At 50.8% G+C, this 70,376-nt stretch overlaps 3 protein-coding genes across 7 annotated transcripts in view; 1 reads left to right on the top strand and 2 right to left on the bottom strand.

Annotated features, from left to right (window-relative positions):
• The window catches only part of SERBP1 (SERPINE1 mRNA binding protein 1), a 16,933-nt gene extending 9,440 nt beyond the window's left edge, over positions 1 to 7,493 (bottom strand). For 3 of the 5 annotated variants that reach the window (XM_075710139.1, XM_075710140.1, XM_075710142.1), the window contains exons 1-5: positions 7,034 to 7,493; positions 3,625 to 3,784; positions 2,595 to 2,732; positions 2,382 to 2,477; positions 1,766 to 1,840 (exon numbers count right to left, since the gene is read on the bottom strand). In XM_075710139.1, coding sequence (XP_075566254.1) covers positions 1,766 to 1,840; positions 2,382 to 2,477; positions 2,595 to 2,732; positions 3,625 to 3,784; positions 7,034 to 7,421 — 857 coding nt within the window. In that variant the 5' untranslated portion in view covers positions 7,422 to 7,493. The remainder of the gene's footprint in view (positions 1 to 1,765; positions 1,841 to 2,381; positions 2,478 to 2,594; positions 2,733 to 3,624; positions 3,785 to 7,033) is intronic. The other 2 variants (XM_075710141.1, XM_075710143.1) reach the window with 1 other exon arrangement.
• A 23,825-nt stretch (positions 7,494 to 31,318) lies between these two features.
• On the top strand, positions 31,319 to 32,685 carry GADD45A (growth arrest and DNA damage inducible alpha). Its single transcript, XM_075711170.1, has 4 exons — positions 31,319 to 31,362; positions 31,459 to 31,560; positions 31,639 to 31,852; positions 32,572 to 32,685. Exons 1-4 carry the CDS (start codon positions 31,319 to 31,321, stop codon positions 32,683 to 32,685), a joined length of 474 nt encoding a protein of 157 aa, XP_075567285.1.
• Positions 32,686 to 39,170: 6,485 nt separating this feature from the next.
• On the bottom strand, positions 39,171 to 40,100 carry GNG12 (G protein subunit gamma 12). The gene is made up of 2 exons (XM_009477847.1): positions 40,005 to 40,100; positions 39,171 to 39,296 (listed from the first exon to the last, which is right to left on the bottom strand). The coding sequence occupies exons 1-2, from the start codon at positions 40,098 to 40,100 to the stop codon at positions 39,171 to 39,173; spliced, it is 222 nt and encodes a 73-aa protein (XP_009476122.1).
• Between the last annotated feature and the right edge of the window lie 30,276 nt (positions 40,101 to 70,376).

The following is a 70,376-nucleotide window of genomic DNA, read 5'->3' as shown; positions in this document are numbered from 1 at the left end:
AACTTAGTTACTTGTGCGATATATCACCTCACTGTAAATCTTTCGTGCCTCTGCCTTCTGCCAAAGAGCTATTTTTAAGTAAAACACACAACCACTATGCTCAATAAACAGATCATGTTCCAACTACAGCCAATCCTCTAGTCATTCTTCAGTGTGCTTATGCAACTAAATTTCTGATTTATAGAAAACTAGTGCCATGTATGTGCAGCAGAAATATCATGAAAGCCTCAACTTAAAAGATCTTAATTTTGTAGCCATATTTTTGATGTAATAACGCAGAGGTTTTACGTCAAAATTACTGTGTTTCAATTTTTTCTCATTCTGTAGGACAGAATGATTTTTGACATGGTATATATATTCAGAAGCATTTTTTTTGTTGTTCAAGGCAAAGGTATTCCCCTTGGCATTCTGCACATCTTACTTCAGTAAAACATCCTACAATTCTGCTGAAACATTTAGGTTAGAGGTCCACACCAAACAAGCCAACTTGAAAACTAACATGTAAAGATGCTTTTCTATAAAGACAACTGATGGATTACAACAGATGCATTATGCTTGAACCTGAAAAGAGTACACATTTTCCGCAGATTTGAGGAAGAAGAAAAAAGCCATGCAAATAGCCTGGACAATTTTGCAGATAACTGATCTGCACATGGATGGGTCAGTATCTGGTCAAGCACCAGGACACTGCTACTCATAACGATCCAGGAAATACTGCAGACAACAAATTTAATATATCCAGATTTCCAATACACTTAATTTTAAGCTAGCTAGCTTGCATTTTCTGACCAAAGCTCAAGCTGTAATTCCTTAAAAAATTCTCATACTACTTCTGTGTACAAGATTACCTTAACCTTGGACCACCACAACCTGGGAGAAGTAATACAGTTTAGTCTTTTTTTTTAGTTAAATTAAGTCAATTTTTTATTCTCTACACAGTAATTGTACCCTCTTTACCACTAACCAAAGTTATTGATAAGGAAATCAAGCTATAGCAAACTCCACGTTAGAAATATCGGACAAACAAGTATTTCAAAATTCTATCTTACCTGTTTGCCATTTTCTTTTGAATTCACCATAAAGCACATTCCTCATTAAAATAAAACATTTTATTGTACTATGCTACCATAAATATTTGTATCACATTTTTACATCAACTGCAAGTATCCCTACTGCTCGTTCTGCTTCTCTAGTTACTCTGTGTTCATTCATCTAGTCCCTGGTTTCTTCTGCAACAGTGTCCAAGTGGAATGAGAAGCAACTGAGTGACTTCTTTGAAAATTGCCTGCACACACAGAAGCCGGAGAATGAAAGACACACAACCTTTCCTCTACAGGCTAGTCACACCGCCAAAACCAGTTGTCCTGAAAACTGTGTTGTAAAAAACATTGCTTTCCACCGGCAGAAGAACATTTTGTCCCTTTTGCTTGGTGGTTCTACCCAGTTATGAGCACAGATGCTTTTGCATTTGGTACTTAGGAGTTGCAATCCCAAGAACCTAAGCGTATTAGAACTGATCATTAATAACTAAATCTGAAAATTATCTAAGAGCCTGCATGACACTAACGAACAATTTCAAGATAACAATTTTTAGACATACAGTTTTTAAAGAGTCTTTCAGCAGCGCTGTGGATAATTTCATATCTACTGAAGAAAATATAATCTGGATTTGGCAAAACAGAAGTAGGAATACATGAGAGAGGTTAAAGGCAAAGTAATACTACCTTTGAAGCACTCAAGGAACATTAAGAGGGGTGGTACTCACTTATTTTCAGAATCAGCAGGCGGATGTTCCTCTCCCTCTGGCGTTTCCTCAGTTACAGCTGACTGATCCAATTCACTGCAATTACATAATGTTTGGAATTTTGTTTTTTAAAAGTTCATCCCTATTTAAAGCTACATAAGATTAACAACCAAGTTCTATAGTGGATTTAGACAACCCACTCTTCTTTAAAAACTATTTCATTGAGAATTGGTGCTCTCTGTGCCTTTTAAATTCTATGCTTTCCACCTCCCTAATGGTTTTCCCCAACACTTACTAGTACCCATTCTGAAAGCCTCCCGCTGTACCTTGAGACACAAAATGGATTTGGGTATTAAAAATAAAGCATGCTTAACCTGATCAAATTCTGGTTTTAGTAAAAGAATTTTTCAAAGCCCTCCCCATTCCAAACCTCCCCAAAATTCTGATTTTAACAGTGAAGCCATCTCTTATATTAGACGAAATCACTAACTTCCTAAATTCTGCAAAGGTTGCTTTAATAGTGTAGCAAAAACTATCAAAGGCAAAAAAGACAGCTAAGTCTTTACGTTTTGCAAGCTGTAAGATTAGGATTTATTAACATTCTGCTAAGTTTTCTGAGCAATTACAGATTACTAACGTTAGCTCGTCTTTGACGGTTCCCCAGTTGTGCGATCCACTGCCACCACGCTTGTCCTCATGCTTTAGGCCGCTGAAATGTGAATGTGAAACAGAACTAACAAAACTGAGTTAACATTATAGTGTCCAGATACAGAAATTCAAAAGCAAATTTTAAAATGTGTTTTAATTGTAAAGAATAGTTAAAAAGAAAAAGAAAAAGTTAAAGACTTACGATCTATCGCTGCCACTGTGTCTGTCAAATTCACGTTTGCCACGAGAGTCAAACCCATCCCCTCTGCCCATTCCACGGCCACGGCCACGTCCTCTTCCAAGTCCACCACGTCCACGCATAGGTCGGTCAAGAATGGGTCTAGTATGGAACAGTCAAACTTGAACATTTCACCTCCAAAAATTTACAGCATGGTTTTTAAGGTTTTCTTTTTCTCTTTTCAGAATTTTATTTACTTACTTTTCCTTTGGTAATTACTGTTTGTAACTGTGTCGAGGCTCTAATTTCAATGCCAAATCATTACACTGAAAAGACCCAAATATATAATGCCTGCATTTTAGAATCTGGAAACAAATGCTCAGGATTACCGTTCACTTGCATCTTCTGGCACTAAATTCCAAAATATAGTGTTTGTATTGTGTTACATCACTAGCTGATACAGTAATTTCAAGGCAACTCACATTCATCCAACTTACTTTTAAAAGGATTTTAACTTTGGCTGCTAGAATTTTAGTATTTGAACACATGATACTTGAGACACTTTAAAACTTGCCTAGACATAAGATGGCTTCACCAATTCCAGATCTGAAGTCACTACAGCCAAGGTATAAACACCTACACGGACTAACTTTTATTGGCTTGAAGTCAGCTGTACAGATTTAAGCAACAGCTGTAACAGCAAACAAATCTCATCCTGCAGGCAACAGCTATACTTGAGTTCTTTTCCTGACCCATCTGCTATAAATTTAGAGAGATATGGTGGATATCTTACTGATTTAAACTGTATTTTCAGTTAAACTAATGGAACTGTTCATGTTAGATCACTCCCAGTCTATAACTTGAACCAAATTTGTAAACAAAATAATGGAAAAGGAAAGAAAAGTGTTATATTCTGCATGACATATACTCTTCTTGTGACCGACAAAATTTGATTCAGTTTTTTTTTTTTTAAACTTAGCAGCAGTTTTTTTTAAACTTAACAGCCTCTTCCTATCAAAACTAGGAAAGTTGTCAGGCAAGACAAAATTCTTACTTATCAACAGAAAATTCTCCTCCTTCTCCTTTCTCATCAGCAGGTTTGTCAAAGCGGCGCTCACGAGGAGGTCGTCTCTCCGGTCTCCTGTCAATAGGCTTGCCTTCACCCTGCTGTTGCTGCTGCTGCTGATCAGGCCTCCTGCCAATACGTCTTATCCCTGAAACATTAGGCGAAACACATCAACGGAATGTGGAGCTGCTCTGGGAGATACTGACTGTAACACCATAAAACAATATTGAAGGTAAGCTGGAATTGAAGTTTTTCTTTTAGCCTTGTGGCTAGATAATCTGAGCAACTATACCTTTATTAAAAAGTCACTGTAGATCATTTGATTCTTCTTATTCACATTTTTATGCAGCATTTCAATCAAACTGTATTTTGTACAAGTGTACACTCTTACAATATTGTAGGAAACAAAATCTGTCAGAGCACACAATACATTACTAATCCATGTTAAAATGACAGGGTCAACTTTCAAAGAAGGATCAAAGTAAGCAAGATTTTTTTTTTTTTCTGAAAGGTGTTTTTCAGGTAAAGCAAGTGGTTTTTATTTTGATGCACACCAAAATGAAGTCAGCATCACCACGCTGGACCCAAGTCCCTATGACAGCCACCCTGCTTTATCCCACTGCACTCTTCTTGGAAACTTTTTTGGTCAGCAGTACGACCTGGGGCAGAGTGTGCTCTCCTACAAGGGCCACCCTTACCCAAACAGGTGTCCCTTGCATCCCCATGAGCAGGCAGCCCATTACAGTAGGTACTGGTCAGTGACTAAATGGTGTGTTCATCCACACCAATCCTCGCAGCCCAATACACACTCCCTGATGAAGACTCACCTCGTTGTGCACTTACTTAAAATAGCTGAAGAATACACTGTGCCACTGAACTGGCTAGTGTTCTTCCCTCCCTCTCTATGCCTTCCAAAAGTTTGGTTTGGGTTTTTTTTTGTTTTGTTTTTGTTTTTTTTAAATAGTAACTTCCCATGGGCATTATTTTCTTCACTAAGGCATCTGAAGGATCATAAATACAGGGGGGTTTTCCACTCATCTGAAATGCCCGTTCACTCTTCTTTAGGAAGGTATGGACAAACACGTTATTCCTTTGTTATACTATTTTCTTGCCAAAATGTTTAGGGAAAAAACAATAAGCAAACCACCAAGACTGGCTTAAGAATTGTGAACTACCTTTTAAATTAAAAGCTGCCAATTTTTAATTTTTTTTTTAAAGAAATAAGTTCCTGCCTAACAAGCAATGGCATATTTGGGTGGGGCTAAAGAAGTTACAGTTCTAATGATATCCAAGCCAACACACCCAAATGAACAACATCTTCCTTACCTTACAAGCTGTACTTAACATTAAGTTTGCATGACATACATTGCTCGCTAAGTAATCCTTACTCCCTGAGGAAACACAGGGGTTAAACTCACTAACATTTACCTTGAAAAGGACTCTCAAACGAAGGACAACCATTTCATTTTAAGAGGTAAAGCTCAGCAAGGAAAGCAAACAGGCCGGTGTCACATAAGAGGTATGCTGCAGAACTGGAATGAATAATGCACGTCTTTTGAATTTCGAGTTCAACACCCTGCATTCAGAAAAACCTGGTTCCTGGTGAAGCCTAACCAAAAATACAAGTTATTTCTTTTTCTTAGTATCACAAAGCTTTGAACTGGTAATTCACTAGTCAAATAATCTGCACCTTTACAGAGAAATGGAATAGTTTTAAACTGTAATACATCCACACAGGATACAAACCCCATTGATACCATGGCATCCAACACCTTTACAATGTTAGAACTACTGTCCCGCACAAAAAACCAGCAATTTTCAAACTGGAAAGTCACTTTGTTTACTACAGCACTCTATACACACTGCTACAAAAGCAGACCTGACTTTCTCTGTTTCACTACTGTAATAAGCCACAAGATACTTCTCATAGTGAAGTAGTTCTTTTTCGTGAAAATGAATGTGAAAACTGGGAGGCAAACACGGACTGCTAGCCCTACCAAAAACCCTCTGCGTTCTCTTGTGTTGGCCAAAGACACTGGCCATGTTTCAGGTGCACCTCACGTGGGACAAGACCATAATTCTGCATGTGACTAACATTTCCAGAGGACACTGGCTTAGTAAATTGCCACTCAGGACAAATTATTGCATTCCTCACAGAGAAAAAACACTCAAGCTTTAAAGTGCAAGATCCATAAGCAAAGCTTGTCACAAGGTGTTTTCAAGTAACATTTTGGGAGGCCTACTTTCTAAAACAACTAGTATATTAAAACTTTTTCTTTCTTAAAACACATACAACATGGTGAAGAATCAGTTTGCAACATGCACTGCAGCAAACGCCAACGTATTAAGGTGCTTTCACGTAGCACTGTGCTCTTCTGAACCGGCCGCGTTTCTGAAAAGATCACTTGAGTTAAACTGCAGTGAGCAAGTTATTTCCTCACCTACATGCCAACTGCTGTCACCACACTTTGATACATTTCACGGATTCCAATTTAATCAGAGTCCTGACCAATTCAGGGTGCGCTGAAGTTTGTGCGCAGTGCCAACTGCCTGCCACGGGACAACATGTGTGCGCAACATCTATCCCTCTCCATGCAGAGCTGTGTCCTACTAATTACTTTGCCCGCAGCATACTCCTTTAACCTATGTATATTCCGATTTCTTTTTTCAAGAAAGTTTCCCATGTGGGATGTCTTGAGGGTTTACACAAACACGGCTGAGAATTCACACAGCCAATTCTTAAAATACACACGCGATTCCTACCAACACCGTTCCCCAGAAAAATGACCCAAGTGGCTTTTGAAGAGCCCGGGGACTGCCAGATACTGTGTCAAATACGTCAGACCACCCGGAACACACCATAAGTTTAGGATGCGTTGCTGGGATTTTCTATTTCACGTCAGCCCTCTCCCGCGGGCAGCCCGCCGTCCTCCGTGGCCCGCCACGCGAGAACCGGCGTTTCGGCACACAGGCAGCACCCGGGCACCCCACGCGCGCACGCCTCCATTTTGCGCGGGCCGGGCCGTGGGGACACGCCGCCCGCGGCCACGTGCGGCCGGGCAGCACGGCGCGCTGGGCCGCCGCTAACGAGCCCCGCCGCCGCCGCCGCCTCCCTCGACGCAGGGGCCCCGGGCGGGCTCCCGCGGCCCGCTGGCCCCGCCATGCGCTCCCCCACGTGGGTGCGAAGCCGCCGCCGCCCGCCCGCCCGCCGCGGGCACGGTGCTGCCGCCGCAGCCGAGGGCTCGGCCCTGCCCGGGGCCCCCCGCGCCGCGCTCCGGCGCCTTCCCGCCGCCGCCGCCTCCTTTGTGCGCGGCGGGACGCGGCCCCCGCGGGGCGAGGGACGGCCCCTCGGCGCCCGGCTCCCTCCCCCGCCGCAGCCCCCCGCGGCCCCGCTCACCCTCCTTCCGCAGCGGCGCGCCGGGCTGGCCGCTGCCCTCCTCCCGGCGGTCGCCGGCGCCCCCGGCGGAGGCGGCGAAGGGGGGCAGCGGGTTCTTGCGCTCCTTCTGGGACTCCCTGCGCAGCTGCTTGGCCGCGCTGCCGGGGCCGCCGCCGGCGCCCGCCTGGCCCGGGCCGCCGCCGCCGGCCCCGCCGGAGGAGTTGGTCTGGGCGCCCGCCGGGCCGCCACGGGCCCCGCCGCCCCCCTGGCTCCCGCCGCCGCCGCCGCTCTCTTTCCTCCGGGTCTCGGCCGCCCTCAGCACCTCGAAGGGGTCGGACTCGTCATCAAAGAGCTGGTCGAAGCGGTTGGTGACGACGCAGCCGAAGCCCTCCTGCAGGTGTCCCGGCATGATGGGCCCCCGTCGGCGGGATCCTCCTCCGATGCTGCCGGGCCCCCGCGCCCTGCTCGCTGCCGCACAAGATGGCCGGCCCCGAAGAGACCCGCTTCTCTTCCGGCGCCGGGCACATCCGGGCACCTCACCCCGCGCGGGGCACGACGGGAACGGCAGGCGGCCCGCGCCCGTCGCCGCCCGCGCCCGCCCGCCGAACTACAGCTCCCGGCGTGCCCCGCGCCGCCATTGTGTGGGGCCGCCGCGGCGGGCGGGGCGGAGGGCGCGGGTCGCCGGGCCTCCCGCCGCCGCCGCCATCGTCGCCGCCACGGGCGGGGCCGGGCCGGGCCGCGCTGGGCGGGGAGCGGCGCCGGGCCCGCTCGGCGCGGTTGGGCCTGGCGGCCCCTCGCAGACCCCGGCGGCCGCCGGAGGGGGCCCGGGGGCGGCCGCCACCCAGCGCCCCGGGGGTGCCAGCCGCCTTGGAAGGGGGTGGCCGGCAGCGGTGACATCAGTCCTGACGCTTTTTTAAGCGTCTTTCTGAGCTCTAGGCGTGTGTGTCTGGCGGCAGGCGCCATTGGCCCCGGTTCCAGCCCGCCCTCCTCGGGAGCCGGGCGCCGGGCCTGTGGCGCAGCGCCTGCCAGGCCGCGGGGGTCGCGGCCCGCTCCGAACAGCCCGGCGGCTCCCCCGCGGTGGAGCAACCGGTCATCTCCAGGAGCTGCTGAGGAAAACAAAAGCGGGAAAAATCCGTATACCTCTTTTTTTAACAAATTCCGACGTCAGAGTGCAACAAGCCATCGGGGTATATGTAGAGCTTATTTAAGGATTAAGACGTGCAGGCTGGCTGCAACAAAGTTAGAGTTTTTAATTAGCTGTCAAGGCACTTTAAGAGCGTACTGATACGCCTGAGTGAAAGCATGACCCCGTCACAAATTCATGCTTTTATACTTGCATGTATGCTGGTAAATGCACTAATATATGAAACTACTGAATATCTCCCTCTGTCCTTCTTCACCATCTTGTTGCCTTACAAAAAATAGGTTAAAAAAAAGTCTGAAGAGCATGGAATCACAGACAGACATCCCGGATTTCCCAGCCTGAGCCTTCACACACAGCCGTGGGGCAGCCACGTGCAAGCCGGTGCTGCGCTCAGGGCCCACAGGGCTTGTCCCCCGTGATGGTTGTCACTGGACCCGCCATCAGATCCGGCACAGACTGGGGGAGAAACACCCTGTCAGTTGTACGTTGAAGGTTAGAAAGGTGATAGTGCCACGGTGTTCGATTTGAAAGCAAAATCATTCTTATGTTGTGGTGCTGAAGATTGTTACCATGAGTGCTCGAAGCGCCCCATGTACGGAGGCTGGGCAAGCACGAGCGTGGACGCAGTCCTTCCGTCGAACAATCAAGTTAATGCAGGGACACATTGCTCTGCTGACGGTAGAGAGCGGTTTTGCATTCAAAACCTGTGAATCTGACACTTCTCACTAGCATTAAATTGCTTTTTAAAGCATGACACTGACATAAATACATGTGCCGTTGAAGGCAACTTCAGTAACAGTGGTTTAAGAGATTTGCTTCTATAACCAATAAAAGTTACTGTTTCAAAACCTTGCGGATTTACCTTGATCTTAGATGTATAATAAAATTTCCTACTTTCATTAACATTTATACTCATCTAATTAGCAGATATACACAATTGGAAGACTACATCAAGTGAAGATGGTAAATATTTGCAGTATTAATTAGTCTTTATATTTCTATTTATAGCCAGTGGGAATTAGATCAAGAGATTAAAACATATTTAGCTGCAACAGATTTGACATGTCCTTCTGAAACTCTGTTTCCTATGCTGACAGTTTATATCTTTAAATAAGTTGTCAGAACCTTTTGGTACCTGCTAGTATAATTAAGTTTATTCTCAGCAAGAATAATATTTCTAATATTTGCCTTGCCTACTCTGAGAAGTTAGACCACTTTAAATAATTACTTTGGAAATTAATCTCATTACATTTGTTTGGTTCCTGAGTGTGCATTGCCCATAAATTGGGAGACTCCACAAACCAACTGGTTTTGAAAAGTCAGTCCACAGTTCAGTTTCTTCTAGATTAGCTGAAAATTATTTTGGTTGCATTTATTGTTCTTCATCAGCTTTCCCTGCAGTACCACAGCCACCTCCAGTCTGCTTTTGGGAGGCCTTTGAGGAAGCCCCTCCTGCAGTACCACTGCTAGGTCTGAGGGGGATTGAAGCACTGCACTGCTCACCCAAGAAGCTCACCCTGTTCTCAGGATATTGTTAAGTCATCACCATAAATTATATCCTCAGAACCCAAAATATTTTCCTCAAGCAAGCCTTTTGCTTTTGGGATGAATCAAATGCCACCAAGCAACACATAATTAAAAGTCTTTGTATGTATATGGCAGGTGTTTTCAGGAAAAGCCTTGAACCCATTTCAGCCTCCTGTCCCGTCACATGCACTAAAGCTACATTGCATCACATACATTTTATGAACAAAATACAAATGTTTCTCACTTGGAGCACTGGAGCACTGCTTGCTGGATGGCATGGACAGCTTCTTGTTTATAAGAGAGCATTTGCTCACAGAAATGGACTTCTCAGTTGCCTGTCTTTGGGGCTTGGAATTTTTCACTCAAAGGGAAGTCAGAGCATCTCTCTCTTGCTGCTTTTGCAAGGATTGTGCATACTCAACTCCCCTGAGCTATACTGTAAGCTGATGTGCATTCAGTATTCCAAAATTTTCCAACTGCAGGTATGGCATAATAAGTTTTGGGTCGCACCCTGAATTAAACACACAGAAAACAGATTCAAGTTTTTTTAATATAAACTGGGAAATTGATCATCATGTGAATACAGTCACCAACAACCAGACTTAGTCATTCTGCATAGCAAGAAATGGGAGTTGCAGGGTGCATGGTAGGAAGCTCCAGCTCTTCTCGGGACCATCGCGCGCTTTGGCACGCAACGCCTGCTTGCACGTTGGTGTTTGCAATAAAGAAGCCCAGCAATTAGCCACACAGGTCAAAAGTCCAAATGACAATGTTGTCCACTGAACATAATTCACATTCTTCAGGCACTTCTGGCCATAAGACAATGTTGCAATTAGAGCAGAGCCAAAAAGCATGGCTTCCTACACCTGGGGAGCTCCAGGCGGGTCCCACCAGGTTCATCAATACCTTACAGAGTCTGGTGGAGCATTGGTCCTCCCAATGCCTTGCTTTCCTTCTGGACCGTTGCTCCTCCAGATACCTTGGTTGCATTCTGGAGAAGCATTAGCAGGTCCCTGCCCTGCACCCAGCTGCCTCCTTTCACAGGGCTTACAAGAAGATAAGGCTTTTCTAATCATTGTTGCTCTGTTAAATCTGCTCAACGCTGGCCAACAAATACAAAGGTGACTGGTGGGGGGGTGGCTGAGACTGACAGCTTTGCACGTGCATTGCTTTCATAGAATCATAGAATCATAGAATGCTTTGGGTTGGAAGGGACCTTGAGAGATCATCTAGCCCAAGCTTTCTTAGGAAGCTTGGCCGAAACACGTCTTCTAGTGGGACCACGTTTGTGGGCAGAGCCACAGGTAAGAAGGGCCAGGGAAAAAAATGTTTAGTGAAGAAAACATCTTTCACAGTTTGGTTTGGGCTGAGATACTGCAGACAAGCGAGGCTGGTTTCTGCTCTCCAGTGCGGCTGGCAGGGGCAGCATGCCAGCCACCGCGTGGGGCGGCTCAGGAGAACCACAGCCAGATGCAGCCAAGCCCTCCCGTGCACCGCTTCAGGGAGAAACTGCCCCAACTGCTTTTCACACTGCAGGCGCAGTTTGCTGACAAAGCTCTCCCTTGTGAGGGGACAGCGTGTGCCCCAGCTCCTGGCTAGCACGGCTGCTGCGCGGGGGCATCACACCTCCTCACGTCCCGGCCCATGCTGGATGAGGACAGAGATCGCGCTGCGGCCGGCCAAGGGAAGGACAGATGGCAAGGTCTGGAGCTTTGCTACTCTCCGAATGTTGGCAAAATTTCCTGCCAGAGACACATTCATGCACGCTCAGCGATGCTGAACTGGAATCGATCCTGAAGATTCGAACTGCAGACGACCATTGCTTGGGAATTAAATAGCCAAGGACTATTAACTCGGTACTTCTGCCTCTAATCAAGGATGTAACTTTTATATTACGGCTTCCAAATCACTGAAACCCCACACATCAGTCTCACGACAGTCATCTCGTTAAGGCTGCTTGCTGATGCAGTCATTAGACGCTAGCAGACAGCATGGGGGTAATTCAAACACACACAAAAGACTTCCAGGATGGGCAGGCTGATGCGGTTCTCCTGCATAGCAGGCACTTGTGTTATCATTTCACACTGGAGTAAAACCAACATTTCCACCACCCAAAGAAGTGGATTGCTGGTGCTATTTATGGCTGGGACATGCAACGCTCCTTGGCCGAAGCCAGCCTATAGATAACCTACCTAAGGAGCCGCTCCTGCACTACTTACCAAAAGAGGCACGGAGTGCTTTCTGACACGCTACACTCTTATGCTATTTTCAAGCTTTGCCAACAGCTGTCAGCTGCCTGCTTATTAAGCAAGAATAGGAAATGCAGCAAGTTGAGGGCAGGGGGAGAAGAATTCGTTTGGGTCCTTGCTCCATTCTCAAGACAGGTTTTTCCTAATTTTTAACTTAAGAAGCTTTATAAATCTGTTTTACCAGTTTTCTCCAGATGCATGTGTTACTTTGTTGTCAGAATGTACAACATACGGACAAGGAGGAGGTTGCTTGGGGTTTTTTTTGAGATGGGTTTTTTCCTAGGCCATACAAAATACAGTGGTTTCTTGTACAGAAACCATTATGTTTGCTTCTGAATAAAGTCAAGTATGGCCATGACTTCCGACCAGTAAGAAAAACTTGAGGTATCACATAATCATTGTATGCCACAGAGAAACTTAGCAACTTCTTGTTCAGTTTGTTCTGGCAATTGTTTTCATTGGATTTTCGATTTGCTGCATGAAGATACCGACTGTTCAAACCGAGATGCTGTTCAGCCATCGTATGGTTTTAGAAGACACAGCTCAGAGTGAAGTGTGACAGGTGACCTATTCCTGGCACTTTTTATAAGCAAAGCATATCAGTGCTGGGGAGTCTGAAGTAGCAGACAGTCAGTGGAAGATAGCAAGCAGACTACCTAAAACTGTAACTTTTGCAATTACTTTGCATTACATTGCATTACTAATATAATAATAATATTTTTGCATTACTAATTATAACTGTATTACTAATATAATAATAAAGTACATTGCATTAGCTAAGCAGTACCTAACACTTGCCAGTGCTTGCTCATCACCGGGAATACAGCAGGTAGCAAGAACACAAAGCACTTGTAACTGAGCTATTTGCATCAGTGCATTTGTGGCGCATGGATCCCTTATGAGAAGAACTCGCAGAATTAAGCGGCACTGGCCAGAAGGACAGCAGGAATGACAAGGAGAAGTCAGGCAGAGCTCACGAGAAGATACACGATCTGCACCACACAGTTTTATCCTCCCACATATTCTGCTCATTTTGGCACAGTACTAGATACCTTTTTTCATAGCAGAAAAAACAGCAGTTTCATTATGAGGAGGGCTGTAAACATGTGAATATAATAGTGCTTCTACATTAAGTACATACACTGAAAAATAAAAAAAGCCCAGTACTACTCCATGCACTAAAATGTGCAAACAGACAAGTGAAGCAAATGTACAGACACAGAACTTTGCTTGTAAATTAAGCCAGACTAATTGAGCTCTGCCTGAACTTTCTTCCCCTGAATCCTAAACAACCTGTCAAGCAAGTGTGCTTCCTTAAGAGCAGTCAAGGTAAAAGGTGCTTTTAGTCTAGAAAACCAGGACTGGAACTTTACAAAGCAGATGGTCAGGTACACCAAACACTGCTTTTATCGCCTCTGTGGGGCTTATTTCTACGAGCTCTCTGCTACTCACCCCTTCCCCAGGGGTTCCAAGGCCCTAGTGTTGTGGAAGAGGGGTGCCAGGAGGGGCTGGGGTACGGGGGAGTCACCTCGGCTGCCACGATCAAACAGCTCCCTTGGGACCAACCCCGGAGGAGAGGGGGCTTTTAGGCATCCTCATCTGAAAAGATGGAGAAGGAAAAGAGGAGGAAAAAAAAAAGTTTCCCCTTCCTAAAAGGCTCAGCAGAGCACAGGGATGACGGGGTCTGGGTGCCACAGGACAAGGGGAGACACCGCCATGGGTTAAATAATGCAGTTAGCAATGCTCCTGCCTGGGCGTCCCTGCACTTGCAGCCCTCACCGAGCCACTCTGGCTGCTGCTGCCAGCACCCACGGCAGCTCTTCTCAGGGTTATTACTAGGGTAAATTAGAGGGGGAAAAAACAAAGGTGCCTTAGCAAAACAGCCAACGGTCACGTGCAGCAGCGCTGGGAAGACTGGGACATGCCAAACTGAAAACTGCTGGGCCAGCCGGTAACTGTCTGGGCAGAAAACTGCTCCTTCCTGCTAGCTAAAACTGCCTCCTGCTTCCACAGGCAGGTTCCCACCTCAGCTGCAGCTGACACGGCCGCCTTCTGCCTGCTGCTGCCTCCCACGCGCTGCCATCGCCGCTGCTGTGCCGGCACACCGCCCGACGGGCTGCACCGGCAGCTGGATCAGGGCCCCGATCCGGCTGGAAAAAAGCAAAGATGCTGGGTTTTTTTTGCCTATGTTATTTTTTTTTTTTAGGCTGGCTGGCTTTGCGCTGTGACCCTGTGGCTGGCAGGAAGGGGAATACGTTAAACCACAATTGCAGCTGAGTGCGGGGCAGCCTGCGGTTGCACGGTCCTGCGCTTTCAGCAGCAGGTCCAGTGCCAGGAGTTACATTTCCTCTGTACCTTCTCCGCTGCCTTTGGTGGTGCAGCTCGGCCCCTTGCACTGGGCTCGCTGCTGACATTGACCCACAGCCACAGTCTTTGGTGCTGGAGGGTTCAGGTGCCTGCGGGGTTACGCCACCCCTGAGAGGCATTTGGGGATGCGAGTGATGGCTGGGATTTTCATGCACACCAAAGGCGCACAGGAGCCTGGATACGTGTGATAACCTGCCCCTGTCCCCAGTTGCAGGGGCAGGGCTGCACCCCTGCTGGGTGCTCTAGCCCTGCACCACTCCTGTGAACATCCCCTAGAAAATGAACCAAAGCAGCCTGCAACCTGTGTTGTTTCAGAGAAAAGCCATTGGTGTGGTTTCCTGTGCCAGCAAGCAAAGCCTGGTGCTGTGTCCTGCCTTGCCTGCATCCCTGCCTGTGTCCTGCCTGTAAGTGTGGAGGCAGCTGGGGCTGGGCTTGGGCCTTTGGATTCAAGCATCCCGAAGTTACAGGTTTGGCCAAAGTTCCAGTCCAAGCAGGACACGTCTTTGCAGCAAGCCAACTCACTGCCACGTATCCAGAACAGACAGACAGGCAAAATCTGGATCAGCACTGTCCATAGGGTGCTGAAATCCCCCGGGGTACAGTTATTAATGTGGCCCATGCTGACACTGCTGCCGAGGCTGTTCGGGAGAGCTTCGGCTGGTCCCAGTCCTGCTGGAGAAATGGCTGTGGGGTTGAAGCTGTGTTCAGCAGCACTGCCTCCAAGCCCCGCCAGCAACAAGCCCGACTCCATGCCGAAAACCAGCCTGTCCTGTTTGCGCGCCCAGCTCCAAGTTGGACGGGCTGCAGGGCGTGGAGGGCGGCCACGGAGAGCTGGGCCGGGCTGCTGAGCCGGCAGCTTCGCAAGGGACACGGTGGGGCGAGCTGTGAAGCAGGAGCAGGTGAGACCACTCTGAGTCACTGCACAGCCACCTCTGCCCGGCGCTGGGGCTGCCGAGCGGCAGCGCTCGCCCTCAGCATCCTCAGCCTGCCCGCTCGCCTGGCTCCCCGGCCAGCAGCTCAGCCTCTCCTTCCCTTCCTCCGGCTGCAGGCTGGCGACAGCCGCTCTGTAGAGCCCAGATTTCAGCTGTTGCACAAATAAAAAGGGCCCTTTTGTTTTATGGAGCACAATGCAGGGCAGGGAACAAGCATATGGGTATTTTGGGGCACAGCCAAGGCAGGGCTAAGTTAAGGAAGACACAGCTTCCCACCTGGCAGCTGCAGGATAACAAGGAGCAGGAGTGAGATCTGCGAGCTGGCAGCTCAGCCAGGCTCCCCGCCGCGCCGGCAGACCCCTCAGCCTCATGGCACCGCAGCGTAGCACCTGGCTGGTCTGTGCTGAAGCACGGGGTGGTCCTTCCCAGGGCCCAGAGGAACCCCGGCCACGTCCACCACCTCCAGGCACTCATGTAAGCAGAAGTACTTCTGGGCTGACACGGAAATGCAGCAATCCAGAAAAGGGAAATTTCTACCATATCAGGGTATTATTAAAAAAATGACACTTTGCTGCATCTTTAGCTATAGTGATATTGCAGCTGGCTCATTCCTGATTACTCTGAGAGTGCTGCAAACCCCGGCCCCTAAGAAGTCACCAACTTAATGGGTTAGAAAAGACTCACTACCCTAAACCCAGCTCTCCCACACAGCTGTCCTGCAGCTCTCCCTCCCACCACCAGCAATTTCTAGTAGACATCAGCGTAAACTAACCCAGGACCTTTGTCCTGCTGCCCTGCGCGCCCATTTGCTGGGTGTGCAGGCGCTCTGCCACTTGCAGTGCTTCCCCAGCCTTCCTGCGCAAGGGACCTGTCCCAAACATGACCCAGCCCTTGCGCTTAGTTTTCCTTACTTGTCTCTGCAGATGCATTTAAAATAAAAATGACCCAGGCTCGGGCTGCGCTAGCCCCAGTGCCCGAGCCAAGCCGTCCCTGCCAGCAGCCCAGCCCAGGAGCACCCTGCGCAGGCAACACGCGGCCATGGCCCTTTGCACATGGGGCAGGGCCCCCAGCTCCCCTCGCCCTGCCTGCTTCGCCCTGCCTGCTTCTGCTTCTGCCTGCTTTCGTTCTGGGAGGAGTGGAGCCCTGCAGGACCCCTGGGGAGGGAGGAGAGGCCCCCGGGGGTGTGCGGCACATGGGGTGACTATTGCTGGCTCCCCAGCGCACCGCAGTCAGCTGAGGCTCTTATTTGCTCTGCTGTGTTTGATTTAAACAAGCTCTGCATGGGCTGCCACGAGGCCAAGGGAAAGCCTTTGGTGAGAGCTCCCGTGCTGGCCTGGGGCAGGCTGCGGGCTGCACCACTCTGCACCCCAAATCCTCCTCCTGTGAGTGCCCTTGCACAGTGCTGGCCCCCACCCCGCAGCAATGCACACCCAGGGACCGGCTGCTCCTCTGTGTGGAGAGACATCCCCACGCCATCGCCGTCCTCTGTGCACGGCCCAAAGCAGGCAGGGGGTCTGCAGGGCCCTGAACCCCCGATGTGTCCCCCAGCAGCTGCCCGTAGCAGGGCACAGGGAGAAGCAGTTTCCCAAACAGCACGGTGCTGTGCAGCTGCTTTGGAGCAAGGAGAGATGTTGCACCCAAGGGCAGCTCTGCAGCAAGGCGTGCAGCAGCGGACTCAGTGCTCCTTGCAAGAGGACAGAGGCCATGGGACCGGTCACAGGGCCATGACTTTCTCATCCGGGGGAGCTGCAGGGTCTGGGAGGGTGGGGAGGAGCCCCCATAGGACCTGCTAACCCCCACGCAGCCAGCCCATCTCATCTGTGCAGATCACTCCTCGAAGAAGGCGTTGCTGTGCTTTTTGTGTTTCTGGACATTTCCCTAATTTTTTGCTTGGGTAGAGCCAGGTTTTGACGTCACCCTGCCCTCCCATCTGGAGGAGGATAAAGGGGAGAACAATTCAGCGCTTTCCCCTGGAGATGGCTGTGAAGAGACCCTGTGCTTGCCACCAAGGTGGTGGTTCAGAGGCCCGGGGTCCTTATGCAAAACAAGCACCAGAAATGCCTAGGGGTGTTAGTCAGCACCGATTTTAGCTCTTCCTTGAGGTGCAGAAATACCCCTGCAAAGAAATACAATCCCCTATAGCAGGCAGGGAGAAGCAGAGCCATCCCTCTCTGGGAACATCCCACATTGGCAGCGGTGGGATCCCCTGCCCCTCCTTGTGTTGCAGGTGGAGGGCTGGGCTGCGGCATCACTCGGCGCGTCGGCATTAACCCCAGCTCATCAGCGAGCCCTCACGCCTGGCGCTGCGGCAGGTGAGCGCTGCGGGGCAGGGCACTGACATGGGGATTAAAGCAGCCATGATTCACCCCCGCGGCTGTCTCTGACGGCCGCTGGCTCCTCTTGCCAGCGATGAAACTTCTGCAGAGGTGTCAGGGAGGCTGGGAACCAGCGAGGGGAATCTCCAAACCATCCCAGGGGGTGAGGCAAACTGCGGGATTTCAGTGGATTTCTGGGCAGATGGGGATGCACAGGAGCAGCAGCTCCCATGCAGCAAGCCTTGTGTGTTATGAGTGTGGGGAAGGCATTGCCTCCTCCACCGGCTTGATGTCAGGCTTGGGCAATTAACCTGAGCCATTAATGCTGATGCCGTTGGTCACTAATGAGGTATGTATTCCCAAAAGGTGAGCAGGGCACCCGCACCGAGTCTCTGGGTGCTGGCAGTGAGTGGCAGAGGACATCGACTTCAGTCAACGTGCAGGTCCTGAGCCTTCTTGGACCATGCATGCTCAACAGTACCTGCTGTGGCAGCAGGCTCACCTGGGCAATGAAATACAAGAAAAGCAAGATCAAACACACCGAAAGCAGGTCACAGAATCGCCTCTGCTGCAGTTCGCAAGACAACTATTCATTAGGGTGATTACAGGCAGAGGAACTACCCCGGCTCTCTGCTAAGGAGCTGCGGCGTGGGCTGCCTGACCTGTCCAGGTCTCCGCAGCCCAAACAAGCCTCGGGGCTGTTGTTGCACGTTCAGCTCCGGCTGGCAGCTTGGGAGGTTTCCCCACTGCTCTGGCTTATCCCAGTCCCCTGCCCTGCAAAGGGTCTCATGACCCAACCAGCGCCAGGACCCCAAATCCCTGTGGCTGCAGCACGCCCCGGGCAGGCTCGCCATGCATCCTCAGGGTGCAGAGTGGAGCTGGGTGCTTCCTCAGCCCACCTGAGCAGTGCTGCTGCCCGCGTGAGCCTGAGGCTGATGTACAGCCAGGGGGATTGCGGTGCGAAGACCATCACTTCCCATGGATGGTGCAGGCGGACTAAGGGTGCTGAACCTCAGCCAGGGCTGCTGGTAAGGCCAGCAGAGAAGCACACGGGAGGCTGCTCACAAGCAGAGCACCGAGGGTCTGGTTCTCCATCACACACAATCATTAAGCCATCAGCCTCAGAAATGCCTAAGGAGGATGTGCAATTGCTCAGGATGTGTTTCTGAAAGATCCTGAGTGCCCTCAGCTTCTGCCTGGGCAGTGCAACCTTTGCCTGGCCATGCATCCTGCCTGGCTCCTGAGGTGTGGGCACATGCCAGCACATCAGATGAACGGAAGATGCTTGGTCTGTAGCCCAGGACCTGCAGCAAGACCTTCGACGCCTCCCCATGCAGTGAGTTTAACCTGGCATGCTTTATTGTCTGCATTGCATCGCTCATTGACTGTCCCAATGTTACTGTCCCTGGGGTCCCCATGGCTGCTGCTTTAGATAAAGAGACAAACGAGCAGAGAGCCACAGGGCTGCCAGCTCAGATAAGGTGCTGCAGGAAGCATGGTCCCCGGGGCGGTGGTGGAGGTCCCATCTGCAGTGGAGGTCCCGTTCATGGTGGAGGTCCCGTTCGCGGCAAGATTGAGTGGCAGCATGGGGCTGCCCACTCTGATAATGGCGCGCAGGTCCCCGGTGCAGGGGGGACATGTGGGGACACCCCACCGTGACACAGCTCGTGTAACCACAAACATCACCAAAAATAGACTTTGGAGGACTGTAGGAAGAATCAGACCAAGACACTGCTTTCCTGGCTGAAAAGGAATAATAAAAATGGACCAAAAATAGTGGCAGTTTTGTACAGCCTGCAGTGAGGGGCCAGACTTTTTTTGGCGAAGGGCCATAGGGCCACCCCGCTTGCTCAAGCCACCAGCCCTGCTCCCCACGCAGCAGGGACTTGGCTGGACCAAGCATGTCCCCATCCCTGCTGAACCCCTCTGGCAGCCTGGGCAGCCCCTCGCTGCCCACCCCTACCTGTGAAAACGCAGGGAAAAAAGGGATTTGTGTTCACCGTGGGCGTGCTGCACATGCCAACTGCCGCCTGTGAATCGCTCTGAGCGCCTCTGATGAAAGAACGGAAGAACAAAGTGTTATTAACATATTGCCTGTAACGCGGGCGGCTACGTGGGGAATGGCACCCGCTCCGTGCCGGGAGCTGCTGCCAGCCCTGCTAGGCCTACCCCTGCCGCCTTGACGAGCTCTTATCCCCTCCTTAAGGCAGGGATCCCTCCCACTCAGGCTCCTCACAGTCATGCAACTCCTTCCCAAAGGAAATTCCTTTTTATTCAGTCTTCAGAGGAACCGTTTGGTTCACAGCTCACCCTCTTCCAGCACTTTAATCTCAAGCCCCCTCTGCATCTCCTGAGCAGCCCTCCAAAGCACCCTCTTCACCCCTGGGATGCTGCCCCATGGCTGCTTTGTGTTCACAGCTCCCCCGGTGTCCCTGCATCCTGGGACCCAGCTGGGAGACAGAAAGGGCCAGACCCAAAATGTGATTTCCATGGAAAATGGGAACCTGCATCCCAAGCTGCCACCCTGAAGTCACCCTCCCGCAGCCCATGGGTGCGTCAGCCACAGAGACGGCATTTCATCGGTCCAGCTCTTCTCTGTGCGATGCATGGCCACCACTCAGGAGCCAACACTGCTGCAAGCCCCTGGAACGGCCCCGGCCCAAAAACAAATGAAAAACTGTGAAAAACTTAGTATTTGCGAAGCTCCCAGCCCAGCTGCAAAGAAGGAGGGAGCTGCACAGTGCAAACTAACACCAACGCTAGAAATCACTTTACTTGAATGTATGCAAGCAGGGTAATCATTACATGAGTAACTGCAAATCAGTCTGAGAAAAGTCTCCTGCCTAGAGACTGCACCTGAGCAGAAAAGGAGGCAAAAATCCTCAAGTTAATTAAAAAGTGCTGGCAGCTCCCATAATACATGAAAATAAAACCAGCACAGCTTGCTGCTACCACTCCAGACCAGCCTGTGTAAGCACCCCTGGCTCTCCCAGACTGCAGAACGGGGCTGATCTGCCAGACTGCTTCAGGACGAGGGAATCTTCCAGCACCAGGGACCTGTAGCAGCAATATTTGATTTCTTTAGAAGTGTACTTTCTTAAAAAAAAGCCTTACACCATTCATTAGAAAATTATGCATATTAAAAAAAAAAGTATATTTTCTTAAAAAAAAAAATTACTTTTCTTACAAGTTTATGTTAAAGGATTGGCCTGAAAGGTGCTGCTCCAGGCTCTCTGCCCCGTCCTTTCCCTGGGAAGAGCTGCCCAGCCACAGCACCGGGCAGGCGCTGGGCTGCGGCACTGCAGGGATGGCTGCATGCGCCTTTCCCTGGGACTGGGTCATGAGTTTGGGGTTATTCAATGTTTTTCTTACAGCCCCACCTCCTAGACTAGAGGTGATGGTATGAGGATGGGCTGCCCCAGCCCCACAGCGGAGCTGCCTGGGGGTACCTCCATTGCACCCAAAACACCCACCTGGGCTGAGCCCTCAACATCCAGCGTTCCCGACACTACAGGAGGCACAGTGGAGGGCTTGCTGGTGGAAAATAAAGGAATCCTAGGTCTCCTCATATCCCACCTAACTGAGTTCTGCAATGCTAGCAATACTAAAACTCGGTTAATGAGTGCTAATTTGCCGTCAGTTTGCAGTCACCCTGTTTGCAAGCGTTCTGCAGCGGTGCCCCTGCGTTGCCTGGGAAAGCACGCTCCAAGCAAGCACCCGGTGCTCTCTGAGCACTCGTCGAGCTTGGAAATGATCCGCTCCTTCCCCGGGCAGGGCCCGTGGGGACAGGCCCTCACGCCTCCCAGCACCTCGGCAGGCAGCGAGGGCAGTTCCTCGTCCCCCCTTTGCGGGCGGGGAAGCGGGTGCTGCAGTGGCACCGCGCGTCCTTGGTGACACGGCTGTGGCCGGGGAAGTCGGGAGCCCCGGGCCCCGCTCTTGCCCCACAGGACATTGCTGCTCCATGAGGCCAGCCAGGAAGCAGCTCGTTGCAGATGCCCTGGAGCATCTGTTGCTGCATTTTTCTGCTCGTTTTGCCCCCTCTAATTCCTTCTAAAGAGCTTCTGGGCTGGGGGGCAGAGAGGTCCTGCATCCCCACCCCGGGGCTGCAGCCGCTCCCTGTGCCAGGGGGACAGGTTTGGTGGGGAGATGACATCAAGAGGGGATGTCCCCACCCTGCTCCCACTGCTCCTGCAGCCACTGCCTCCATCCTCCCTGCTGTGGGAAGGTTTCTCGCCCTTTCTTTTCCTCTGGTTTTGCAGCCCAAGTCCCTTCCTAAGGAGTCGGTGGCTCCCAGCCTGCAGCCCAGTGGGGCAGGGGGTTCGGTACAGGCGCATGGGGCGCGGGCAGGCAGTAGCACCCCAATCCCGCTGCTCCTGCCAGGCTGGCCCAGCGCCCGCAGGGACCCAGCTGGGGTCACTGACCTCATACCCCCCCCCCCCCCAAAAGGCAGGTGAGCCCCTGGCAGTGAGCCCCAGGACAGGCATTAAAGCCTGGACTCATCCGTCGCAACGTGTTGCAACTTGGGTATTTTTTTCTTTACTGCAAAACTACTTTAAAAAAAAGAAAAGTAAACGTTTTTTCTGACGTGCAAGCGCCACAAATTCCCTGTTTTGAGCTCCGCAAGGGCCCCCCGGGGGCGCGCGGCCCGGGGGCGCCTCGCTCCTCCCCGCCGCGGCCGCCAGGGGGCGCTAGAGAGCCGGCGCCCGCGTCCACCCGCGCCCGCGTCCGCGCAGGGACGGGCAGGAGCAGGCAGGGGTTTGAAGGCAGCCTGGTGCCCTACTTCTCAAAGAACTAGATTTTGGTTTATTATTTCCTCCCCGAGCGTGGGTTTTGCTCCTGGTTTTTTGTAGGGGGGCAGCCTTGTCCACGCGGCCTGTGCCCACGTGTCCCTGTGTCGGGAGCTGGGAGCACGGCTACAGAGAGCCAAAATGTCTCCGGCCTCACGCAACCGGCTTTGTGCTGCGGCCACGGCAAAGGCACCGCCGGCTCCTGGCCGTGAGCTGCCCCGTAGCTGGGCCCAACCCCGCTGCGCTGCTGCGTGGAGCTCCCGCCGCTCGCCCCCTCTCCGCGGTGCAGGACCACCGGCCTGCGGCTTGGCTCGGCGTTCACCGCGGCAGCGCCCAGGGCTCGCCGCAACTCTGCCGGGCTTGTAAGAGAAGGTGATTCAGGCATCGGCCTCCGCCACCCCTGCCAGCGCTGCTGCTGGAGGAACTGGGATGTGGACATAGAATCAGAATCATGGAATGCTTTGGGTTGGAAGGGACCTTGAGAGATCATGCAGTAAGCAGGGATTGAACCTGTGAACTTGATGCAGACCAGCTAATTGGCAGCCACAGGCACCATTAATCACCTGAGCAGCTTTTTGGCAAGCGAGCCGTGGCACGACCACTGGCTTTGCTGCCCTGCGAGGCGCTGGGCACTGCTGCAGCATGAGGGGCTGCGCCCCGGGGTGTGCAAAGGAGCTCCCTGCCAGCACAGGTCAAAATTGCCCTTAAAAACTTTACCAGTGTCCTTGAAAACAAGATTCCTGTGTTTCCGACCATTCTATAATTGTTTAAATCTGCTTTCAAATGCGTGGTTTCATTTATATATACTGCAATAGTTGTTACTGCAATAACCATCAAACTCAGCACTTCAAGGTCCCTTCCCCTTTTATTTCTAAACACTCTCCCCATTCAGTACTTTATATGAGACAAAATTAAATGAAATTAACGTAAACTCAGATCCTGTCCCCAGATGACCTACCTGCTATTTACAGGAGCAGCAATAAAGATGACTGTAACTAAAAAGGGTGAACAAAACCAGTTCCATGTTTTTGTGTGCATGACTGCACTCAGTAGCAGGGGTTGTTTTTGCACGGGGAGGCGGGGGCAGCCCTCCGTGCTGCTCACACTGGGGCTTTCCTGCAGGCCCAGGGGAAAGCAAAGTGCTTGGCAAACGGGAAGCATCCCCGTGGGAGGCAGGACCGGGGGGGAGCTGGTGACTGCCAGGGTGGCTCCCGCAGCAATTTCACACGAAGCCGGTTTCCTTGCAGAGAAAGCATGCGGGAGAGGAGAGCGTTTACTCATGCAAATGCCACTTGTGGGCTATTTTATGATTCCACACAGCTATTAAATAGGACAAAGTTTGGGTTTGCCTTTTACTGCAGGTTTATCTGGGAGCAGCGCTGCGGGTGGTGAGGGGGTGTCCCAGCTCCTGGACTTTACCGGGCGCTGCCTGGGTTTTGGCTCTGGGCCAGGCAGGAGGGCTCTCACAAGCACCCAACACCACTGCGTGTGCCCGTCCTGCCGGCACCGCAGCCCAGGCCGCTGGGTCCCCTGGCCACGGCTCCGGCACGGATGTGGGTTGCAGGGGCATCCACGAAGGCGGACGAGCACAGGGTGGGAAAAATGCCTTCCTCATCCGGAGAGAAGGGATGTAGGGATGCATCCAGGGCCAGGGATGGCAGCGGGCAGGCACAAGCAGAGGCAATGCTGCTGCCAGGAGCAGCAGCAGCTCTCTCCGGCACGTTTCAGGTTTCACGGAGCAGCACCGGTTTCTGCTGCCCTGAATTAACAGTACCGGGAGCTGCTTGAGCCTTAACTGCCTGCAGCCAGCAGCAGGGCAGAGGCTTGCTGAGGCAGCACAGCCACGGGCTGCGGGACTTCTGCTGAGGAAGGAAAAGACATTCAAGCAGCTACCCAGGGTGGTGGAACAAGGGTGAAGCACTCCCAGGGCTCCCACTTGTGTTCCCCGTTTTCAGGGTTCCTGCTGTCCCAAAATCACTGGGCCTCTGTAATAAAAATTCAGGCCCAGGTAAATAAACCCCCTCCCAGCTCAAGGGGCACGACCGGCAGCACCACCCCCGGTTTTGGTGTTTTCTCTGGTGCCCAGTGTGGGAAGGCACAGTGCGCCGGCACAGGCTGCCTGCACACCTCTCCCAGCCCCATGCAGGCTTTCCTGCAGCACTAACCAAAGGTGATTCTTTTTTATTGCAGTGCTCAAAGCAGTCCAAACCAAACATGGCTCCCAGCTCGCTCACCATTCCCTGTGCAGCCCCAAACCTCATTTTCTCAGCAAGAGGGGCAGCTGGGATGCTGCCGTGGATGGGGCGCAGCTGGAGCAGCAGGAGCCACCAGCAGTGCAGGCTTTTGGCTGCAGGTGAGAACATCTGCTGATGGGAAGTGGGTCCCTTGCTTTGTGCAAACCCAGCCAGGTCCCGCAGCCTGCTCAGCACAGCAGCCTGCTGCCAAACCCCAGCGTGCCATGGCTGGTGAGACCCGAATCCCTTCCAGCGATGCTTCGGCACCACAGAGGACAGAAGGAATATGCTGAGGGCTGGCAAACTGGGGTCAGATAAACACATGCCAGGCCCTGGACCCCTGCACCCCCACCTTTGGGAGAGGCAAGACCCAAGTCAGGAGTCCGCAGCCAGCCCTCCTGCGCAAAGGGCAGCAGACAACGCTATCCTGAACATGAGGTCCTGAACCCCAACTTTTCTCCTTTCATGAATGCGGATGGGGTTGTGGGGGGACAGCCGGCATTCACCCCTGGTCCCTTCACTGCTGTTTTCTCATTGCTGTCCTTGCTCACAGTTTCCACCTCTGCCGATGAAAGCTGGGGGTGTAATTGTTTGCTTTTAGTGCAGGGAGCCCAACGCCATATGAAACACCCCATACCAGACCAGTCGGCTTAGTTTAGTTATAAAATTGCCAGCACCCCTTTCTTCCTGAGTCTGCACCCGCTTTGCTGGGGCCAGGACTTGGGATTTTGGGGACAGCTGGCCTCTGCCACCTACATCTGCACAAGCTGACCCTACAGCCGTGGGGAGGGGGCACGGCTCTTGTTTGGGCCAGGCTGCTCCCCGCCTCTGCCAGGAAAGTCCCGTCCCTGCTCTGCGTTGCCCATGAAGTGCCACTGAGCCGGGCTCTCAGCCGGACTCCTGTGACCCAGGCGGTTAGGAAAGCTGCTGGCACGGTGCCCGGCGCCAGAGCCAAAGCAAGCCGGAGCCACACTTCCCGGCTGCCCTTCGTGCTCCCAGGCACCGGCCAAAGTCAAACCCCGAATGCCAGCAAGGATTGCTTCAGCTGAACCCCGCTTTTATTTCCATTGGGGATAGAGAAACTCCTCCAAAGAAAACAGGGGAAAATTATTTTTTGTCTCATATACACAGGGGTCCCACGCCCCAGGGTGGCTTCGGAGCCCCTGTGCCCCCATCGGGAGGTGTGCCTGCCTGCCTTTCCCCAAACTCAGATTGCTGGGTTTGCTTTTTTGGTGGTTTTAGTGCCTTGCGGGTGTGCTGCCAGGGCATGGGCTGCCTGCCAGCAGGCTACCTGGAGCCCCTAACCCTGCCACAGCCGGGCTCAGCCCTGCGGCTGGTGCAGGCTTTGTCCGTGGCCCTGTCCTGTGGCCCCCACATCTGCCCTTGCTTTGCTGCCAGCGCTCTCCGGGGACACAGTGCTCTGTGCCCAAGCAAGGAGCATGCACTGATGGTGCACAGGGAAGCCAGGTCCCACAGACCCAGGGCGAGCCCAGGCTCCTGCTCCGCTCTGCAAGGAGGCAAAGGCAAGTGCGCTGAAGTTTGCCAAGCATCGGAGGCTGGGGGCTCCGCTCCGTGGGGGTCTGGAGCAATGCAGGCAGGGATGCCCTGACCTGGGAAGGTGAACGTGAATGCTGCTGCCTGCGCCGGCTGGAAACAGTGGGGCCAGCCGGGGTGCTGGGGTCAGCTCAGCGACACAGGACTGGGTGCCGCTGGGAAAAATGCAGTGACTGTTGGACCAGAGGCCACCCCGGGGAATGTGCAAGCTGGCATTTGCTTTGCAAAGGCAATCACTGCCCTTGTTATCCAGCAGATTCAAAGAGGAGTGAAAATGCTAACCCGGAATGCACGGCCCCACCACGTGAGCATTGCTGGGGTGCTGTGCTGCTCGGCGGCACAGGCAGCGTGTTTCTGCAGCGCTGAGCAAAGGGCCAGACCCAGGACCTTCACATAGCAATGGGATGGCCAGGGGGGTCAGTGGAGCTGGCGAAAGGTCCCATGCTGGCACAGAGCAAGGCAGGGGACCAAGGGAGTGGATTGCTGAAAACAGGAACAGGGCCACACGAACATGGGGACAGCATGGAGCCGAGTGAAAAGGGAGCTGAAAGGCCCCTGGCACGGAGCTGTGGGGCTCACGGTGTAGGAGCAGCAGCGGTGGCCAGGACCACCCGGCGGGCAGCCCCCCGCAGCGCCCCGGGAAGGGGCTTGGCTGACTGCCGGCCCTTTCGGCAGGGACAGGGCTTAGTCATCTCTCACTGACACCGTTTGATGTTTGGTCTCATTCCCAAAAACTTAAACAACTTGGTGCTCTTACGTGCAGGAAACATGTCTCCAGCTGGCTGAGAACGTCCTCCCACGGCAGCAGCTCCCACCAAACTGCAGGCAGGACTCGAGTGGGCATCTCCTAAATCCCTGCATGTTAACCCAGTGCTCCCCAAGCTGCCTCAAACCACCAAGTAGCTAAAACCCACGGTCCCAGATAACATTTGGGGCTGAGGGTCTGCCAGCGGCGGGGGAAGCGCCGAGCGGAGCCAGACACAGCTCCTGGCCACCCTGTCTCTGTGATACTGAATGCGGAGGGGATTGCAGGCATCAGGCTGGCAAATTATGAAAGTCAGGATTAAAGGGAGGGGGGGAGCAAAGCGCCCCGGATGCTTTTTGGCAGGTGATGAAAGGAAGGTTTAGCGGCAGCTGCCAGCTGGGAGCCGGCGGAGGGACAACTGTGGGTCTGACTCCATCTCGGGCTCCCCAGGATGGCAGCCACGGTGCATCCCCAGCACAGCCAGTTTCTCTCTTCTCGCTGCAAAGCAGGAGGGTCTCACATGCCTCCCGGGGATCCTTGCTACTTCTCTGGGCAAAGGGAGGGAAGGAAAACTGCCCCCAGTCAGGAAACCTGTGGGGAAAATGCAGTTTTAGAGCCTCACCTGCCATCATTAACTAGCACGGGTCAGGGAGCTGCTGCTACCGAGGAGAGAGAAAAGAGGCTTCAGCTGCTTTTCAGTTGCCTTCAAGACAGATTTAGCTCTGCAGCCGGCCACAGATGGGGCTGCACCGCCAGACCGCCTGTGAGATACAATCTGAGATCTCGCAGTGAAGCCGGAGACTTTAGTTGCTAATAGAGATACAGCAAATTAACCGAACTTAATTCGGAGGGTCACCACACAATGCTTCCACCTGTTTTGCTGTGGTTCTGCCATCTGCCACCCCTCTACCTGATGCAAAAGAGGCTTTTTTCCCTTTCTCCTGACACCGTGGGCTTCGTTAAGTCGTGTCGTATCTCATCAGGGCTGCAGCAGCAGGACAATGGGCAGCGAGAGCCGAGCTGAGGAACATATGCAAACTTTTGGAAGCTTTCCTCGCCAGAGTCGACGCAACCGAGGGGCTACTTAAACCGCTCCCTATATTCTGCTACAGAAAACAGTTTCATATCCAGATCTTGTTTTTCCAAATGGTTAAGTGATTCTGCAAGCAGCGTATTGAACGGTGCTCTGCATTGCTCAGCTGCACTCACTGGCATGCTGCACCACGCTTCAGCAAACACCGCCTTGGAAAACGGCTGCTGCTGTTTACGAGCTGAAGGAAAACGCCAACACAAGCAAACCTTTAAAGCAGACGCTGCCAAAAGCTCCGCGAGGGACCACCAAGGGTCCTGTCTGCAGCCCCCGTCTGCCGGAGCCAGTGGGACCGTGCCAGCTCGCAGCCTGTGTTGGGCAAGCGTTTTGGCACTCGCCGCAGGAGGATGGAGGCTTTTAGGTGCGACAGCTGAGAAAGCATGATCTTTGACACAGCTCCCATTAGAAAAAATCCTCCCCGGAGGTCTCCCAGGCTGAGACAGGCCATATGGCAGCAAAAGTAAGTTCCCGGAGAAACCCCAAGTTCAACCCTGCACTTGGAAACCCTGCTGAGGGGCTGGCGAGGGTGAGATGCTGCCCACCCCCTGGCAGGCAGCTGGCCCAGGGGGGCTGGGGAAGGTCTCCTCACCCATGGTTTAGCTAAGTCAGCATCAGAAGAGCAAGCTTGAGCACCCAGCTGCAGAGCGGTGTCATGGCTCTGGCCGACATGAAGTGCTGCTTCATGGTAGCGGCAGTCGAGAAGAGTCCAGCACGGCTCCCCCCATCAGGGATATTTGCCAGGGCAAGCGCTGGCAGGCGTTGTTTGCAATGTAACTGCCACCAGCAACACGCCGTGCCTCAGGTCAGCGTGCCCAGGCTCTCGGGCAGGAACCTGCCAGCCGGCATAGCACAGCCCGCTGCGCAGGTAGCTCTGCTGAAACGCCACTGTCCCCACGGCCGGCGCAGTAAGTCAGGGTAACTCTGTAACTTCGGACTATTACAGGCTTCAGACTGGGCTCAGGAAAGGTATTTCTTGCAAGTAGCTTGCAATTCTTAGCACAGGCTGCAATGCCTGTGACTCACCAGGAAATTATAATGTGGCCTAGCAGAAGACAAACTGGAGAGAGGGAACAGATCACTCCTTAGAGCAGAAGGATGCACACCGAGCTGCAGCTGTCAGAAACACCAGCTGCGCCTTCGGAGCTGCTACTTGCCTTTCCTTACTGCTCACGTTGGGAAAGGTGCCAGTCACTGCGCTGCTGCTGCCCACCCAGCCCACGGGGCAGGCACCGTCCTGCACGGCTGTCGGGCTGCACGCCCTGCGGCGCTGGCCTGTGTAGGAGGGTGGTGTGGGTACATCACCTGCACCGGGGACCTTGCACGGTACCAAACACAGCAGCAGCCACGGCGCCGATCTGAGCGGCGAGCAGACGCCGTGCTAGCCCCAGCTCACGTGTGAGCTGGAGGCCAGAGCTGCTGAAGCTGCCTCCAAAGCTTGGGGTCTCTCAACAGGCCGCCTTACCTTTCCTGGTCAGCAAGGCTGGAAGTGGAACTAGGCTCTTTGCTACACACAGTAGTAAACTGCTGCCTTATTTGCCTCCTCTGGGTCCAACATCGGTGTCCCAAATAGTAGAAGAGGCAGTGGGGTGTCCTCTAAGGCAAGGCTTGGGGTAACCCGCCCCCCAGGCAGGGATCTGGTGGAAAGGTCTCACCCCGCTTCTGACCTCCCCCATGCAGGACGAGGAGGAGCCAATTCAAAACAAACAAACGATGTCACAGCAGACGCAAGGATCAGAAACCACATCCCAGGAGACACCGCAGACATGAAAGCCGGAGCCCGTGTGAAGGAAACTGTGAGTTCCTGGAAGGATGGTGGCACGCAGAGGGCAGCAGCCCCCGGGCTCGCGTCCCCAGCATTGCAGATGTTCTCCAGGGCCGTGGGTTAAACCACGTTGTGCAACTCGGGACCGCTGCTGTCTGCAGCCCGCCGGTCCCTCCCACCTCCCCAGTTGACTCTTGGCATAAACGCAGCTACGTCGGCGCTGTCATGAACTGCAAAATGCTGCTCGTAGCATCATGCCAAGGGATCGCTGTATCACATTCCTGCTGAAAACCGTGCGTCAAAATGCTGTTTGCTTTCGCCGCTGCCAGTGCTACAGACTGTACCAGATATTTCACAATACTGTGTGCCGAGGTTTTAAAGAGCTGGTGAGGTTATTTCCTGAGCGTGCTGGCGTTCGCTAGAAGGGAAACAGCAGGAGCGCAATCTCTGCGGTTGCAGGGAAGACAGACAACTTCATCCTAATTGTGAATTTAAAGGGAAACTTGTGGTCTTTGGAGGCCTAATAGGTGACAGCGCCAGACCGCTCTGCCATTCCCCCGATACGGAAAGACGCGCAGCTTTGCCAGGCCAAGCTCTGCCCTGTGCTACTGCCTGCAAAGCCAGAGCGAGATGCACGGCGAGGGCGTACCTGGCCGCAACTTGCATGCAACGGGGCGGTGCTCCCGTGGCTGCTCTGCCAGGGTCCGGCCCGTGCTCCCAGCTGTTATCTCCAGGTACCACCATAAATCGCTTGACGCCTGCCGCTGACTCGGGCAACGGGAACGGCAGCGGAGCACCTGCGTCGCAGCGGGAGCGGGCGAGCGTCGTAGCCCTTGGCCCCGGCGGCGCCGAGCCAGAGGCCTGGGGCTCGGCCTAGCCTAGGAAGATGGAACGAAGGCGAGACGTTTCAAACGCTGCCTTCGCTTCGCGCGGGCGCTGCCCCATCGTACGGCGCCTGAGCCGCTGCACCGACCCGCGGCCCAGCTTTGCTGCCCGGAACCGCCGGGCAGGGGGGCAGGCTCGGCCGGGCTCGCCCTTCCCCGGGAGGAGCACACGCTCAGGCAGGGCTCGCAGCCCTACTTCAGCTTTTTACGGTTTTGGGAGCAAACGTGTGTCACCGCCGCAGGCAGCCGGCGGCCCAGCCGGTGGCCGAACCGGCCCCGCCGAGCCCGGCCCTTGGCCGCTCCCGCCCCAGCTGGGCCCGGGAGCGGCGCCCGCTCCTTCCCGCGGGGGGAACCAGCCAGGCCCGCGCACGCGCTGCCCCGCGGCGCGTGCTGCCCGCAACCCCCCCCGCCCCGCCCCCTCACAGGCCCCGCCCCTCTCCCCCTCCCGCCGCCAATCAGCAGCCACCGCCCCGCCGGTTCCCGGGGCGGCAGCCGCGGCGCGGGCGCGGGGTCAGGCCGGCCGTTCTCGGCGGCGAAGTGGGGCGCGGCTTCATTTGCATGAACCAATGGGAGGGAAGTATGCAAATGTGGCCGGCGCGGGTTGGCCGGTCGCGGGTGGGATAACGCCCGCGGGGCGCCTTTGTGCCGCAGAGGCGGCGGCGGCGCGGAGCGGAGCGAGCGGCGGCAGCAGCAGCGGCGCTTCCCGCGGCTGCACTATGACTCTGGAGGAGCTGCCCGGGGACCACCGCACCGCCGGGAGGTACGGTACGGGCACGGGGTGGTGACGCTACGCGGGGGTGCGGAGGGGTGTCGGCCCCGGGTGACGGCGGCCTGTCTGTGCTTGTCCCGGCGGCAGGATGGAGCAGGCGGGGGACGCGCTGGAGGAGGTGCTGAGCAAGGCGCTGAGCCAGCGGAGCCTCACCCTCGGCGTCTATGAGGCCGCCAAGCTGCTCAACGTGTGAGTGACCCCGCCCCCGGTGCCCCCCATCCCCCGGTGTTGCCCCATCCCCGCCGGTGACCGCGGCTGTCCCCGCAGGGACCCGGATAACGTGGTGCTGTGCCTGCTGGCGGCCGACGAGGAGGAGGCGGGGGACGCGGCGCTGCAGATCCACTTCACGCTCATCCAGGCCTTCTGCTGCGAGAACGACATCAACATCCTGCGCGTCAGCAACCCGGCGCGGCTGGCCCAGCTCCTGCTGCCCGCCGCCGGCCCCGAGCCGCCCGCCGACCTCCACTGCGTCCTGGTCACGGTGAGCCGGGGGGGCACGCAGCGCCAGCACCCCGGCCCGCGGAGCGCTGCGCGGCCCTTCCGCGCACCTTGCATCACGCTGAGGACGCGCTCGTAGACATTTAGCCACCGGTTCCTGCCGCCCCCCGCCTCCCGAGGGCCGCGGGGGGCTGCAGGGGGCCAGCCCGATGCTGGGCAGCGAGGGCAGCTCCTCCCAAAACAGGCAGCTGGCGCGCTGTGGCATTCTGGCTGTAAGGCATAACTCGTCTTTCCAGTAAGCCATGAGGAATATGCAGAGCATGCCTTTTATCCTGCAAAGCCTGGAATCGAGCACAATTTCAAAATGTCATTTGGTAAAACCGGAACTGACCGCGCCTGGGGCACGGCGGCGGCCACGGCCCTCGCTCGGGGCTCGGACCTGCGTCCGGTGAGCGGGCTGGCATGGAGAGGGTCCCACAGGACCTGCGAGGGCCCAAAGGAAGCTTTTTTTCCTTTTCTTTTTTTTATTCCCACCCTTCTCCCTCTTCTTTTTCTTTTTCCTACTCTGCCCTGGAGTCCAAGGCTGTGAAACTCCTCGCATGGTTCTGGGGTTGGTTGGTTTGTTTGCCTTGGTGGCAATTTAAGATGATTCATGCTCCTGGGTTTTCTGCTGTGCTTTTTTTTTTTTTTTTTTTCCTTCTCCTCTTTCTGTGGGGGTTGTTTTTGCTTCTCTGTTTAAAGTGCTCCCCCCTCTCTTTCCAGAACCCCCATGCCTCGCAGTGGAAGGATCCAGCGCTGAGTCAGCTGATGTGCTTCTGCCGGGAGAGTCGCTACATGGATCAGTGGGTGCCAGTGATTAACCTCCCCGAGCGGTGACCGTGCTGGGACAAAAACGAACTGAACCAAATTGCACTGAAGTTTCGCAATACTTTAGCAGTTGCTCAGGAAGTAACTCCCTGCCCTGGCAAAAGGATTACAGGGGAGGGGGGAGGAAAAAAAAAAAAAACAACAACAAAACACAAAAAAAGATAAAACTGATGTCAAGGGGGTAGGCTGAAGTCGAACTACATCTTGTGTGGGACTGAAGAAAAGTGACTCCGAAGCAATGGGGATGAGCGTGGAAGCAAAGGGAAGAGCAGAGCCTGCATTGCTGGAGGAATGAGCCCTGCCTGACGCGCTGGGGTGCTGCACGGCCGGGTTACTCACAGAAAATGCCCAACACCCTTCACAGTTTTTTTTAAAGTGCAACTTACAGTTTCTGGTTTAACTACCTTACAGAGCAAAAAGGTTAATCGAAACATTTTACAAACAATTTTATTGTATTTTTGGGATGTTAATTCTCAAGTTTTTATGCTAAGATATATAATAAGTTATTTTATGATATTAATGAAAAAATTATTTATACTCGGAGGTTTGAGAACCAGAATGCCCTTAAGCAGTTGGTCTGCAACCACACATCTTTTAACAGTTGGCTGTTAAAAGCAGCTACATTAATATAATTGTTTGAAATTGCATAGTGTTTTGTTTTTCGGGTTTTTGGGTTTGGGGGTTTTTGGTTTTTTTTTTTTTTTTGAAATAAAGTTTAAACTCCAACCCTTCGTACTGGGTTTTATTTTCTTACCCCGTTCATTAGTGTACAGTCAGAAGGGCTCATGTGGCAGCTGCTTCCTTGTCCGGGCTATGGGCAAGGTCCTGTTGCACTGGGCCCGTGTGGGTTTATTCCTAGCCCCTCCCATGCCATTAAATGAAAAAGCTGCTCATGTGCTGCAGGAAATGTTGGAATTTTTTTTTTTTTTTTCTTGAATGCTGCCACTTACCAGCAGAGTTTTAAACAACAAAAAAAAAAACCCACAAAAAAACCCCAAGATGAAGCTTTATTTTTGAGGCTCCAACATTCCTGCAGAGCCTGACTCTTCTTGGAAGGTGGGGAAACCTGATTCATTGTAGGAGGAAAACTTGACCTGATGTTTCCTTTCCCAGGAAGGCATCAGTCCGAGTGTTGTGCTGCCCATGCCCCCTGGGGCTAGGGGGTTTCTGTGCCAGGCTCCTCTTAATTACACAGGTACACTGGCGCACAAAAAGCCATACTCTGCGTGGCAGAAATCTCTCTCCAGGCCCCAAGAGAGCAGGAAAACAGCCTCCCTCACGCCCACGCTGCTTGCTGCTGGCGAGAGCCTTGCACCGCCCATGCTGCTGCAGCCGTGCTGCCTGGGGCAGGCCGCAGGGACGCCAGTGACCTACATCAGGGCTTCCCTAATTGCATGTCTGTGCCGCGCCCTGGCGCGCTGCCTCGCAGCACCCACCTTGGATGGCGCCCAGCTCGCCGGATCCCACAGCCCTTGTGCGCGCCCCAGCAGCGATAGCGGCAGGGGGGGGGCGTCATTTTGTCCCCAGCCCCGGCGGGATCGGTGCCCCCGCTGCCTCTGGTGGGTGCCAGCCCGGCTGGCGAGGCCGGAGCGGTTTTCCCGCTCCCCGCACGCACGGGACAGCACGCTCCGGCACGAGGCCGCCCGTCCCCGTCCCGCGCGGCGCTGCAAGGCCATGTCACCCGCACCGCAGCGGCCTCGCACCGTGTCCGGCACATAGCTCAGGCCCGGGCCGGCACCGCCGTCAGCCCAGGGCGGCATGCAGGGGCCCCGGACCGCAGACGCCTCGCGCAGGAGTTGCGCTCGCTGCCCACCGCAGCACGTGCCCGAAGGAAAAACACGGCCAGACCCAGGGGCAGCCACCACCGAGGAGGCTGGGTCAGGCTCAGACGCGGTAGCTGCGCAAAATGGGAGTTTTCTGACCATAGTATTTTTAGCTTCATTACTATGGCATGTATTCAGCATCAGCATTTCAAAAGCAAGCGCGCTCCCAGGAGTTGATCCACTGGCTGTTGCCTCCATTTGCACATATTTAAAATCCTCCTTCTGTTGCATGTTACTTTAGCAGCACAGATGTAAGATATCAAAGTTTAACCTTATCTAACACATGCAAATCCAGCTCTGGGGATCTTTTACTCTCCTTTGCTGTCGCACACCAGACGCTCTGTTGCTCTTCCTTAAGTATGTAACGGAGGGTGGGTGGATCAACCACATTTTTGGAATTAAAATTAATTGCAAACATTTGCAATTTCACTGAGCTCAACCTTGAGCAGAAACCCCCCCAAACCTCTGGTTTCTCCTCCTGTCACCCCCAGCCCCCCATCTCCACGCTACAAACCACCTGGCCAGGACCCACAGGTGGCCCTGGGGGCAAGTGGCCCAGCACACACCCATGCACCCGAACGCTCTTTTTTCCTCCCAAACCAGCCAGCTCGGGGGGTGCCCCACCTGGCCGCATGCCAAACCCTCCCGAAAACACCCAGGCGAGAGGGGTCCTGACCCACCCCCCCCGGGGAAGCCGCAGCCAGAAACAGCAAAGCCGGACCGGAGCCCAGCGGTGCCCACCTGCCAGGGAAGCACCGGCTGCCGGAAAGGCACGAAGGGTGCCAGGAGAGGCGGGAAGGGTGTACAACACGTACCGGCAAGGACGTTAATTCCGACAAGCAGCCAAAAGGAGGAGTAAGCAGCAGCTGCATGCGGCAATGGGACGTCTTCGGACTCCAGAGCGGGGCCTGGAGAGCTGGGCTTGAGATCCCGCTCTGCCCCCCGATCGCTGCACCCCTCATTTAAAATGGCTTGGGGCTTAATCGCACTGCAGCCTCAAAACCCAAAACCATCAAGACAAGAGTGACAAGTTCAAGCAAAACCTGGTAATTTTTGGCAAAGCGCAGTGTGAGGAGTGGCTGGGCCGGCCTGCTGGCTCCCCGGGCAATGGCTGCGCCTCGCACAGGGGACCGCAGCCCCCCGGGGATGGCCCTGGGGGGGGACACCTGCACTTTGGGGATGGGGATGACGGCCCTGCATGCTGAGCTAAGCCAGGTGAGGGATGGGTCAGGAGTGCCCGGGGACAAAGGACATGAAAAGTAAAAAAAAAAAAAATCTCCCCCCCCCAAACCAAGGCTTTACCAAGGGTCTTTAATAAATCTAGACTTTTTTTTTTTTTTTACATAAGGAACACCCAGCTTCGGTCACCCCTGCGGCCATGCTCATCCAAATAACATCCCCCCAGATGCCCAACAGAAGAACTGTGAGATCTCGTAAGATCTCCTTTCTTCCTTCTTTTAGCCCCATCCGTTTCATATGAACAGGTCCTACCTGAGACAAGATTTAAACACAACCTGCAAGCGCACTTGAGGGTGTCAGTACGCGCACCCTGGCCATCCCATCTGGGGGCTGCAGAAGACCTGTCCTGCTGTCACCCAACGCTACAGGGACAGCCAGGTTCTTTTGGGAACCCTTGGCCGATTAGCAGGGGTCAGGAGTGGGGGGTACCCGTCACACCTGCACCAGGCCATCCCCATCCCAACCCCATCACCACCCTTCCCATGGAGGAAACGCCCAGCAATGCACCAGCGCCGCAGCAGCGAGTCCAACCTCTGGAGCTCACCAGCTCCAGGAGGCCAAGGAAAATGACTGATGATAAGCTGGGAGCATAGAAAAACCAGAAATATTTTAGCAAGGGGCTATTTTACCAAAAGTCAGGTCTCCAAGCCACCAACGAGCCCTTCCCCCTTTAATGCAACACAGCATTAAAGAGTCAAATTAGAAAACAGAGAGAAAAAACACACATAACAAGCTGGCTGCTTAATTTATGGGGGAAAAAAGAAAAAATACCCATTCTGGAGTGGTATTGGGTTTACTTGATGTAAAAGAGAGAGGCAGCATGGTGACACAGTGCAGCCCCACCATGCCACCTCTGTGGGTTTCCCCCAGCAGCTGTGGATGCAGATGGTCTCATTTCTCTTTTTTCATTCTACTACAGCAGAGTCCGTACTTCCCCCGAATTTTACAATTCCTGTTCTCTCACGGGAGTATTTACAGCAAAAGAACAAAGTGCAAACATAACCGCTCGAGCTTTCGCATGTCCCTATAAATTGTATTTAAAAAATAAAGTTTACCAAAAATCTATACACTAAATGCCGTCAGAAGCAGGCAGTTGCATGGTGCTGAGTTAGCTGATGATCTCGCATCTTCTACCTAAAACTGAGAAAGCACCTGGAAAAAAAAGCTGGCACAGTGTTTTTAATCCTACGCCTCTGATCACCAATGCAACCATGGCCCCTACAATCAATCCTTTTGTTCTTCGGATGTGTAAGCAAGCGTGAAATAGATGCTGGCATAAATCTTGCCCCAGTGCTGCAAGGATGTCAAAACTGCATGGAAGTTGTTGAAAAATACACTTAACTCGGCCACGGGGCTGGGACAGAGCCACAGCCACAGCCGGGGCACGCTCGACATTGCCTTGACAAATGCAGGGGGGTTTGCAGCAGAGGAGTGACCAAGCGAGCGCGAGGAACGTGCCAGAAGCTCTTTATTAGGAAGTACAGAGTTAAGCTGCACTATGGATACAGCGTGATGGGTGGCAATGATGGAAGGTGGCCATGCTCTAGCTCAGGGCAGGGTGCTGGCCGGATCCCACAGCTGGATCACCAACCAGCGCCCCACAGCTGGATCACCAACCAGTCCCCGCTGAGGGCTTTATTTAAGGGCAGACAATAGGGAAAAGAAGCCAGACATGAACAGCATCTCTGCAGCTACGCACCGGTGATTTTTTTTTTTTGGGCAGGGAGCTCTAACAAAATAAAAATGCAGATTACTATGGGGACAACAGATTGATGGGAGAATAATATTCAGGCAACAGCATGAGGTTATGTACCCTCCCCGTGCCCCATGTACCTGCCTGCACACTTCTGAGCACAGCTGGAGTTCTCTCAACAGTTACAGTCTTGCACACCCAAACTAAGTTAATTACTCTTTTTAACAAGATGTGTTATAAAATGATAGACACAACACAGTGAAAAAAATTAGTGTGGATCTACGTTATTGTTTTTTAAATTGTCACTAGAAAAATACTCTAATTATAAAAATAATTTGCATGTAAGCACAGAATAAGCAGTACAATTTTCTCAGTCTTGTATGTCGATTTTTGAACTCTCTGTTAAAGAGGCTTGTTAAACAAATATATAATTTCTCAATATATATCAATAGCGTGTATATAATTTAATATAGAAATGACAAATATGCAACGTAAGACAGTAAATTACAAGTGGTTAATAAATTCTGTAAATATCATTACAGAAATGCACAGTTACAGCAGATTGCAACTTCAGCCTCTGAACCACCAGCTACAGACATTTGTAGCCAGCTGAAGTCAATATTATTTTCAAACCCTTCAAAGTTTTTTGTTAATATGCAATGTTGGTATAAATATACTATTAAAGGGGTTTTTTTTATATATATATACACACACACACACACAGAGAAAGACTTTTTTATTACGTGTATATATAAAATCACTTACTTGATGGAAAGGCCCTCCAATTATATCTGCATAACCACAATCTGGATATAATTTGGCATTTTTCCCCTTTAAAAATGTAAAAGAGTCAAATTCTGACTCCCTGCACAAAATATAACTGGGACTTCGAGTGACAGAACGATGCCTCCAGCTCAGCACAAAGCCAGGGCAGTACTAGCTTGCAGCCTTTGATTCTTCTGACAGGGTTTTTTTATACTAACACAGATTTTTAATTAGAGAAGATAATTCAGAGAAGCAGAATCAAAGCTGAAAATTCTGCTTTTTCAACTCCTCTTAAAAAAGCAGGAAAACAAATCCGCAGATCTCTGATTCTTGAAACTTCAGATTTTACACTTAAAAACCTCTGTCAAGAGAAGCCAACATAAGGAAGGATGGAGGCATGGCTCCCTGGAGTTCACCAGCAGTTGCTACAATCAGTTTTCAAGGTAGCTGTTGCTAGATAATGCACTTCTAAAAGTGTCTGTGCATAAACACATGCTACCAACACAGGTACGCCCCCCCGCCCCCCGCATAAGTAATTTAAAAAAAAGTAAACCCAATGATGTTCAACAGGTTTCTACACCTTTGCCTCTGCTCTGTCAGGGAAGCTCAGGCAACTTTGGTCTTGTTTGTGCAACTTGAAAAGTGAAATGGGGCCCCCCTCCTGCAGAGGACAAGACCCCCGGCTCGCCCTGCCCGTCCCACCGCAGGGATGCTGGCGCAGCACTTGGTGGGCTCGACGCCCAAGACCCCATTCCCTTGGACAAGAAAGAAGTTAATTCTGTTTGAAACCTTGCTTCCTAATAAAGATAGGGAACAGAAGAAATGCTTTAGAAAGCTTAAGAAATCGTTTATACGTTTGATAAAAGAATGGCCGCTCTTACACAGTTAATAGCTGGTACCTTACAGAGTATTTGCCTATATGCCCGCCGCTGGCTGGCTTTGCCCAGGAGGGCTGTGGAGGAGCTGCCGCTCTCCTATAACAAAATGCAGGTCTTCTTGTCCTTGAAAGGGTTCTCAGAAGCAGGTATGCCCATTAGCAATGGATCTTTCTTGGCGTGTTCTTCACAGTAGAGCATTAGGTCTGCTGATGCTTTTGACACCTGCAGAAGACAGGGAAAAAAAAAAAAAACCCCATAAAATGATATTTCCCTGTAACTGGTAACATGATCAAATGTGCCGAGAGCTGCTGACAGGTACAAAGTCCCTGCGTGGGACAGGAGAGGTGCTTGGAGATCAACACCTCCTGTGAAGACATGCTGCCACTGGCTCGCTCCGGCTTTATTTGCAGGGAGGAGAAAAGGATGGACCCTGGTGCTCTTTGGGGTTAGTTTGTGACACCAGGCAAAAGTACCGTCGGCTCCTACACAGCTTCTACAGAAGACTAAAAACAAACAGCAGAAAGTTCAAAATAATACAGTGGGTTTGTAACGAGGAACTTCTCATCTGTAAAGCTGGGGACAGTAAACAGAAGTGTCCTCAGATGACTAGTCATTTTGGGAATGCTGCGCAGGGTCCCTCCTCGCACAGCCCTGCTCCTGACCAGCGTTGCTTGAGCAAGGGCACTGCTGCTCGGTGAATCTGGACGTTTGTTCTGCTGGCCTTCAAAAGGGGCTGGGCAGCAATTCAAGCAGCCTGACAAAATCCAAAAGGTAACGTAAATGTCATGTTCTGAGATGGGGAAAAAAAAAGAATGAACTGTGGGCACACACGTGCACACACACTTCCTTATCCTATCACCCTGCAACTGGAAGGGAAAAAAAAAAAAACCCCAGGAAAAAAAAGAGGGGTGAAGAAGGATGTTCTCTCACCTTTATTCTTTCTATTGAGGCTTCTATTCTTAACTGCTGGACAGTCCTTCGGGCCTGGGCTATGTTGTTGGTTGTGCTAGCCGTTTTGCCAGACATATTTGGTGAAGCTCTGTTTTGAAAGACAGCAGGTTAATTTTCCAGCAGGTGACACAGCATGTTAAACTGCTTTTACACAGAGGCAACCACGACACGCTGCAAAAAGTGCTATTTTTTTTTTATTATTTCATACAGCAGGACTGGTCAGCTGAGAAGCAGCTGAGCAAACGATGCTCTGCAACCAAAACACCCTCCAGAAAAAATGCATTGAGCTCTCGTGCATCCTATTGCTTCACTCTTCCCTGCGTTAATAGGCGATATGGGTTATCAATTTGTGCTTTTCCCAAGCCGGAGGGCAGCCAGCACCGCACCGTGCGCCCACCCCTACGCCTGCCATGTGCACAGGGGCTGGATGCGACATGGTCGGTCCCTGCACCAGCCGCTGCCCCGCAGCGGGATGGATCCTGCCATGTGGGAAGGGCTGCTCGCCCCAGGTGAGGCCGGGAGGGAGGAGAGCTGCCGCCCGTCCGCCCGAGAGCTGGGGCTGAGGAGTGTCCTCTCCGCTCACTCTGGCAGGCAGAGGAGGATTTCATGGCTGGTTACTGCCCGCCCGCTGCAGCGAGGAGCACAGGCAGAGGCACGGACCCATCGGCCGTGCCAGCCCGGGCTCTCCGCTTCCTTCAGCCCGCTCCAGCTGGGCTGCGTTGCGGGTCTGCAGCAGCCCCGCAGCAGCTTTACGACATGTCAGAGGAAAAGGAAAACAAGAAGGCAAAGTTCAGAGACGCGCTCGCTCCCGGCTGCTGTCTGCTCCCATGTGGCCATATATGGGGGGTGGTGGAAAAAAAAAAAATGAGCAGCTCTGGGACTTTCCTTCTCTGGGTAAGAATGCAAAGCATCAATCCCAGCATGGGACTGGTGCTTGGATGGTATCCAGCGAGAAGGGAGGACACCCTCCGCCAGGCTCAGCTGGCTGGTCCGGCAGCAATTCAAGCACAGCTTTGGCAGGTTGACCCCTCACTTGCAGCTACCCGCGGGATGCCCACAAGCGGCATGAAGGCAGCACGTGCTGCCAATTTACAGGGGAGCCCAGCCTATGCCAAGATGCCACATGCTTCCCTGCGACTTGGGCCAAGGAAGAAGATACGCTCCTGACCCCACCAAAGAGCAAGAGTGACCAGGATAGTACGTGTACGATTGTAACAAGACAAGGAAGACAGCCCATGTGCCAGCTCTGACTCAAGACCAGGTCCAAGAAGACAGGCAGCACCAGTAAATGGTTAAGGGTCACTTTTGCTGGTGCTGGCACTGCTATCCCTGAGCAGCTTTGCTGCAGGCGCTCTGCAACAAAGACCCGAACGAGGTTCCTTCATCACATCCACAAAAGTATGCTTAGTTGCACACTGTAAGTCAGCATTCCAGTGGCATTCACACCACTCGGGATTTGGAGGTCTTAACCTCCTGGTGCTCCCAGAAAACCTCAGCTTCTTCAGCTGTACATAACTCATGCGGCATGCTCGAGCCTGCCCTGGCTTATTGGACCACCACGAGCCATCCCTTTGCCCATGCCACACTGAAGGCCACCTTGCCCCACCTCCCTGCAGCACCCTTCCTGCTGAGTGCCCCCGGTATCCCTGGCTGTTTCCTATCCCGTGTAGCCATGCAACTGCTGCTGCTGGAAGGAAACTACCCGTGCACGGAGCAGCAGGAACAGGGAAGGGCTGAGGACTGTGCAGCATCACATTTGAAAGAATATCCCTACAGGCGTCGCAGCAGCAAAAAGCTTATTGCTAAATTATTCAGGTACCCAGGAGTTCAAAGAGCAGCTGGTTTAGGACAGCCCTAGCCCGTGAAACTGTCCTTTCTGTGCCAAGCCTTGCACACAATATCTAGCAGGACTGTGCACAAACCCTGCTGTTTGTTTTCCACAGATCCACGAGAATAACTGGCTCTGTGGTGCTGTGCTTAAATCATTTATCGCATTACTTGATTCCAATGTAGCTACATGTGACCTTTCCAAGCGCTGCATACAGCGTTTCCTTGTAGGCTTCAGGTTTCTCACACCTCGGCCTGGGTAGCAGCGCTGTTTTTCCAGCCGGTGTTCATGCCTGCCCAGCTAGCTGGGAACAGCGTCATTTTGCACCAACTCCCTGTTTTGGCACATGCTGTCATTTCTAGGCTGCTCAGGAGGGCCCAGATTTTCAAAATTTTTCTCGCCCTCTGCAGAAACCAGCCCTTGGTTTGAAGTTCACCCCCTGGTGCGTGTCGGGCCAATACAGCCCGTGCCAGCAGACAACACCCGTGGTAGACATGGGATGCCCACAAAATGCTGCCACACACCCCCCAGCTCTCCTCTGACAGCAGTGCAGGCACCCATGGGTGCTTTCTGCTGGCTGGGAACTGTACACTGCCAGCAGCAAGCACCCTCCACATGGCATTCTCAGTGTTTTCTGTTAGGAGTGATCCACTGATCCACGCTCCGGTGGCAGCGAGCGCGCTCAGCTTCCTCTGCAGCCCTGCGATCTACTGGTGAGAAGTACCGCAAGTGGTGTGCTAACTGGTATTTCATGCTTTACAGCTCACGGCTGACTTCTCCTGCTCTTCTAACATCCCAGCAGTGAATCGCAAATGAAGCAACCTGCTGGTTTTCCCAGCTACGTCCGCACCCGTAATGGCGAAGCCCAGCGAGAGCAGGATCAGGCTGCACGTGGCAAGCAGCACTGCAGAGCAGAGCGAACGCCGGCAGCACTCAGCGGCCGAGCTGCAACGAGAGCAGCGCGGGGATGCTGCTGTAGCTGGGGAACAGCCAGCAGCGGGACACGGGGGGACCTTCCTCGCAATCGCTTCGGGCAGAGTAATTGCCAAGCGGCAGGTAACGCCTCCTGCTCACATGCAGCTAGGAGGGGCATTCACAATTGATATTAGGTATCACTAAAATCTTATTTCCTGAAACAAATAGTAACAACATACTCATGAATCTCTCCAATCTGCATGAATCTGAGTGGCCATATAGCCGTCCCCTATTTAGCTCACTGGCCTACTTTCCCAGTAACTTTGCGTCCAGGAGCAGGAGAAAAGCGTGAAACCCAGCACTAGTTTAAATGCTGCATATACTCCAAGCGACCGATTTCAGGGCAAATCACAGAAGGCCTTTTGTAATCTTAGAACCTTTAAACATGTGCCAGTTCAGAGATCACAGCTCTGAGCAAGCGCCCTGCAGCAGGCGAGGCACCGGCCACTTCATGCTGCACCTGAAGCTTTTACCTGCCACTCCTCCAAATATTTCCACCCAGGGATTCTGTATGCAGCTACCCCGAGTAAAGCTGCAGCAAAGTTGAGGAAATTTGAGCAGAGCAGACGCCCATGACACGGAGGCTGGGGAAGCTGGGCTGGCAGCACACGCTGCCGGCTGACTCATCCCGGCTGTGCTGTGCAGCGCAGCTTGTAAACCGTGGTTGCTTCACCTCCGCAATAGCTGGGTCAATAACCCGAGCCTTGGTCGGTGGCAGTCATCCACTGACCCAGCGCCCCACAAGCCCCTCATCGCCCCAAAATTTCTGCTGTGCTCTAGAGAGGTCACCTATGGACCGAGCTGCACACGATTCACTGCTTAGCACCCACAGAAGATAATCAATGCAAAATTAAAAAAAGCCAACAGGACTTTTCCTCTGCGAAGCAGCGTTCCCTCTATGGCACTGTCTTAACTGAAGACACAGGCACTCATCCTCGCTTGGCACCTACCAGCCCGCTGCTCCACGGTGCTGCATTCAGAGTGGCACAAAAAAACCAAGCCTGGACTGTCTGCACGAAAGCAGCTCATCCTCCAGCCCTGCAAGCCTCTTCCAGCCCTCATTTAATCCATGCACGACAAGGCAGGAGGTGACAAAGCCAAAGCGTGAGTCAGTGCAGGGCAGCTGAGACACAGCCGTAACCATGAAGGGCCGGCCGGTGCCGGAAGCACCAGGCGTGAGTGAGCCCATGGACCCCGCTCCCAGGAACAGGTGCTGGTTTTGCTGGACCAGGGCTGCCATCTCCCAGTACCGCCGACTACTTACTGGGCATGGCTGCGGCTATGGAGTTTTGGGAGCAGTGCTTGCTCTAGGGAGATGTGAAGTCTTTGCATGCTTTGGCTGTGAGGAGGAGAGTCAGAGATGCATGGGTGTCTGAAATACCCTCTGTATCAACACTATGACACAAACCCTCAGTTACTAACCCAGATCCACCATATTACAGTCGAGTTATTGCTAATCATGGAGCTGTAACAAGTGTTATGTGTCAAGTACACAATGTAAGCAAGTACACAGTGTATGTGTCCTGAATTACTAATATTTGTAGCACCCAGATATTAAAATGTATTTTGATGGCACATTTAGTGATTCAATCTGTAAATTACTCAAAAGGAGTGCTGACTGATGCAGCATCAACACATTTGTCTGGAAATAGTTGTAAATCTGCTTGTAAAGGTTTAATAGTCAGACGTTTTGCTTTATTGCTGGGAAAGGGCAAGCTAATTGGAGCATGTTTCTCATTGTAAGTGATGATGAGAGGTATACGTTGAATGCATGTCATATTATTTGTAAAATACAAAGTGAAAACTCTCTGGAACTCAAGCCAAAGGCCGTGGTGCATTAACCACCTCCAGCATAAACCCTGCAGTGCCACGACACAGACAAGAAGATCTTTTCCAGTCCAAGTCAGTGATGGCCAACAAGACGGGGAGGCTTGCACCACGCTGGGCAACGCAGGAACGCATGTGGGCTTCACGACAAACACAAAAGCAGATTTTTGTAAAACCAGGAGAATTACCTCACATCCCGAGGAGCAGGCCATGTTTTAGCTGATGTGAATTGGCAGGGTCAGGACCACATCCAGGGCTTGGTGCCATGGAGCGGGGGACACGACGGCTGCGGGGGAGCCCCCATCTCCTCCACTGCTGCTGCAGGTCCCGCTGGCCATGGGAGCACGGGCTGCTTTGCAGCAGACCCGCACGTGGATCCTGACCTCTCCCAGCTGCTCACCAGAGGCAGCGAGAAGGACCAAGCTGGAGCTCCCATGACTGTTGACGGCAGCACCCAAGCCGGGACACGTGTAAGCTCTGCTGGTAAACCTGCCGTATGATTTTGTGATGCTGTCGCCAGACAAACTGAATCAGGAGACCTGCACATCTTGGCACGCCAGGATTGCCCGAAGAGCCCAAAGAGTTATCCAACGGATAACGCAAGCAGGCTGCACTCCACAGCACCATCTGCTCATTTCAAACAGCATTTAGAAACATAATAGGAGTCTTCTGTTACTAGACTTCTGGTGCATTTAACCGGATAATTTGAGGAATTTAACTATTGCAAAGCTAATTGTTAAGATAGAGTTCCTAGAAAGGAAGTTTAAAAGGACACAGATTTTGCGGTTTTTGTTCAACACTTCCTGCCTTTGCTGGCATGCCATGAGAAGTGGGCAGGAGGATGGCTGCTCTACTGCCACAGCCCCCTTCCAACACACAAAAATCGTACCCAGACCCTGTTCTGCTGAAAGGCATTAATACATTCAAGCCCAAATTTTGAGACTCTTTCCCACTGAAAGCCATTGATTCCAACGGGCAACTACCAGACTGGGGGCTTTGCTGGGTTCTGGGTTTCCTTGCCTAATCCTGGCACTCGCTTAGGCTGCAGAGTCCAACTGGGACTTCTGCTCAACATGTAAATGAGGCTTAACTCATTTGTAAATGGTAACGGGATCGTCCATGCAGGCAGTGCCTCCCCCTGCCGCCCCTCCCCAGCACAACGCCCAGGGCTGTTCGGTGCTGTGACTCCCACCCTGGCACCCAATGCAGGGTTGCAGGTAGGCAACGCCATGCCTAAGTGCCCAAAGCAAGGCACAGCTTGCTGAGAACATCAGCAACCCTTCCTTGGGCCCAAGGAGAGGTGCTGATGCCATGTCTGGAGGGTGTTCTTGCAATGGGATTGTAATTCCTATAAGAAGACCTCCTGCACCATCAGCTGTGGAGGAAAATGACCCTGCTTGTGATGGAGAGGGAGTCCACAGACACCAAATGGGAGATGTGTAAATACAAAACAGCGTCTTGGCTACGTGGAACTGAAATGGCAGAAGAGGAATCTGAAAGAAATTCCTCATGTTTAGGTAGTACTCTTAAGAAAAGATATTAGATATGAGACTATTGGCCACTTTGGGAAATTTGCTCTGCAAAGAATTCAGTGAGAAATCAGAAGACCCTACCTTTTGGGGGTTTTGGTCAGAATAAAACCACAAGATCAGAGCACTGCGTTCACCCCGCTCTCCCTGCCTCCTCATCACCAGCGTCAGAGGGCATCTGGCCAGAACCTCTGCAGGACCCTGGGGCCGAGGTGGCTGACTGACTCGTGAAAGCAGGCACAGGTGCAGTGAACTCAACAGCCTCGCTGCAGCACAGGTATGACCCAGAAGGACCCACAGAAGATGGACACAGCTGTAGAAGCTTCCCCATACCCAACAGGCTCACACATTTGTGAGAAATGAGACTTCCAATGAAGAACTTCCAATGTGCACTGTTAAAGCTGATATATGCAGCTGCTGAATTTGATAATGAACTCTGCTGGTGCGTTGCAAACTGTCTGTGAGTACTTTAAAATAATCACTGCTGGAATAACAAGGAGCTGTTTCACATGGATACAAAAGAAGCACAGATCCACTACAAACTGAGCCCGACCTCCCATTCCAGACTCCGCAGTTTTCACTTACTCTAGTGAAAAACTATGGTGTGAAAAAAAAACAACACAAAGCAATTTATTTTTATAAAGTAATGCATGCACCTTGGAGAAGTAAGATAGTTCAACATTTGCTGATCCCTCTAACTTTACTACGACCTTTTTTTTTTTAAGACATAAGGTTAAAAAACAATTACTGCAAAATTAAAAGATAAAAGCGTTCTCCTCTCATTTCACTGAGGCAAGCCTAGGCTGACTTTGTTCAGCCTTCCCTTCCCCACCCCCAAGCCACAGCCCCAAAACCCCTTTTGCCACTGGAGAGGTTTGAATTTCTCTGGAGTCCCTCCCCATCCTACATGAATGACCTCGTTAGGAAAGTTTCAGTGCTTATTTTCCCAGCTGGTTAGCTTTGTTAATAAATTAGATGTTTTTAAAAAAAAAAACAAACCAGCAAACCATAACATTTGAAAATTAAATTGCTGTGTTTCCTCATCTTCAAACAAACATAAGCAGCATTACTTTAATAGGCCTCCTAAGATTACTAAATCCCTTCTACAGAGAGATTTACAAACAACTAGGTCATCACCCAATAATACTGTTTTCCCTCCGAGTTCCTGGCAACCTACCCTATTAACTAAGCTGCTGCGGCCATCTCGAGCCACAGGATTTCTCATAGGGTACACTTGGTTTTAGACAACAGCAACAAACTGTACAAAGCTCTGCAGATCTATATCAGGGGTGTATGCAGTTCTGCAGAACTTGGTATTTTGTGCCCTCGGAGCCCAGGGCAGGGCTTTCTGGGACAAGGATGTCTCCAGAGATGTCTCCCAGGAGAATTAAGTCACTCTCTAAAGAAAAGACCACTCAGTCGGGGAGAGCGCTGCTCCTATTTCTGGGAAACAAGCCTTCACGCTCAACGGGCAGCCCTCAACCGTAAGCAAAGACAGTCCGAGAGCTGAACTCACCCCATCATTTTTCTCAGCGGGATCTTCTGTGTCCCCCCAGCACTCACAGTCACAATTACTCATTCTCTATTAAACGGACGAAACCCAAAGTTCCAACACGTTTTTCAGTTCACCACCTAAGACAAAACATGGCTGGTGTGATCTCGCGCTGTTCTAGGCAGGAGGCAAGCGGGGTTCCGCTGCACCTGCTGCTGTAGGAACACACAGTGTCAACCTTCACAGTAGAGCATTAGTGTCAACCTCAGTCGCCCGCAAGTGATAACGCTGAACGAGGGCTTGCCAGACCTGAGGTTGACGATGACAGATTCCCTAGCCCCGGAACAGCTGCGGGCATGGCTGCAACTCTCACTTGTCTCTGACTCACAACCTAAACAGACAAAATAATCAGTCTCACCAGCAGCTTTCTCCGGCCATCGTGCCCAAGGCAAAGCCTTTCTGCAGAAAGTGCTCTGAAAACAGGGACAGCTACGTTTGAAAACAGATGGGGTACGTTTCTTCCAGCTGTACTAGCTGGTCTAATAAAACAAGCAAGCTTTTGTGCGCACGCTTCATGTCGGCTAGCGAGGGGCTTGCAGGTTTGTCTGCCTTCTCTGGCTACACCATGCCACAACCCTGCCCTTCGGTCCCCCCAGCTGCAAGGCCACTGCCGCAGCACTGTGTTTCTTGAGTGAGCCAGGATGATCTTTCTCTATTTTCAGTCCTGAGCACACCGTGCAGCTTTGACTCTCCCCTTCTTAATACAAGGAGACTGCAGGAGCAGAAAGGTGCAGTGAGATGGACGACTGGAAGAACAGTTTCCACTGCAGCAGCCATTAACCCCGCCAGGACCCCTCGGCTTCCCGCAGAGAGGACCGACGTCCAGCCCGCGAAACACCATGGCGCACACTACCGTGCACTCATAGTCACCTCCTGCCCTTTTTCACTGTTCATCCATACACCTGCTCTGTTTGAAAGTTGTCAGAAGCAAGAAGAATGATTATGGGAAAGGTGCTAATAACAACGGGAGGGAGCAAGGCTACCTGCCCTCTCCAGGTACTGCAGGCTTGCAGAGGCACATGCTGAGCTAGGGCTCTGTAATTAACAGCAGAGTCAACAAATGCATGGAGCAAACATGCCAGCGGGAAGGCTTAGCTCATCCTTTGGGGAAAATACCTTTTTGCACAGAAAACTGAGGACTTAGGCTTGTTTAAAAGAGGAGGATGCTCACCAGCAGCACTTTGCCAGGCTGAGTTCAACCACTAAGAGCAAAACACATGAAACTTCCAGCACACTTCATGCAGGCCATACACCTGCATTTTTCTCTTTCTTATAAATAACAGAAACACCTACAAACAGATGGAGCTGTCCCTCTTCCCCAGAAAAACCCTATTTTTCAAGGCCTTGCCGTATTCCTTTCTGCAGGCTTTAAGGTAACGAGGTTACGACGCAGCAGGCGCTCAGAACAGCAGCCTCAGCAGGTACACGGCTGGGCACTGAACAGGAGCTCCAACCTGGACAGTTATAAACACCAATGTATCTTCTTCTGCTCTTTTAGATCCAGGACTTACGACGAACCACCTGCTGAGTGAAATGTAATTAAATCATCAGTGCTAAAGTACACCTGGGAATCACCTGGCAGCTCTGCCTTGCAAACAGTTCCCTATTCACTCCAGTTATGTAAAGTCAGCTTATAATACAGCTCTGAACTCCAGCTAGCAGCAGAATAAAGGTTCAAAAGGTATCTCATTGCTATTTCATTTGAAGTAAAATAGCTTTTCAGTTGAATAACTCAAAACTGTAGATCAATAGAGCAGATTGAACAAAACACAAAATGAGAACACTATAAACTATGGCATCCAAAATCATGCAAGATGTGCATGGCTTTAACACACCATCAGCCTCTGGTTTTCCAGGGCGACAGCCCACAGCTGGAGGTCGGTGTGAATCTAAAGTTACAGCTAATCTGCAAATGCAAGTTTCTAAGGCATCTCCTTTTTCAAGCCATAGAAGCTGTGCTGTGGGTGCTAAGGGCTCTGTGAGGCAGAGACGCCCTCCGCACTCTGTCCTCGGTGCAGGGGCTGCAGGGAGGTGGCGGCATGGAAGGCTTCAAATTCGGCAAGGAAACGGCAGGCAAAGAAGGAAACGAAGAGTTCCAAAACCAGAGAGGGATGCCAGCCTTCCTGGTGACCCTCTATCCCCCCGCAGCATGCTGCCAGGGGTGCTGGCAGAAGGATCCCTCCTCGCCAAGGGCACTGCACAGCACCCACCGCAAATGCCCCTGCAGCAGCAGCAGCCTTTGGTCGGGCGCCCCGCGGGCCCAGCTGGCTGCCCCTGCCGCACCCCCGCAGGACAGAGGAGCGTGCACCCCAGGAGCCGCTGCCGCTCCCGCACCCAGCACTGAATCGCTGCTGGGAGCTCCTCCAGCTCGGAAATGTTTGGATGCTGCTGTCTGCTTGAGCCTGCTCAAAAAAAAAAAAAAAAAAACCCAAAAAAACCCAAACCCAAACAAACAAAAAAACCCCCACACCACCATGGAAATTATTTTGCTTTTCTTAAAAACACAGTAATAGGGAAAAAAGAAACAAACAAGCAGCCTGACAAGGTCAAAGCCAGAAACCCCCGAGTGTTTCTTTTGCTTTTCTGACAAAGAAACCCTTTTATACATCCCTTACGGGGATCCAAACCGTGGGTTTGAGTACAAACTCGGGCACACAGCAGCGCGGCTGCGAGGCGGGGGCTGTCCACGGCCAGGTAACCAGCCATGAGCATTTTATCAACGAGATGTGTAGGCTCATTCCTGGGCTTGGAACCACGGAGACACACTGCACCGAGGGGTCACCTACGGCAGGGGCACAGCAGACCAAGGCAGGGACAGCGGGAGGCACGCTCCCTCTGCCTGCATGGGTGCCTGGCCCCTCGCTTCCCAAACCATGCAGGCTGTTGGGAGAGCCGAGCTCCTGCACGCTGACTGAACCTGGGGTGGCAAACGTTTCCTTACCCTGAGGCTGGACCTGTCCCAGGCCACGTGTGACGACAGACCCCGCACGCTGCCAAGCGCCCTGTGCAGCGGGATGCAGCGTGACCAGCGCTAAGATGGAGCTGCTCAAGGGCTGGGCTGCATCCAGCCCACGCTCCTCACCTCTGCCCTGAGCTGGGTACCGAAGCTAACGCCGGGCGCTGCTGCTGCTGACCTCTCCCCGGCAGGGAGCTGCTGCCAGGGGAAGCACATGCAGCGTTTCTGCTCCAAAACCCAACCATAACACGGTACCACCGCAGGAGCTCATGTTTACGGTCCCAGTGATTCCACAACAAACGCCTATTTACAAGTGAAACTGTCCCCAGTCTTGCAACGTCCCCAGTCTTTGCTGAAACAGTTTTAAGCTGGATCTGTTTTGTGTATCACCACTACCACCAAGGACTCTGCCCGCCAAATTACACCAACAGCTCCCCACTACTTCACAGCATTGTCTGCAAAAATACTTTGCAGTGTCCTTACTTACGAACACTGTCCTCCCTGGCACCCTTTCACCCCCGCTGCCTTCAGCTGGGACTCTGCAAACAATTTGGCAATAACACAGCACCAAACCCCAAATCCAGCTGTCTCCTCTTACCTACATACACTGTCCAGAGCTAGCAGGAATAAAAAGCCAGGTGCTTACTCCTATCTCTGAAGTTAGCAATTTTGCTTCTGAAAATACAGAGAATAGATTTGTTGGGCAGGAAGGTGGCGTTTTTATGGTTGCTTTTTTGTGCTCACTAGTTTTGCTTTTGCTCTATAAAGCCCCTTGCTCCTCCCGAGCCTGAGGCATGCCATTGCGCGGAGTGCAGCTGGGACAGCACAACGAGCTGCCACCCGGGGCTCATTGCCACCACCGGGCAGGGGTGCTCATTCCTCGGGGGGGGGTGACCCCCTGGTCAGACAGTGCTTTGCAGCCCCTCTGCCCCCAGGTGCAAAGACCCTGTCCCACTCCTGATGGCGAGCAGCACCTCTTCTCCCACTCAGCACTTAGCCAGCGCGACTGCAGCTGGACCTTCAAAGGAGCCACCTGCCCTGCACCACGCAGCCCGGCAGCGGTCTGCTTCAGGGGGAACAGGCACTGCAGGAGGCAGGCCCCCCCTTCACCCCCAGCCTGGTTAAGCAGGACACCATGCATGGGCTGGGGAGGCTGGAAGGAACAAGAAGGCAGCAAGAGGAAGAGGGGCTGCAAGCAGCATGGAGGGGCACCAGCAGCTACAGTCAAGGTTAGTCCTCACGGGGAGGGGGAGCCACAATGGCCCCTGGCGGGTGTAGTTTAAGGAGGGGGTGATGCCAGAGCCCCTCTCTGGCACCTGGGCACTCTGGCTGACCTTGGTCTACATGCACCACTTACTATGTGCACCACGCACAGCAGCAGGGTGTGGGGTGTTTCGGTGTAAGGTTTCCACGGGTTCTCTGGGTGCTGCGAGTGCTTCTGCACGTGCCACTTTCCCAGGAGCTGGTGTGGGAGCGTGAAGGCTGGCGGCTGGTTGGGACTTGAATGCTGGTTGTTGGGTTTTCCTACAGGGCAGACATGGCTGCTTGGGAGCAGGTTTGTTACGACTTGCAGAACCTAAAAACCCTCCGAGTCCAAGCCAAGAGGCCTGACGCTGGCATTAAAGGCCATAGCTGGGTGCAGAAATAAACAACTCTATTCTGAGGGTACATCGTAGCATAACAAGGTACGTCAGCATACAGAAACATGGTTGCACGCAAGCGTCAAAAAGTCTGTCATTGTGATATTTCATGGCCTTGATATTTTAATGTTTAGGTCCCCAAGGGAAGAATCTGCTGGAGGAATCTCAAAGCACCTGGCACTACCTTCAGCCAAACCACTCGCCTCTGCTCTGGAGCAGGCCTGGAGGGGAATGGCATTTGCTGCGGAGCATTTGGAGTCCCAGCGCGCACCGATGCGTGCCCCCCAGATCCTGCATGCCCCAGCATGCAGCAGCGCCCTTCCACAACCGCCCTGCGAAGGGGATGCCAGCTCCCATGGCCGGCTGGGAGACCGTGCTCTCCTCTTCCCCTGCGCCGAAGTCGAGCATCCCAGTGTAGGGTTCTGGCTGCTCCTGCCCTCCCCTGTGGGGTGGCAGGGGATCCCCAGGCCCCTTCCCCAACACCACCTTCTCTTTGCTGTGCAGCAGGACTGGGCACAGGCTTTTTGCTGCTGCCCAGTCCCTGTGAGGTGACCCACAGGGAGGGTGGAAGAGGCACAGGGTCCCTGATGGCAGCAGCAGGTGGGAGAAAGGCACATCCAGGGGACACCTCTGCCCACCTTGTTGCCTTTAAGCAGTAGATCTTGTTATGCTCATGAAATATAGTCCTTGAGTAGTAGCAAAGTAATGCATATTTTGATACACTGAAGGAGGAAGGGAGGATGGCTAGAGCGGCTGGTTGCTGACCTTCAAAGATAAGGGAACGGTAAAACAAACGGGCATGCACAAAATCGGAGAAACTGGGTAAGAGGTAAAACGGGCAGGGGGAGATCGCGACCACCGACCCGATTAAGGACTGAGGCAAGTAATCCCCCCACTCCTCCTGCGCAAGCACAGTGAATTAAAAAGACACTATAGCTTTAAAGATTATGCGAGTAAACTGTTAACCAATGAAGATGAGCACACAAAGACAGGTTAATGATTATGTATTAGAAAGGAGTGGAGATTGTATATTCAATGTATAAATAAGGGAAGAGAATCCGAACTTGGTGTGCTTGATTTGTGGAATTCTTCCACCTTGCACCCTGTGCAGAATAAACCAATATCTCCATTCAAAACCATTTTTTGGTTTCAGGAGCTTTATTTCCAGGTAACAGTTTTGCCGACCCAGATGGGACCCTGACTTTTCGACTTCTGCAGCTTGCGCCCACTACCGGGGATTGCCATAGGAACTCTGGCAGGCATTGGAACTATTTATCCAGGGACTTCCCCGAGCAATCCCCCAGAGTGGTAATACGCCATAGCCAAAATTAAGAGATATTGCTTAATATTGAAAAATTCCCCAAGTAAATCGTGACAATCAGAGCACGTGTCGGTGGAATATTGGTATTGGTTTTATTGGTATTGCAGCTGCATAAGGCTATTTGCGTTAATACGGTGACAACTGGAGCAAGCGGCACTGGTATTGGTTATATTACTCTGCACAGTGGCATTAGTATTAGCTGTATTATTGTATATAATTGTTTGAATAAGAAAGAGCTCTTTTGTGTAACTTTGTGTAATTTTGGTTAAAGCTGTATTATACTATTTATAAGAATGGAAAATGTGCTGTCCTCCCAGGAAGGGGGAATAGCTAAGGCTTCCCCATTAGGTTGTATTTTAAAGAATTGGAACCACTTTGGAGGGGATCTGCTGACACGAAAGAAACTGATAGAATATTGTAATCAGTGGTGGCTTGTCTATGTGTCAGAAGATCAGGAAAAGTGGCCAAAGAATGGAACTTTGAAATATAATACTGTATTACAGTTGATGTTGTTTGGTAGATGAGAAGGAAAATGGGATGAAGTGCCATATGTGGATTTGTTCTTTACACTAAGAAATGATTGGAAAAATCAGAAGAAATGTGGGTTAGTTGTTAAGGACTCTAATATTCTCGCTTTAGAGCAAGAGAAAAATAAGGGACCAAAACAATGCTGCTCAGCATGTAGCATCGGAAAGCGGTGTAGTAAGTACGAGGAATCAGAAGGTGAGGAGGATGAGACGTGGTCATTGATGGCACCAGGGCAAGGGAATTCGAGTAGAAATCTAAGTGAGAATGAAAACGGAGGAGAGAATTTCAGCCCAGTAGCAGGGTGAACTAGAAGGAAGGGAGTGGTGTTGCAAGCACCCTTAAGACAGGCAGTGGGTCAAGTATGTGAAGTGGCTAGAAAATGGACTGATTTAGATCCAGAAAAGGAAACTGATGCTTTGACATTTGTTACTTTGTTTGCGGGTCAGTCAAACCTGGATATTAGAAGGAAGTTGCAGAAGGTGGAAGGAGCAGCTGCTAAATCTATAGACAGGTTATTGGAAGTGGCCTGGAAGGTATACAATAATAGGGATGAGGAGGAAAGGAAAAGACAGGAGAAAGATCAAGTGAGAAAGGAGAGTTGCAAGGCTCAATTGCTAGCTGCTGCAATATCAAAAGGCAATCAGAATGGTAATTGGAGAAATAATGGGCAGGGATCAAGAACACCCCCCCCCCCCCCCCCCCGAAAAATTCCCTGGGGGCCGAGGGAACACCAGTTTTTAGGTAGGGATCAGTGTGCTTTCTGCAGGCAGAGAGTGCACTGGAAAAGGGAGTGCCCTCAAAATCAAAATCGAAACCCCTTCCAGAAAGGGAATCCTAGGGTAGAGGAACTGCTTACTTTAGGTCAAGATTCCAACTGAAGGGGACCAGGGGATGACTCCAAACTACCTCCAGCAGAACCCCTGGTTACTCTGAAGTTGGGGAATGATAAAATAAATTTCTTAGTTGACACGGGGGCAGCATACTCAGTGTTAAACACCTGTAAAGGTAAAATAAGTAAGCAAAGTATGCCTATTATTGGGGCAACAGGAAAAAGGGAAGTAAGGCCTTTCAACCAATCAAGTGTGGAACTGATAATCGAATTTTTACTCACAAGTTCTTGTATATTCCCGATTACTCGATGCCTTTATTGGGAAGAGACTTACTTAGTAAATTGAATGCCCGGATTGTGTTTGAAGGGGATAATATACAAGTACAAATACCTGAAGAAAAAGCCTTGGAGGCGCAAGTGTTTCTGTTACAGAAAGAGATACAAGAAAACTCAGAACCTGAAACTGTTCCGGAAGAAGTACTGAATGCAGTAACCCCCTTGGTATGGGCCTCCGGGATACCAGGACGATCCCATGCTGCGGAACTGGTAAACATCGTATTAAAGCCAGGAGCACGACCAGTAAGGCGAAAACAGTATCCTATAAAATTGGAAAGTAGAAAAGGTTTGGAACCTCTTAACAGAGAAATTTGTAACCCATGGATTATTACGGGAATGTCAGTTGGAATATAATACCCCAATTTTACCCGTGAAAAAAGCCACACTCAGATGAGTATCGGTTAGTACAGGATTTGAGGGCAATTAACCAAATAGTGCAAGACGTCCACCCGGTGGTAGCAAATCCATACACCTTACTGACTGCCATTAAAGAGACAGATCAGTGGTTCACAGTATTTGATCTAAAAGATGCCTTCTTTTGTATACCCTTGGAATTTGAAAGTCAAAAATGATTTGCCTTTGAGTGGGAAAACCCTAAAACGGGTCGAAAAACTCAATTATGCTGGACTGTCCTCCCTCAAGGGTTCAAGAATAGCCTGAAAATCCTTGGGAATCAATTGGCTAAGGAATTGGAAACCTGGCAGAAGGACAATAAGGGAGTGACTTTACTGCAATACATAGATGACATCCTTCTGGGAACTCAAACACAGGAGGAATCTGTACGATATACTGTCGATCTTTTGAACTTCTTGGGAACAATGGGATATAGAGTGTCAAAATGGAAGGCACAAATTGCCCAACAAACAGTCACCTATCTGGGTTTCACCATTACCAAAGGACAGTGGAGTTTGGGGACTGAGAGGAAAGAAGCGATTTGTCAGATACCAGAACCCAGATCATAACGAGAACTAGGGCATTTCTTGGAATGGCGGCATGGTGTCGATTATGGGTTATTAATTTTGGACTGATTGCTAAACCTTTATATGAAGCAGTGAAAGGAACGGGAGAAATCCTGGAATGGACACCTGAGTGCCGCAAAGCCTTCCATCAACTCTAAATTGCTTAATGCAGAAAAGAATCAAGATAGATGGTGGATTACAAACGATGACCGAGTGGTAGTGACCCCAACTGTTATGAAGGAATTCATGGAAGAAGAGCGTAAGAAAATACATTGGGGAATAGAAGCTCTTATGGACAATGTTAAACTTTATATTTTAAGTATAGGGATGGGAAACATAGCCAAGAGCATCATTGAGAAGTGTGAAATCTGTCAGCGAAACAATCTGCGAACACAATTTAGGCCTCCACCTGGAAAAACTAAAAAGGGAAATACACCAGGCAATCATTGGCAAATAGATTTCTCGGAACTTCCCAGGCAAAGTGGGTATCGGTATCTATTGGTATTGGTGGATACATTTTCCGGGTGGCCAAAAGCTTTTCCCTGTCGCACCAACGAGACTAGAGAGGTAGTTAGGGTATTCTTGAAAGAAATACCTCATTTGGGGATTCCAATTGGAATGTCTTCAGATCGAGGACCCCATTTTGTAGCAAAGGTACTTCAAACATTAGCAAAAATATTAGAAATAAAATGGGATTTACATACACCATGGAGGCCGCAGTCTAGCGGAAAGGTAGAAAGAATGAATCAAACAATTAGAAGACAACCAAATAAAATTTGTCGGGAGGCACAATTAAAGTGGCCAGATGCTCTCCCATTGGCATTGTTGAGAGCAAGGATTACACCAAGATCTAGAGAAAAGGTTAGCCCTTTTGAAATATTATATGGGAAACCTTACCAAAGTATAAACCATGAGCCAGGATCTATAGAATTAATGGGAAAACAGTACCTTAAGGAACATTTGATCTCTTTAGGAAAGGTTTTGTCTTATCTCAACAGGTACCTACAATTGAGAACACCTCTGAACTTAGATACTGCAGTCCATAAAATTCAGCCAGGAGACTGGGTCTATCTGAGAACCTGGAATGATGAACCTTTAAATGAACGTTGGAAAGGACCCTTTCAAGTGCTCCTGACTACGTATACTGCAGTCAAGCTTGACGGAATAGGACTGTGGATTCATTACACCCGGATTAAGAAGGGACTTCTGCCAGATAAGTGGATTGTGGAAAAAACAAGTGAAAGCTCTCTGTGGTTAAAATTTAGAAAGAACAATTCATGAATTGTACATGGAGTTTGTGGGTATTTTACTTTGAACCAGATTGTAAACACACTTGGGTTACCTTAGGCCTAGCTACTATTACAACACAGAATAGAATGGTACTAGATATGATATTAGCCTCTCAAGGAGGAGTGTGTACCATTATTAATAGCAGTTGTTGTACCTGTATCGACCAATCAGGAAGGGTAACCACGGATTTGAATAAGATTTGGGAACAAACTTGGATTTTTCATGAAATTCAGAAAGACAACACGTCCTTAGTGTTTGGGGAAGTTTGGAAATGGTTAACTTCCTGGATTCTGGATTTATCTTTGTTAGTTAAGAAAATAATTGAATAATAGTTGTAGTGATTTTGTTAGTGTGCATTTATGTTATTATTCAACGTGTAGCTGGGTTTTGTAGGAGAGGTGGAAGTCTCAAAAGAAGATTTTGAAACTTCCAAAGGGGGAAAATGTTGCCTTTAAGCAGTAGGTCTTGTTATGCTATGAAATATAGTCCTTGAGTAGTAGCAAAGTAATGCATATTTTGATACACTGAAGGAGGAAGGGAGGATGGCTAGAGCGGCTGGTTGCTGACCTTCAAAGATAAGGGAACGGTAAAACAAATGGGCATGCACAAAATCGGAGAAACTGGGTAAGAGGTAAAACGGGCAGGGGGAGATCGCGACCACCGACCCGATTAAGGACTGAGGCAAGTAATCCCCCCACTCCTCCTGCGCAAGCGCAGTGAATTAAAAAGACACTATAGCTTTAAAGATTATGCGAGTAAACTGTTAACCAATGAAGATGAGCACACAAAGACAGGTTAATGATTATGTATTAGAAAGGAGTGGAGATTGTATATTCAATGTATAAATAAGGGAATAGAATCCGAACTTGGTGTGCTTGATTTGTGGAATTCTTCCACCTTGCACCCTGTGCAGAATAAACCAATATCTCCTTTCAAAACCATTTTTTGGTTTCAGGAGCTTTATTTCCAGGTAACAACCTGAAACCCAAATTGCCCTCGGGGGTGCTTCTTCTCACCCAATGTTAACCATACAGTCGAGGGGCCTGAAGGAGGTGCCTCAGGTTCGCAGGACAGGCAGCAGGCCCAAGGATTTTATAAAGCACTTTGAAAGCCAGGATGTGTATCAACAATGGAAAAAGAATGGAAGGGTTGGTGTGGATGAAGTGCAGGATGAGCAACCCCAATCTGTCACACCTGCCAGACACAGCCCAGTGCACACCGATTCCTGCATGCATATGTCATAGAACCATTTAGTTTGGAAAAGACCCTTAAAATCATCACGTCCAACCATAAACCTTGCTTTATCCACAGCACCTCTCTGGGAACCCTCTTTATTACATCCACGCCTTCAGAGTAAATACTACAAAAGTTATCCATGCTGATCTTCCAGAAACAGGGACCCACTGTCCCAGATGTAACTCTAATTAGAGAGCACTGGAACAAGGAGGGCATGTTCGACACTCCTCCTGCTCCAACCGGTTGCTCTGCTTGGAGAAGGAAACAGTACCTCCAGCGAAACAGCCCCTTCCCAGCTCACCCACCTCTTGCGCCTGCGCAGGGTGATCCCATCATCGCAAAGCTGCACCTCAGCCAGCACCTTGCTCTGATTATGCAGCCAACCTAGTTTTTCCAGCGGTGGGCGCAGCTAAAGGGAAAGCCCAAGGCAGCTGGCAGGGCTCCTACCGCCCCGGCCCCAACGCGGGGCCGTGCTGACACCCAGTGGAAACCACAGCGAGATGCCTGGCAGAGGGAAACACCGTGGCTGAAATCTTTTCCTTCTGCTATGCTACTAAATAGAATGGAAAATAAAACCTGGTTAGCAGGAAAACATCAGAGCCCTGCCCTCAGCAAGAAAACAGAATTGAGTAGTAAAGTTAAACAGGGGTTTGAGATGCTTTCTGGTCATTTCTCTCTTTACGATACTTGTACCACACCCGATGAAAGGAGACACGAGGCTGTGTGATATGCCAGAGCCTGCCAGGAGAAGGAGGACTTGGAGATGCTCGTGCACCTTGCAGTACTGAACGCAGTACCTGTGATGCAAACTTCCCAGGGAAAACAGTGACCGTGATTGCCCACAACCCCCCTGCTGGCTCTGGGGGTACCACGGGGGGGGGGGGGGGGGGGGGGGGCTGCGAGCAGCACCCCACTCCCTTGTCCTCCCTCCGCACAGCCCCAGCCAAGGCCTGGAGAGTTTTCAGCAGTGAGGCTGTGGCTGCCAGCTGTGGTGCCTGCACTAGCTGCCATCGCAGGGGACCCGTGGCCAGGGGAAGGTTCCTACTCCTGCCTCTGCAGCTACCGTGAACCAAACTTTTAGTAGCAGCGGTGACAGTGATAGCTAGCTGGTTCCTGGCAGGTGAGGAGGATTTGATCTTTAAACAGGTATCAGGCAAGATTTACAGTTGCAGCACAAATATTTTATACACACTGGAAAAAGTTTGGGTTTGGTAAAAGAAAACAAGATCCTCCCCAAACAAAAACAACTCCTGTGCGTATTCAAGGAGCACACTATTACCATGCACACAGAAAACTGAAACATCTGGCAGCTGCACTACTTGCACACAGTGTTTTTCATGAAGGATGTGGATGCTTTGGGATTCACACCCTGCACAGCACGACAGCTAAAGGGATCAGGAAAACTCAGGTGCCTCAGAAGACCCCACTTCTGTTTTGCTGGGCACAGAAGCTTCTGTTTTGCACAAAGTTACTTGTTCTTTTATGTAGTCTGCACAAGTACAGATCTTACACATGGCATGAGCTTGAAGCAAACGCAGAGAGAGGCTTTTACACACCAGAGGTATAAAAGCAAGGTGTAAGTGGGGGACCAGCACGCCTCAGCTCTGTTCAGTCTGTTTGCCTCCTGTTTGGATTACGGTATATATTAGCAGATTTCAAAACCACTTTTACAGCAGAAAAGATACAGTACAACAAACTCTACTTCCATCTGTATCTCTTGGAGAAAGTGCAGTAATTAGGGCTAGGTTAGTGATGGGACGTCTGGGCATGCAGATATATCTGCTTTCCCCAGAGGCGAGCAGCCCGTCAGTGCACATGGAGAATAAAAGCTCCTTAAAGCATGGAACACCAATTTGTGATGTTTGCTTCTACAGAGAACTTACACTTGAGAATATTTAGAGATTTTACAGTTGAGATCTTTTTTTAAATTGTAAACAATACTGCTAGTGTCTTAATTAGTCTTTCTAAAAATGTACAAAAAACCCAAATAATGTGAAATGAAAGAAAACAGACAACTCCCAAGATCTTCAATTGAATTTAGTGTTCTGGGTCTTTAATGAAGGATGTGTTCCTTCATAACCTCCATTTCACAAGTTATCCCGGTACCATCCTGCTGATCAAAACTGGGCTACAGCTATGTTTGATTTTCAAAGTCAGCCTCCATACCTGTGATTCTGTCAAACCCAAGTTACTTGTTGGGAAACAAGCAGTGGAAAAACCTGCTTTTATTTTTCTCTGCATTTTTTCTGACTTAACTTTCTGTATCTTTAGTACAAATGAAAGCCATGAAAACTGACTTCTAGATCAAGGTTACTTTGAAAAATGTCTGAGCAGTATTATTTTAAAGACATCGGCATGAAGTCATTAGTAAAGACAACCTGTGCTCCCTAATGAACTGCAGTGCAGTTTCCCCACAGAAGGTACCTGTTTCTCCCCACAGGGCACTATCCAGCTAACTCACACCAGAAAAGACATACACAAACTACAGAGAGACATTTGCAAAGAGACTTTTAGTCATAATCAAAATCGGTTCCTCTTACAGCATGTAAAGCAGGAGCGGTCCGTGATTAAAGCACCAGACTGGGAGTCACAAGATCCAGCTTGGCCTCAGGTTACGTGACCTTCAGCAAATTCTTTAGTCTGAAAGAGAGATAAAGGCGAGGACGCTGGTGGAAGATGCTCTGCAAAGAGCTCTGTGGTTCTGAGCTCAAAGCCACAAACAGGGTGCAAGTATTTCACAAGCTTCTTGGTTACGTGAACTTATCGAAGTACCTATTTTCAGGAAGGGGCAAATACAGGACGAGGAATTTGCATTCCAAGATGGTCAAACAATATACACGTCACACAGCAAATACGGAAATCACGAAAACTTCCACACTGCCCCTTGCTAACTGGTGTAGTAAACAAGGAAAAGCCTAATTTCCATGGGAGAAGCAGCCCATTCAAAACAGTGTTTCTGTCCCCCAGTATTCAATGGGAAGACGGTCAGGTAGCTAAAAGGAAGATGAATGAGCGTCAGCAACCACTGCTGCTAATGCCTTAGAGAGTGGGCAGCAGCCAGCGCTGCACCGAGCAGCAATCACAGTGCCTGCCCAGCTGCCGCGCCTGCCACGGAGCTGGTGCCATCCTTGTGGCCTCTCCTCCATAAAGCTGCCGAGTATTTTGTATTTGTTCTACTCCAGAATAAGATTAAATCACGGGGGTTTGGGACTTGCCATGCTGCTTTATATTTTTTGCATGAAAGAAAGGAACAAGCATGTACTGGAAACTCACCTACATAGGCAGTCTTGCTACCTGTCCGGCTTTGCTTTGATTTTATCGGTGTAATGATCCTGAAACAGAGTAAAATAAAAGAAATGTAAGTACTTCATAGGGCAAGAAAGCCAAAGCTAAGAAGGGTTAGCACTTGTGGTTTAATTCTAGCCACAAAGACTACAGTATTTTGAGACTGGCCTCACTGAAAAATCTACTTCAAACCTTCTTATGGCCAGCTCCCCTATTTCCCTTCCTGAGGATATGGCCATGGGTGGCCAATTCTGTCTAGCCACCTCCCAGCCATGAGGTCAAGAAGTTTACACAGCCTTTTTGACTCCTCACTGCCACTACGGCTCCTCCCAAAGCCTATGCTCCCGAGGCAGAGGTCCCACCCAGACCTACAGCAGACAAGATTTAGAGGCAGCTGTTAGAAAAGCTACTGGCTTTAAAACGAGTTAAAGCACTCAGGGTAAAACCCTGAGCAGGCTTACATTAAGTGCCAGTGTAGCCGGTGTGGAGCACATGCATTACTTTGCCTCCTGCAGGCTTCTTCGAGATGTAAGCCTCCGTTGATATATTTCTAGCAGCTGTGCTTAAACCACAGGAAAAACAAATTGAGAGCCCATGTTTCCTATGGAGGCCTTTACACACCCACAAAAAATCCTGGAATTTGATCAATCCTAAAAAGTAGAAGTTCCTGCACCAGATACTGTTCACTGTTGCAAGACTGGCAAAGAGCACACTATACTTAACACCCTTCTTAAATTTTCATTGTATAAAATGCTAATTTTAAACTAAAACTATACAACAATTGACAATTCAACGAGGGCAGCAATTTTCTAAGGTTTGGTCCTGAATGACAGTGGAATTGAGCACCTGATATGTACAACTCAGGACCACTAAGAACAGAAACCAGTGACTGAAGAAGGAAAGGGTTTATTTGTTTAAAAACATCTACCTATAATACAAACACAAATGAAGTTGGCTGCCTTGATGCTATGGGTAAAAGACAAGGTGATAAAAAACATAAGGTGACATGCCTTCTGTGATAGCTAGAGGGGGGACTTTATTCACAAATAAAACTGTCTTTTTTTTATTCGCATTGCTTGCTGCTGCATGAAGCCTAAGGGCGTGCACATTCAGTGCGATACACACACAGGTGTGCAAATACAAGTCAAGTTCTAAAAACAGCAACTAATAATCTAACATTGACTGCTAATTGCCATGTTAACCTTTCCTGTAATTTAAAATGCATATTTATATACCTTTGTATCCCTGTGGAGACACCCACTGTCAAAAATGGTACAAAACACGGATTATATGCACCGGGCATTTACTAAACTGACAAAGCAGCTGGGGCACAGATAACTCATTAACCAGGGCACAGCAGGATCCAGAATCGCCACTGACACTTTTTGGAAGAAAAACAACTGTCGTTTGCCAAACGGTCGGCGGAGATCTGGCGCAGAGCCCTGGCGCCGCTCAGTAACTAGCCAAATAACGCAATTAGCTATGAGACTTACAAGCCCCGGTATGCATGAAATGTAGAGCCAGTTCCCGGCATACTAAACCCAGAGTGATGCATGGGGGTAAAGTGACGGCAACGACCACCAGCGGGGAGAGGGTAGGAGCGGGTGGCTGTTGCCTTTTGGCCGGCACATGCCAGCGCAGAGCGACCACGGAAGGCTTTGGCAGAGGGGCTGGGCTGCAGCGTGTAGCCCCCAGCATCCCCCAGGCAGCAACGGCGGGGTCGGAGGAGCCAGAGCAATTCAGGTCCCCCATTCCCAGGGAACAAGGTGGGGAAAAAAGCATTGAAAGTTCCCAAGGGATGGTCCTTAACAAAGCAGAGAGGTGCTGACTGTCATGGGCTGGCAGCATGGGCAGCGACCCCTTTATAAATCACATGCCACTTCCCATGTTGGAAACGGCATCAAAATTGTAATAGTTGCTATTAAAAATCATTGTATGGAGTAGGAAAATAAATTGCATTGAAAAAAAGAGACCGCCTCGCCACAGCCAGTCCTTGCTGTCCCAGTGCCAAGGTTGTGCTTTTCACATACAGCAGGGAAACAAAAATAAATGCAACACGTAACCTTCATTTGTATACATGTGACAGCTGTGCTGCGCAAAATACAAGTTTTAATGGAAAGGCTTCTGCTTTGCTTATCTGTGCAAGTTCTCACTCTGGTCATGCACCCTGAAAATTAAGGGTAAGAAAGAAAAATTTTAATCTGTTCACTTCTGCTTCCTGATGGAGATCAAAACACATAGGCAAACCAATCTTTAAATGCATCTAAAAAAAAAAATACGGCTCATAGGGGCTGCTTTCCACCCTAGAGCCATAAAGACTCGATATTCCTGCCTAATCAAAGCTGCTATCAAATTAGTCATAAATCCCCACAAACTCAACATTACTAGCATAGTTTGAGGCCAGTGTAATGCACCCCGTCAGAAACCCTCCTTAAGACGTGCTGCATAGCTGGAGTGTAAGTGTTCAGAGGTCAGGCCATCCTCGGGAAGGAATAAATCAGGGAAGGGCACGTGGGAGAGAGACAAGGAAATACTGCTGCCAAATGGGTCCCAGACCCTCCGGCCAGGGGCAGCAGTCCAAGTCCAGGTCCTCCTGCACCGTGGGCCCCAGCAGCCAGCTCCAGCTGGAGCATCCCTGCTTTGCAGGACGAATCCCTTGCAAGTTTTACAGTAACATAAACCAGATTTGGCTGGGAAGAAGATGGTCTGTCTCCCAAAACTGTCAGTAACACTTTCTGCTTATCCCAGCTCCAAGCTTAGACCAAAAAGCCTGACTTTTTTTTTGGTTTGACTCTAAAAACACAGCTGAAAATGTGTTTTGGGATCTGCTCAAACTTACTCACAGCACCAACTGACAAAACAGAGTATTTTGCTTTTATCAGCACCAACTTTTACATTTTTACAGCAGTGACCCCAGTGGTTTAACACACATTCCAGATGGCTGCAAAAACAAGCAACAGGAGAACATAACACCTTTCGTACCACGCCTTACAAGAGTAAGACGATGCAAGAAAACAAGAGTTTGGCTGAAAGATTACGGCTTTTCATTAACAAACATAACGAGCTCTTTCCATTTAATCTCTCATTTCCGAGATGTTTTGTTGCACTTGCTTAACTTCTTCCCACACGGCACAGACGGACCCTTTTCCTGGCAAATGAAGTTGGAGATGCTTTCAGAATTATTTTGACTCAGAAACAAAAGCCTCCTGGGCTTCCGCAGAACTGCTACATGACTGCAAATTCATATTGCATGCTGGTTTATGTTCTCCTTGAGTATTTCTTACAACAGTGTAACTTTCCAGGGAGGATAACTTCTTGCCAGCTGTGCTGGTGGTGATTAGTAAGGACAACTGAAAAGCGGGATCAACAAGGGAGAGGAAGATCATCAGTGGAAGATCTTGAAAACACATGGAAAGCTGCACCATACTACGGCACAGGATCCTTTGTTGAAAAGGACAAGAACTTCTTGAAAAACAAGAACTTTGTTTTTCTAACGCAAGCTATAATGAACGGCCCTGGGACAGAATTTCTTGCGCTTGACTGTGATATGGCAGCACACAAAAAATAGCATAAACGCCTTTAGTATCTGCTTGATTTTGTTTCTAGAAACAGAAAGGAAATTTTCTTCTGGAAATACTCTGGCTATTCATTGAGATGATTAATAAAAGAAAAAAGGTTCTTTGCCATGTCATTAACTGAAAAGGTGTACACACATACATCAAGTATCTCAGAACTGCAGACTGCGCCAGTTGCTGAGAAAATTTAAGCCCAAAGCCTTAACAACAGACGACAGAAACCTAAACATATCCAATTAGGGATAGACAGCTCAGGAAAGGCCTTTCTGGAGACAGACTTCCTGCATTACAATAAATTTTAAATTAAACCTTAAATTTATAAACAATTAGAACGCCTCTTTTTGCCAAATAAGCCCTCTCCTCTGCAGGGCCACCTTCATACCCTTCTATCACCATCAAGTCCCCACTCGCAGAGCTTCCTAACCCTTCCCGTGGCAGTTCCTGCTCTGCAAGCCAGACCCGCAGCACCAGCTTTCATAGCCACGATGGTTTTCCCTGGTTCTCAGCCCATATTTTCCCTTTCCAATGATAGCCACTGGTCCCTCACGAGAACATCCTGCACCTGACCTTACGCTTCCCTGGTACAGAAGCCCAGCACCGCCAAAGGAGGCTGCGTAGGCAGCGAGGGCAGCGCTGGGTGCCATGGCATCATCTTATCACGACGGAAATTGGGCAGAAGGTTTTTTTGCTCTCCTCAGCTTAAAGCACCAGAAAACTTTTTCCTCTTCCCCATGGTTAATCCTACACCCCCCTACAAATAATACAGCCACCTGCTCCCATGTGCGTTTAGTGTCGGCTTTTGAATTGCCCAGTTCTTGCCCCAGCAAGGGAAAGAAGTTACTCTGAATATCAGCACCTAGCTGGGGAAGCTTTCGCACAAAGATAACTATCATTTAGAGAGCAAGATCAGGCAAAATATCCCCCATGCTCTCCAACTACCTCTGCACAAGAAGAAGTTACGAATAGTGAAGGGGTGATTGAACAGAACACTGCCGGCATCGGCCTGTGCAGCTGCCGGCACAGCCCGGGCCGGGGAACTGGGCTGCCCCCCTTCCCACCAGGGCAAAGATCGGCTTTGCTGCCCCCAAAAGCTCGGGAGAGCTGGTGTCGGAGGATTCTTACCCACACAGCGAGCGAGGGCTCTGAGCAGGTGCCGTGTGTTGGAGCAGAGGCACAGCGGAGGGAGGCAGTAAGGCTCGGGTCACACGTCCAAAACCAAAATGTGCCAAAAAGTAACCTGTCGCTGCATGGCAGGTTTGTAAAGACATGGGAGAATGGACGGGAAGAAAAATGGTGTAAACAAATGGAAGAGCAAGCCTGGTTCCTGCTTCAAGTTGAGCTGACTGTGTAAAGTAGAAGGAGACGGCCCCAAGCTGATGCACAAGTCCCGGGCAAGCCCACGGGAGCCAACACGGGGACCACTGCTCATGTGCAGGCTCAGGACCCGTGACATCCCAGAGGCCGCATCCCACAGTAATTAGCTGCTGAAATGCAAGTAATACAACACACTTTTTTTTTTTTCTTACTCCGTAACTCCATCACATGCCAAGATCCTGATACGGATACAGGAAGCTGAATATAAACACATTGCCTGCTTTACCAAATATTCAAAGGAACGCAACTAAAAATATACAGTTGGTGGTGTCCCTGAACATCTCAAAGCTACAAACCACCCACACTGGCAGGCTACGCTGCCTGGAGGCCCCCAGGAACCAAACAGCTTGCAGATGCGGGGTACACCGTACCCCAGGTCTCAGTTTTAAGGACCTTCTCCTCCCCACAGATGCCCAGCTAGAAGAGGACCGAGCTGCTCCACAGTAATGAGCGCTATGTCGTGGCACACAGGAATGCCGGATCCCCCCGAGCTGTGTGCCTCTCCGGGGGACAGACATCTGTCCCTCCCCGCCGGCTCCCATCTCCCCCCGATACCCCCACTGCTCCCCCCACCTTCCCGTTTCTATCTACCTCCAAAAAACCCCACAGAGAATCCTACCGTATCTCGGTCACTGTGAGGACTTTTGTCACTACCTCTGCTCTTTCTGCTACTTCTCATTAATCCTTGCAAAATACAGAGTGAAAACTTCTTGCTTATGTCATTAGTATTTTCTCTTCTCCCTCCCTTCTACATTCCTCTGTAGGTTATTGCTGAAAGCAGAAAAGATGTGATTTCAGCAGAGACCACAGTGTTGAATGCAAGATGAACATTCAGGTTCAGAAAAATGAGCTCTAGTTGTGTAATATTGCAAAATTCAGAAAATAGCTGCACGATTCCAGCAGTGATTAATGTGGAGCAAATCCCGAGAGTCATCAAACATCTGCAGCTTCAATTTCCCAAGAAACGGCAAGTCCACAACTACTTTCAAGATATGGGGAACTTGCTTTCCGCTTCCATTAGAGCTAATGAAAGTTTCACTACCGATTCCTACCTCTGCACAACAAGGGCATTTCTGTACTAGAACACAAGACCTGCGAACCCTACCCGTTCCTACAGCCTTCAGAAGCGCAGATGAATTTGCAGCAATACAATCCTCCCAGGAATACTGCTCCATAGCCTGGCCAAGGTTGTGGCGGTGTTTCCCATGCTAACTATACACTGCTTGGAAAGTACTTCTCTCCGTCCCCATGAAGCTGGCTCCTGCAGTAATCTCTGCTCTGGCACAGGGGACAAAGCAAAAGGGCAGAGGGTGAGGATTTATGGGGCTGTACCACGAACTTCTGCAGTACTTTGAAGTTGCTTTTGCAACAGAGCCTAATCAAAGGGTGATGCACTGGGGTTTGGGAAGCTGCACCCGGGAAAGAAGCATGTTCCCACCCCACAGAGTTGTCATGTTTAGCATCTTCCACAACAGACTCAACGTTTCAGCAACACTTGAAGGGATTGTGGAGCATCACCATGCTACTGTCTGCATCCCAGACCCTGCAGTGCCACAGAGAACTTCTCATGAATTTGGCTCAAATATACCAAGTCTTTTGAGGAACGGAGCCTAAGAAATTAAGAACCTTTGGTATTCATAAAAGAAATTATTATATAGCCACAGAGACACGTATCTGAAACAAAAGAAGTATCTGAAACCTACAGCACAACTCAATATTTGTATAATGCCAGTGAGAGAAGAGAGATGCTGGTTCTGACCAATCGTGCCTGCTGTTTGGGAGCACTCAGAAACTTCTCCAAAGAGCAGGAGAGCTTAATTTTTAAATGAAGGTGGTCCCATCAGCTGGGTGATTACACAAGTGAGCTTGACCGCAGCACTAGACCCCATCCATTGTTCTCCTTTTGAGTTTATTTACTGCTTTAGTGCTTGATTAAAGATATCCTAAATGACTGCAATACGTTCAACGCAAGGATGAAATACAGGATTCGGAAGTCATTAACTACATACTAATCCCTTAATCTCATTTAGTGCTACTGGAGTAGCATAAAATGCTACTGCTGTCCAGTACTCACTATTTACTCACAGAATTTTATTTCTAAACCAATTTACAACCAAGATAAATGCAAACAAGTAACTTGTCACTGATGCTATTAGCTCTAAGTCAATAGAAATGCCGACTAATAGCCTGACAAATTACTGTGAATTCAATTTGATATGCCGTGCTAATCAAATTGTTTCCTAATCGTCAGAATTAACGAGGGCCAGCTTCCTACGCGTTCAGCCTGGCTTCTCGAGCCCTCCTCTGCCTTGCAGTAACACCGGCGCCTGTCCCCATGGCGTTTGCTGCGACAAATCCCCCCCCGAGCTCGAAGCCACACGTTGACGCGCGTCCCGCTGCCTTTCCTCCAGCGGTGACGAGACCCCAACATCCCCTGCACACCCGTGGCGGGGTCAGTGCCAGCGAGGGGCGAAGGAGATGGATGGGCTGAGATGGGCATCAGCCCAGCGTGGGTCCTCCTTCCCAACAGCACCCGGCTAAAACCACGATATACGCTCCAGATACCCCTTTTCCCCCCAAAAAAAGTAAAGAATTTAAGCCTGGAATAAAATACTGCAATTTAAAAGTTACTAAAGTAAACTTATTAGCGCAACAGGGTGTGTAATCTTCTCAGTATCAACACGAAACCTCCTTGAATAATGACGCTTACCACTAATTAAACTCCTTCCCACACTAATCCCACAACTCCTCAACACATGGGAAACTTCCTCGTCAAGGAGAGTGCCGCGACCCCAGCGGGGCCAAGGAAAGCCCATCGCCTGATGAGTGGGAACATTAAAACAGATAAAGTTTAAATGATTTATCTGACGGCTGGGGCTGCCCCTCTGCAGTCTCCTAACACAGCCCTGTGCATCCATCACCTCCATATAAAAGGTCTGGACGGATGGAGGTGGGAAGGCCGTGTGCTGCTGCACAGACCCTGTCTCCATGAGAAAAGCCTATTTTTTTTTTTTTTAATTTTTTTTTTTACATAATTGAGCAGATTTCGTCCCTTTCAGGAGCCGCACGCAACTTGTTGAACCGCATCAAAGCGGCTCCGGGCTGCCTCTCGCCGGGACTGCTCCTCAGGAGAGCTGGGGGAGGACCCGGGGAAGGGCAAAAAAAACCCAAAACCTCACAAAAAGCCCAAACCAACCTAAAAACTGCCCGGGGACTGCGTGGGCCCAGCCCGCCCCGCCGGGCCCAGCACCGCCCGCGGCCCACCCGGGGGGACCCGGCCGCCAACGGGGCCGGGCTGGCGCCTCCCGCTG

The sequence above is a fragment of the Pelecanus crispus genome, chromosome 5 (genome assembly GCF_030463565.1).
Source record: "Pelecanus crispus isolate bPelCri1 chromosome 5, bPelCri1.pri, whole genome shotgun sequence".
In the NCBI taxonomy this organism is placed as follows: domain Eukaryota; kingdom Metazoa; phylum Chordata; class Aves; order Pelecaniformes; family Pelecanidae; genus Pelecanus; species Pelecanus crispus.
This window is presented reverse-complemented; position numbering and strand designations above follow the sequence as displayed.

Excerpts from the sequence above, each read along its gene's own strand:
- GNG12 (XM_009477847.1), bottom strand. The coding sequence starts at position 40,100 with ATGTCTGGCAAAACGGCTAGCACAACCAACAACATAGCCCAGGCCCGA. Across the intron at positions 39,297-40,004 it reads CCTCAATAGAAAGAATAAAG|GTGTCAAAAGCATCAGCAGA; the intron begins GTGAGAGAACAT and ends TGTCTTCTGCAG.
- GADD45A (XM_075711170.1), top strand. The coding sequence starts at position 31,319 with ATGACTCTGGAGGAGCTGCCCGGGGACCACCGCACCGCCGGGAG. Across the intron at positions 31,363-31,458 it reads GACCACCGCACCGCCGGGAG|GATGGAGCAGGCGGGGGACG; the intron begins GTACGGTACGGG and ends TCCCGGCGGCAG. Across the intron at positions 31,853-32,571 it reads TCCACTGCGTCCTGGTCACG|AACCCCCATGCCTCGCAGTG; the intron begins GTGAGCCGGGGG and ends CTCTCTTTCCAG.